Source organism: Lottia gigantea (assembly GCF_000327385.1).
Source record: "Lottia gigantea unplaced genomic scaffold LOTGIsca_14, whole genome shotgun sequence".
NCBI lineage: Eukaryota > Metazoa > Mollusca > Gastropoda > Lottiidae > Lottia > Lottia gigantea.
Genome location: NW_008707617.1, coordinates 2,387,908 through 2,459,996, shown reverse-complemented (window position 1 = coordinate 2,459,996; position 72,089 = coordinate 2,387,908). Strand labels below are relative to the sequence as shown.

Genomic DNA, 72,089 nt, shown 5'->3' with positions numbered 1-72,089 from the left:
AAATTTGCAGAGCTGTTCTATATTCATGAATGTGCTGTGCATTTTCAATTTTCGCATTAAAAACAAACTGCTTCACTAAATTGTTATGGAAATCCATCATAAAGCTTAAAACTTATGTTTGATTAATAAATAAATTAATTAGTATTTATCCTAGTCTGAACAGGACCTAGATAGAAGTGTCAATTTCGGTCCAATCCTCATGCCGGTTTAGCATGTCTGATGTTTCATTTTCAAAATTTTCTTTGGGGAGGTCCAAACTCCCCTTAACTCTTATCTTCCGCAAACGAATCTTGGCATGACTACTTTTAAAAACTTTTGAACCCCCTGGTCTGTCCGTTCACATTTCTTGGTATGCATGTATAAATTGATGAGATCTCGGGTCAAGTTCGAAATTCATTATATTCGGATGAATAGTTTCGGAATTAATGCCCTTGATTAAGAAAAACTCGTCAAATTTGCTTTGTAGATGTGATAGAGGCTACAGTGTTTTTATTATCTTCATAAAACTTGGTATGCATGTATGTATTGATGTGATCTCGGTCAAGTTCAAAATTAATAATAATCGGATGAACGTTTTCATAGTAAAAATGAGTCAAATTTCGACAGACTACAGTTTTTATCCAATCTTGATGAAACTAGATATGCATGTATATATTAATGAATCAAGTTAGAATTGGTAATAATTGAATGAACCATTTCAGAGTTATTGCCCTTGTGTGTACAGTGATGAGACATTGTTCATGTTTGAATTTGATGATAATTTACGAACTTATAGGTGATTTTAAGATTACTTGAAAATTCATTAACAAGCCACTAAATATTTTGATGTCATTTCTAATAGCTTGTAGTGGGCGTATGTTACCTTGCCTGGAAAGCTATCTAGATCTATTTCTTTATTTGTGAAGTGACTGAGAATCAGTAATGAGAATCTTGGAATGGAATTTGGCTTACCACATTTGGAAAAAAACCTCACCCAGTTTGATTTAAACTTTCAAGGAAAAATATCTTAAACTGAGTTGCTGAAATTCTTATTCACATAATATTCACATGAATAGGCTCATTAGTAACATCCTGTAAACCAACAAAAGTAAAATCAAAATGCTAGCACTTGCATTGTAGGCCTAATAAGCCAAAGCCCTAATTTGAGAAGATTAATCAAACGATCAACTTTGGAAGCTTACTAAAGATTTCTGATTTATATTTTCTATCTAAATTAGAAAACTTAAAAAGCACAGGAGGAAGTACAATATTTACTTCATTTCATGATAATGTGGTGTATCACTTTATATAGACTAATCCCTTCAATGGAATAAAAATATAATAGAGCCTCGTTTATCTGCACATTCCAGTTCCTATTAAAATCATGTAGTTAACAAAAATCCAGTTAGTCATGTTGTTTCCTATAAGGACACCTGTCAAATGTCACGTACACAACATGTGATAAACATGTGTGTACTTTATAAGGCCAATACGTCGTGAAGAACCCCAAATGTTTATAATTTTTCATTTCATTTCTCCATCATAGCATTGAATTCAAGTATTACTGAACGAAAGATAGCTTACATGTGATCATTAAATTAACCGCATGTTCTCAAATAACGATTTATTAGACACTATCAACGAGGAATCATGAAAAAAACTAATCCGTAGCAATAATAGAATTCAGGTATATTTTCAATTTTTCTTCCAGTAATTTGTGGTCTAACATATCAAAAGCTTTTACTAAAATCTAAGTAGACAACTCCTGTCATTTTCCCCATTATCAATTGCATCAAGCCAAGAGTCACCCTTTTTATTAGTGCAATATTGCAAGAATGATGTTTCCAGAAGCCAGATTGAAATGAAATGAATGGAGTTTTACGTCCTACTCGAAGCCAGATTGAAATTCTTAGAAAAGTTCAAATGTATTAAAGAAATTTGTAATGTTCAAAGTAATATGTTTTTCAAATATTTTAGATACGGTGGATAATATCAAAATAGGTCTATAATTATTTACAAGGTTTCTCTCCTTTTTTAAAAACTGGTCTGATCTTTTCAATATAAGCAAGTAGTCCACCACTGTTTTCATCATTATTTCTATCATTTCGAACAATTTCATAATTGTCTATTTTAGAGTGAATAAATGTTTCACTGAAACCTATAATGTCAATATGATTAGAGTCATTTAAGATGAATTCTTTAACTTCATCCAGATCATTGAAAAAGCAGTTTATGTTCAAATGACAAATTTTTAATCCTTTTTATACGCCCACATGAAATGTCACCCATGTCCGTCGGTCCGTCCATCCACAATTGCTCTTAAACACTCTACAAGTCACAATTTTTGACTGATTTCAACGAAACGAGGTATGGCTATTTGTAATCACCCAAGGATGAACCCTATAGAAAATCAGAAAAATCAATAAATATTTAGTTGTTGCCCTTGTTCTTGAAACACTCGTAAACACTCCAGAAGGTGCAATTCATGATGGATTTTGATGAAACTTGGTGTGAGTGTTTGTTATCACCCAAGGATGAACCCTATTTAAAACCAGAAAGATCTAAAAATAATTTGTATGAGTTATTGCCCTTGTTTTTGAAAACACGTTCAATTTTAGCTTGTTAACACTCTAGAAGGCACAATTCTTGATGGATTTTGACGAAACTTGGTGTGAGTGTTCGTAATCACCCAAGGATAAACCCTATCGAAAATCAGAAAAATCGAAAAATATTTAGTATTAGTTATTGCCCTTGTTCTTGAAAACACGTTCTATTTTTAGTTTTGTAGACAATTCTCGACAGATTTGTAAAATTTCGATGGTGAAAAATGCAAACTTTTTGAGTTATAACAATTTGAATTATTTATGGTAAAGGTAAAAGTAACCCGGATTTGCCACACCCAGTGCAAAAATTTTGTGTTGTCTGTAATAATGTGGACAATGTCAAATAATGTTCAAAATTTTAAGTGTTTACAATCATTAGATCATGAGATATTCGTAGTTAAAAGTTTTTTTAAGGCAACGGTGACTGTCGGTGGATTATAGAAACCGTTAAAATTACGCAAAGTTACTATAGAAGTCAATAAAAAATTTTCAAATTCAATTTTAATCAAAATACCAAGTGTTATATATCATTTGAAAGAATAGATTGTGTGTAATAAGGACAAAAGATAAATTTTCGCTTATGTAAATTAGGTCACGTGATAGACCTTTTTTTTAAGTTAAAAATCGCGATTTTCAATTGGCTGTAGAACCGGAAGTTAACGGAGCACGACAAAAGTGAAAATATTATTGGATATATCTCTTAATGGGCAACAACCTTTGTTCAGGTCAAAAGGTCGACAAAGGTTAAATAAAAGTAATATGAGCCTTTGAATTTTCGAAAATTGCTGTTTTCGGACGTCTGTAAAACCAGAAGTATATGTTGCACATCAAAAATCAAAGTAAGAATGGTCATCTTAGATCAATGACCTTTGACCATGCAAAGGTCAAGGTCATTTACGTTAAAGTTCATAAATGAAAATTTCTAAAATTGTTAAACCTGTTCCCTTTTTTAAAGTAAAGAACACAAACAACTGTAATCTTATCACAAATTGTCCTAAGCAGTGATCTACTTTCTTGCAAATTTCTAGGATGACAATTGCAAACTTTGCGAGTTATGACAATTGCAAATATTTCAGGTAAAGGTAAATGCACACAGGATGTGCCTTGCCCACTTCAACAATTTTAATTTGTCTGTGATGATGTCTACATTGTTAAATAATGTTCAAAATTTCAAGTGTTTACAATCATTAGATCATGAGATATTCGTAGTTTAACTTTTTTTTTAGGGCAACGGTGACTGTAGGTAAATTATAGACACCGTGATTTTACGCACAGTTACTATAGAAGTCAATAAAAAATTTTCAATTTTTAAAACGCGCAATTTTGATCAAAATATCAAGTGTGATATATCAACAAAAAGGAGATTTTATGCACTCAAAGAATATATAAGAATTTTTGTCGTATGTTAATTAGGTCACGTGACAGAGCTCTTCAAAGTTAAAAATCGTGATTTTCCAATGGCTGTAGAATCGGAAGTTAACGATGCACAACAAAAGTGAGGATATCATCAGATATATCTCGTAAGGGGCACCTACTTTTGTCAAAGTCACTAGATATGAACCTTAATATTTTTGACAATTACTGAAAACATCAAACCGGAAATAAAAAAAATACGAATCCAAAATTCAAAAATCGGCTTCCTAAGTTTTGTTAGCAATCGATTGCAGATTCTTTAGTCACCAAAATCACACAAATCAGATTTACCCCTGAAGCTTAATATCGATTTTTACAAAAATTGGTCACATCAAGATGGCGTCTAACACGTTACTTCCGGTTCAAATTTTTTCATTCCAAAATTGTTATAGGGACAATTTTAACTAATTTCAAAAAGAATTTTTCAAACACCTACAAAATTCCGGAAGTTGAAATTTCAAGTTTAGAGGCGAATGACGTCAAAACCGGAAGTGATATCGAAGTTTTGAAAATAGATTTTTTATCAGGAATCAAAATGCTTATCTACTATCAAATTTTTAGACCGATTGAAAATTGTAAAATTGTAGAAGTTGAAAAAAATGCTAAAATTAAAACAAAAAAAGTCAGCGACAAAAGTCAAAATCTGAAATTTATAAAGTGCTATCTTTTAGTCATTGGTTTATAGTAATGAACAAAACAAAAGTTACGGTCAAAATAGTTGCAGAATTAGAGCAGTAATTCGAAATACGTAATGAATGGTTAACGTCATACGTCATTTCCGGTTGGAAGAAAATGCGTCATTTTACATTTAAACAGTAGCGACACGCAAGGTATAAGAAATAATAGTGTCAGACAATGTGTGACGTGCAGTTTTGGCTGGGGAGCGTTACCAGAAGTAGACAAAAAAAAATAAAAATAGTCACTGCAATAATTATAATCTCTAAATGACATTTAGAAGTAGGTAGAACATTCAGCAAAGACAACTATTATGTATATACTACTCTTTTAATTTAATTTTGCAACGTTTCAATTCACATACAGGAATCTTTATCAAGCATAACAATGAACAATGGAAATACAGAAATACAAAATATATATACATAGTAAACACTGACATCTAACTCCCTCATATTAGTGATAATTAAACAACAATAATAAAAGATCAAAGATAATATACTCAGCATAAATAACATAAAAGGATGAAGATGAAGCACTACAAAGTAATTAGAAAACAATAGTAATAGGTAGGGGGGAGAGGGGGGGGTTAGTGATTAGGAATACAGATAACCTTATTTGTGGGATGATTTAATTCTTTAACTGTTAACCCCGAACCCCCCCCCCCCTCCTACTTATATTTTTTCTGTTATATTATAAATTAAAGGAGTTGTATATCCATAATAGTTGTCCTTGCTGAAAATTATAATTACACTGTTAAAATTCCACATGTACAGAAAAGCAGCTACTCCAAATAAATCCCAATGAAACAGAATTAGACAAAATTTACTCCAGAGATTTAACAAGCATGTTTGGATTATTTAGATTTCATTAAAGTAAATAGGTTTGTAGTAATAGTAAATGTTCTCAGAGCTCAGATATCAGTGACTTGTCTCAGCGGCCATCTTGAATATACAGTCTTATGTTCTCACTTCACATCTTATCTCAGATAAATGGTCATATATTACCGTCGCCTTATCGATCGATCCCTCCATCAGCATCTGTCGTGGGCACAATAGAGACTACAGTATTCATCTGATTTTGATGAAACTTGGTGTAAGCATTGGAATTGATAAGATCGCGGGTAATTTTTAATTTGACGATTTTTCGATGAATGGATTTTGACTTTTTGCCCTTGACAAAATTTGTTTGTCGGCACTATAGAATCTACAATTTTCAATGGATTTTGATGAAACTTGGTATGAGCATTGGAATTGATAAGATCTCGGTCAAGTTCGAATTTGAAGACTTTTCGAAACTGATTTTGAGATATTTCCCTTGACTTAAAACATGTCAAATTTGTTCATGCAGTCATAAGCCGCGTTTAGACAGCCATAAAAACTGGCCCACTTGAAGTGAACCGTACCCGGCCCAGTTGGCCTTTACCGTTTACACAGCACTGTTTTCACTGGGCCAAAATCAAAAGTAGACCTGTCAGAGGAGGTGAAAAAAACACAAACATACAAAATGGCGCCCGCTATAAACAAAGCTATCATTTTGAAGTTTTTGTTGAATTTGTCTTGTTTAAAGCGCAAACGAACCTTTAAAATCTCCAAGACACACAGCAATGAAAGCGCGTGTTTGTGTGCACATCGGCGACGAAAACTTTTGCAAATAGCGATCAGAGCTTCGGTCTCTTCATCACTCCATGTAGCTCCCCATTGGGCACACATTTTAACAGTAAGTCGATCCTTTTTTGTCAAAGGTTAGCCTAGTTTGTTGTTCCCGTGAATAAAGTAACAGGGTCAAGGTCATTAATGCGCATGCGCACAAGCCCCCGGCTAAGTGGGCCAAGTTGGCCCGGCCCAGTGGCGCGTTTACATAGCACTAATATTTTAGCGTGCCGTGCTGTACTCGGTCCGGACCGAGACCACCTCTTCTTGCGGGACTCAGCCCACTTGAAACTAGCATGGTGCCGAGCCCTCTCAACCCATTTACATAGCCATTTTTTGTGCCGAACCGTACTCGGTCCGGACCGAGTCTGAATAAATTGTGGCTATCTAAACGCGGCTATAGAGTCAATTTTTCATTCCATTTGAAACTTTGTGGGATCATTGAAATTGATAAGGTCTGGAGTAAGGAGTTGATTACTTTGCTGAGTAATGAAGTAATGAATAGAAACTTGACAGATTAATCATTTTGGTTCATATTGCTCCTGAATGAGTCTAAAAATTTAACCAACATGCCTGACAAGCTATCTTTGTATATTTTCATCAATTTTGAGCATTGGTAAGAGTAACAACTTTAAGGATACTGCCTTGTGAATTCGACTTTATTTCAATAAAGTTTAGCATACAACTTGGCCCTAAAGTGCCAACATATATCTTCCAATCTTTGAAAGATCACTTAAGGGTGATGTCTATTGATTTTGTGATGTCTATTGATTTTGTGATGTTTGGACAATTATGCTTTGATTTATACTGTTGGACTGCAAATTTCAAATATGTAAATATATACAAGCTGAGGGTGGGTGATACTTAACATTTTTTTGCAGAGTTTAAAATTTGATTTTGTTAATGATGTATATTTGATTTTGAAAAACTACTGAAACTGTTGAAAATAAACTTTTAGGAATCTTTGAATGCATATGAATACATATACATGTATCATGTACATAAACTCTCTGCAATATATATATCTCTGTCTATATTGAATATTACTTTCAGAATGAAGAACCACCTTTAGCGTACAATAGAATCAATAAATCATTGAATAAAGGAGTTGTAAGTATACATTAATATTATACTAATCTGAGTTGTTTAATTTTTACACGTCAATACGTCCTATCACGAATACGGTTTTTGACATTTTCTTATCAACCTGTATTAAACTATGTCCACTACACTTCGTTTTTGGGGCATGGAAAAGAGATTGGTGGCAATCTGACCATCAGATCGGTAGAACAGAAATGAGGTCATGTAAACAAAACACAACATCGCTTTGCCGCCTCCCATTTGAAGAGATAAGAATAAAGTAAGGTTTGACTTTCTCTCAGCTTCACAAAATTTCCTCATAAGGACATGACCTACATATTTTAGCCACAATCAACTACTAAAATTTAGGTCAACAACGTCTTTGTGGCTGTAGGACCATTCATTTCCTTACATTTTATTTACTTTTTCCCATCATTTCTTATATAGAGATGTTAAAAGTAATTCTTTTTACCCCTTTTAAACAATAAAACTTCTGTCAAAATAAACGATTTATTCCTGCCAATGTTTAGGGTGTCTAAAAACACACTTCCTCAGGGAGTCCAAAACCAGCACAATTGTGTGATTTGGACACACCAAACATTGGAGACACACAAAACGTTGGTTGAATAAATGGTTTATTTTGACAGAAGTTTTATTATTCAAAGCCACATTTCCATATCGGCATATAAAAAGTAGAAGAAGCACACACAATTAAATCAGACGAATTGAAAAATATTTACTATGAGCTATTGCCCTTATTCTTGTAACGCTCGTAAACATTCTAGAAGGTGCAATTCATGACGGATTTTGATGAAAATTGGTTTAAGTGTTCGTAATCATCCAAAGATAAACCCTATCAAAAATCAGAAAAATTGAAAAATATTTAGTTGAGTTATTGCCCTTGTTCTTGAAAACGCGTTCAATTTTTGATGGATTTTGACAAAACTTGGTGTGAGTGTTGGCAATCACCCAAGGATAAACCCTATCGATAATCAGAAAAATTAAAAAATATTTAGTATTAGTTATTGCCCTTGTTCTTGAAAACGCGTTCAATTTTTAGTTCATAAACACTCTAGAAGGCACAATTCTTGACGGATTTTGACGAAACTTGTCATGAGTGTTGGTTATCACCAAAGGATAAACCCTATTGAAAATCAGAAAAATCGAAAAATATTTAGTATGAGTTATTGCCCTTGTTATTGAAAACGCGTTCAATTTGTAGCTCATAAAAACTCTAGAAGTCATGATTCTTGCCGAATTTTGACAAAACTTGGTTTTATTATTCAGTACCGCGCTGAAGATTGAATATTTGTCTTCGAGAGTTTTCACGAGCTAAAGATTGAACACGTTTTCAAGAACTAGGGCAATAACTCATACTCAATATTATTCAGTATCGCCCTGAATATGTGGTCGTATATTGTCGTCGCCCCAGTCCGTCGGTCCTTCCGTCAACATTTCTTGTGAGCACTATAGAGATTACAGTTTTTACCTGATTTTGATAAAACTTGGTGTGATGCTTTAGATTGATAAGATCTCGGTCAAGTTCTAACTTGACGCATTTTCGATGAACGGTTTTGAGATATTGCCCTTGACTTAGAACGCCTTGAAATTTGTTAAAAATTGTTCGTGGGCAGGATTGAAGCTACAGTTTTCAACCGATTCTGCTGAAACTTGGTGTAATCATTGGAATTGATAAGATCTCGGACAAGTTATGACTTGACGCATTTTCGATGAACAGTTTTTGAGTTATTGCCCTTGACTTTGTAAACACGCGTCAAAAGTTGTTTTTTGCCCTTGATTAGAGATGTGTGATTTAATTGTTTGTTGTATTTGGGTTATTGATATTGATTTTAAAAAATTTTGTGGAATCATTCAGCATAAATAATTTCTTCAATATGAGAAAATTCGTACTTTAGTCACTAAAGACTGTTTTATTATTTCTGACAGCTGCCAGTGGGCGTATGTTACCTTGCAACGCAAGCTATCTTGAAAAAATTACAAAAAAAGTCTTTAATAAACATCCACACTCCTATTACTTATTTTGGCTCAGGAGACATTCAAAATTTCTAACTAAACATCAAGGATTTCCTTGGGCTAAATATTCGGGCGAAAAACATCTTCCAGGACATAATTACACTGGACCAGGAACCCAGGAGAAGAACTATCAACAGAATAGACCAAGCGGCTTTAAAACATGACATTCTGTATAGAGATCATAATGACTTGGAATTTAGACATCAACTAATGATTCACAAATTACAATCTATTCCAAATGCTTAACTAGGGGGTTTCTGCTTTTGTCCTTTCCCTCTTTCAACATCTTCAATTCATATACCTCCAATTAGGTATTGTACTTTTAATTCCCCCTACAGAGCAAAAAGTATTCGAAAGACTTGTAGGAATAACTGGGGGTGTCTGGTTTTTTTTTTATCATTACTTTAACAGAACTACAGAACTTTGTATGATTACATCTGATTATATAATAATATTAGATGTGATTATATAATTCGATTAAATATAATGGTATATGGAGAACATGTAGATTTTTATCTCTGGTTAGACATCCATATTAATGATATATGGAGATCATGCAGATTTTTATCTCTGGTTAGAGCTCCATAATATTACGAGAAAAATGAATCAATTTGTAGCATTTCACTGTAGTGATAATAATTATAAAGAAACGTCTGATCCTGATATTTTCACATTCTATTAATCAACCACAAAGAAGAAATAAGGTCTAATTGAATTTGTAAGTTTCAATTAAGAAAGTAGCATGGAATAAAGACGAATAATTCACAAGTAAATCACCACAGAAACACAATTTGAAAGACAATTTCCACAGTCTGACATCCTGAACTATCAAAATAACTTAATCAGAATCCTATAATCCATTCATTAGATGGAATAATTAACAAAAAATACAGAGCACTTATAAAACCCTGTGTATCAAAATCATTTACTTGATTGCACAACTTCCTTTACGTAGACTTGTTTTATTAGTCTCTTGGTTGTTCAACCCACTAACACTTACTGCAGTCTGAAACTCTCTACTGTCAACTGATATGATTTCTGTATGTGTTTAACAGATTACTCACCAACTTTTATAAACAAATATACTTCAATAGAGTCATTTAAAGAAAGGGTCCAGAAATTTGACAAATGTATCTGTATTGAAAGTATATCATCTAAGATTAAAATAAAACTTTATTTTTTGAACATTGGTTGGCTGGTTATGAAGATATGACGCTTGAAAGTTTAGAAATTCACACCTGCCAGCACAACCCGTAAGGGGTATTTCCTTGTTACTAAAAATAGATGTGACGTTGTCGAAGTAACGATTCTGTCCAGTAATGGCCGCGTGGAACCGGTAAACAATGGAGTTCGGCAGTGTTTCAGAATCAGAAAGTGAACAATTTAATGACCTATCGGCCCTATCCGAAGATTTTGACACAGAATCCAATGCTGAAATTAATGGAGCCAGTAGTTTCGAACCATATAAGTTTCTGATGAAGAAGTAGTTAGCGATACCGATCATGGCAATGTTGTGAGTGAAGTCAACAAAGAAAATGTCAACACGAAAGTCAAAGGCTTTATTCATCGGTTAGTATCAATAAAAAAAAATAAAACGCCGAAAAAAACACAGATGGCAAGCGCTTTATTAGCAAATATGAAATTTAGGCAAAAATATGGGAAAGGTCTAGTGAAGCAGAACAATGTCCTTAGTAGTTGATTTTAACATCTACTCTCATCAGGTCTATATCTTTTGTTTTATTATGAATCTTGTTGATGTCTACATACATACAGCTATTCAAACATTTTATTTTGAGGTGCTCTTGTGGCAACTGCATCATCATGTTGACAGTGGAGGAGTGTATATGCTGCATGGAAATTGATGTTGTAGCACATAAATGCGACGAAGATGGATTCAATTGCATTCTACAGCATCCTGGATTTGAACCAGTTTGTTTGAACCCATTTGTTTTGGAAACGGCATACCTACAGTACAGGCAACAATATGGAGATAAAGAAGAGACTGGATCAGGGTATGTAAATATGTATGTTTGAATACCAATTGAACTCACTCTTGTATCTGTTTTGTCATGCAAGCCAATCAAATTAATGTCTCATTCTGCTCTGTGATTTTTTGAATCTTAATAACGTACAGTTTGTAATTTATTTCAGGCGTACCTGTTATACAGCTTACAGACAGTTTGCTAGATGGTGTTGGGGATATTAGTCGCAGCCTCCTTTATTGGTAAATGGTAAAATCTGCAAGCCAATCAAATTAATGTCTCATTCTGCTCTGTGATTTTTTAATAACATAAAGTTTGTAATTTCTTTCATGCGAATAAAAAAAGATACCTTGCGATGCAAGGTAACATACGTCCACTGGCAGCTGTCAGAAATGATAAAACAGTCTTTAGTGACTAAAGTACGAATTTTCTCATATTGAAGAAATTATTTATGCTGAATAATTCCACAAAATTTTTTAAAATCAATATCAATAACCCAAATACAACAAACAATTGAATCACACAGCTCTAATCAAGGGCCAATAACAGCTTTTGGCACGTGTTTACAAAGTCAAGGGCAATAACTAAAAAAATGTTCATCAAAAATATCTCTTGTTACAACTTGTCTGAGATCTTATCAATTCCAATGATCACACCAAGTTTCATCAAAATCGGTTGAAAACTGTAGCTTCTATTGTGCTCATAAACAAATTTTGAGGCGTATTTCGTAAGTTACTGGCAATAACTCAAAAACATTTCATCGAAAATGTGTCAAGTTAAAACTTGTCTGAGATCTTATCAATTTCAATGATCACACCAAGTTTCATCAGAATCGGTTGAAAACTGTAGCTTCTATTGTGCTCACGAACAAATTTTGACGCGTTTTTACAAAGTCAAGGGCAATTACTTAAAAACCGTTCATCAAAAATGCATCAAGTTAGAACTTGTCTGAGATCTTATCAATTGCAATGATCACACCAAGTTTCATCAGAATCGGTTGAAAACTGTAGCTTCAATCCTGCTCACAAACTATTTTTAACAAATTTCGACGTATTTTAACGAAGTTAAAACTGTAGTCTCTATAGTGCTCACAAGAAATGTTGACGGACAGACCGACTGACCGGGGCGACGACAATATACGACCACATATTCATGTGGGCATATAAAAAGGTGTTATCTGAATTTTCATTTATTAGTAAATCGTGAAGTTTTCATCCTCAAGGCTTCCTCATTTTGTGGATGGAAATAAGTAGAACATAATGGTGGTGACACATTCACGTCTATTCTTGTTCTTTACATAGCCAGAAAAATACAAGGTAAATGTCTTAAAACAAGTTGAACATAACTTAAAAAAACATAAGTTGATATTATATGCCATGTCGCAGCCTCTTTTATTGGTATGCATGCATAGGGCAGAGGTCATGAACAATATCTAATTAATTTAAATGCATCAATAGCAATAGCATGTTATTAATATTTACCTGCTGTAGTAGAGACCTTGTTTTCGGAAATATCTTGGAAAGATGTGGTAGCATGATCTCCCAATGATGAATTTTCAAAATCACTGACATTTGAATTAGATTGTTCTTCCTCATCCCGCATCATCTAAAGAAATTATGAATATTTAGAAATTGGTCCAGAAAATGACATTGGAAGTAGGAGTAGGAAAATTATGTCCATATTATTCACATGCCCATCTCTAACTAGCCTAATATAGCTCAGAAATATGGGACATTAATGATTTAACTCCATTAGGCCATATAATTAGAACATCTCTTTTGTGTTACATACTGAAACTATTTTCGGGTAGATTGATGGTACCGATCCAGGAAGAAGTTTCTTACATTTTTCGGTGAAGCCCAATGCCTGTTTGATTTTGTATTTTTGGTCGTAACATTCAGAAGCAAAGTGGTCTTCACATATGGTTTGGTGTCTCGTTGGTTGAGTAAAGTCGGCCCTCGTTAGTTTAACAAACCGTGTCCAATGAGCCCTCAACTTGTTTCTTTCGGAAATGTATGTACTGCAACACCATCTTTGTTGGTATTACTGCACCCCGCTACAGCACATCGCTCCGGGATGATAAAAACTTATAATAATCAAACACAAACACAAAATTCTACACGCTTTCGTACTGTAGGTTAGAACTTCCGGTTCTTCTCGCTTACGCCGACTACATCACGAGAGGGGATTCCTTAAAATCCAATCAGCAAGGTATATCATGCGGGATATTCGTCTTTTATCGGCAATATCTCGGTAACGCGTCGGAGCACGATTCACAAATTTTCTGTGTTTTTAAACGCGATAGGGACAATTTATTTAAGACAAAGTTGTCAAATCTCTGGACCCTTTCTTTAAAGAGAATGTATTCATATAACAGTATATTATTATTTTCCTTTAATTGTTAATTTTAAAATAAAAATTTCTGAGATTTTGTGTTCAATCTATTGTATCAAAAATATGGGATATTTTAAAACATGAGAAGGAAAAATTTAATTACAGCAGTGAACTTTTTCCTTGGAGGACAGGTTATAGAAATTATAATCTACTTTATGCATTTCCTGAAATAATTCAAAATGGATATCTGAATACATATCGCATTGTACTAAAAAATGAGTTTCTGTCTCAATCTCTAAACAAAAGGGACAGGTTCGACAATTAAGTGGGGTAGGAGGATGACTATATCTCAATTTTTCAATCATTAGGTCAGAACTTCCACTTCGTAATAAAGCCATGGCTTTCCTTAAGTGGCCTGGGAGAAAATGTGATAAATGTGGTTCAGGTTTTAGGTCTTTTTTAAATAAACGATATGTTCTTAAATTATTACCATTCAGGTTTTTAACATCATTCCAAAGATCCTGGAACCATTTAAGACTCATCAATTTGGAGCAAATGATGTTTTAGGGGGGTCATGTGACTCTTACTAATATCATCAACATTACATATATTGCTCACATTAAGGTTTCTTAACTGCATTATTTTCCTAAGATTTGCTACGTCTAGAGGACCAAATACTTATCATTACAGGAAGTCTATCGTTTGATAAACATTTCAAACGACAAAATAGTCTTAATATTTCAACTCTTTGTTTGGTTAGGCATGATGTCCAACCCATGTCGCCCCTAGCTGCCAGGTTTGGACTGTTTTGTTTTAGGCCCAAAAATACCTTTCATGCTCTGTTTTGTACACTATTCAATTATTTATGCTCTACCATACCCCATCTTCCAGCATCATATGACCTAATGGATGTACTAGCGTTTCATAAAGTTTGGTGAAAACACTATACGGGAATCCTCTCACCTGGAAGTGTTTTGTACAAAGTGATGACAATGCCCTACTAGCAGACTTAGCTAATTCGTTAATACATAGTTTAAAAGTTAGATGTTTGTCTAACCATACTCCCAAGTATTTATAACATTTACAGTAATCAACATTTATATTACCAATATTAAATATTCTATTTGATAACTGCCATAAGAGCCACAATAGTCGTCGAAATCAACCACAGAACAATAGCCGACCCAGTAATCGCCAATCTGGATTGTCAGATACATCGGCTGCTTCGATTAGGATGTTATCAACTTTTGCAATGTCTCCATCATATCAATGCTGTTTCAAAACAATTAAACGGTTCTCTTAGTCAAGGCCTTTCGAAAAAGGTAACTCATTTGAATGAATTCATTCATCCGGTTCTCAAAAATACCATCATTACTTCGGCTATAGAACAAATTAACAAATCTCGTTTAGAACAAACTGTAGTCGAACAGTTCAAATCTCTTTTGGCAGGTAATAAGAATACCGCTTCAGATGCTCTTCAGGATATGGATGTAGGAATGTAGAATTGGTAGAAATATCTCTTCCAATCCATCCGCCACCTCCCAACAGATTTAATTTCGTCCCACAGTCCTCCGGAAAGCAGAAAAGGAACAGATCCTATTCACTTACCAATTTTCCATCCACTTTTGAAACTCCTTCTAAAAGAAAGACCACTTACCACATATCATCTTTACCTAATTCACCTACCGATAGTCCTACCATCTCTCTGTCAAATCCCAATGTGCCATCTATGTCATCAACATCTCTTAATTCGTTATCCTTTGATCGACCCCTTGCTCATTCTTCATCATCTCAATCTTCATCACCATCTACTTCTTCTGGCGTGACTAGCCATCCATCAACATCGAATTCATTTACCAAACCTCACGTTCATAACTGCCAAAGTGATAAATTAAAATCCAGCTTAGCCTAACCTACCAAACCAATTCTAATCATTGACTCTTCAAATTTAGGCCGCGTTCCTAATGGTACGTCAAAAACCCAGATTGAAAGTTATCCTAGTGCCAGAATATGCCATCTAAAGTCAATCCTCTCCAAAGCTGAACCAAGCCAGATACCAGATAAAGAGGTAGTCCATGTAGGTCTAATTGACAAACAAGAAGACGGAGAATATATATACAACCAAATGTTAGAACTAATGACCATTACCAGAGCCAAATTTCCAAAAGCCTCCTTGTTTGTCACTCTCAATCCAACCTCTCTTTCATTGAAACAAGCTTTCCCTTCAACCTTTAAAAACCTCACCAAATTCAACAGTCTTATGTCATTAAAACCATCAGCTGATGCCACTACCATCACAGGATTTATTGGAACTCTAAAGGTACAAAATGACAATATCCATTGTACGGAAACCACAGCAAAGAACATTCATGCTCATTGGTTTTCTCATTTAAATTAGATGTGGGGGGGTGGACCGATTTAGGATATTTTTTTATTGGCATCATATCTTAAGGATACTAATGACTTTATTGAAAAAAAATTCAAATTCCTCAAAATGCCTATTTTTATACGCCCACATGCAAATGTAGACGTATATTGCTGTCGCCCCTGTCCGTCGGTCAACATTTCTTGTGAACACAATAGAGACTGCAGTTTTCAACAGATTTTAATGAAATTTGGTGTGATCATGGTGAGATCTTGGTCAAGATCAAATTTGACGATCTTTTGGTGAACCGTTTTTGAGTTATCGCCCTTGACTTAGGAAAAACGCGTCAAATTTGTTTGTGAACACAATAGAGACTACAGTTTCCAACTGATATTAATGAAATTTGGTGTGATTATATATATTGAAGAGATCTTGGTCGAATTTGAATTTGACGATCTTTCGATGAACAGTTTTTGAGTTATTGCCCTTGACTTGGAAAAAACACGTCAAAATTTGTTTGTGAACACAAAAGAGACTACAGTTTTCAACTGATATCAATGAAATTTGGTGTGATTATATATATTGATGAGATCTTGGACAAGTTTGAATTTGTTAATATTTTGATGAACGGTCTTTGAGTTATTGCCCTTGACTTAGGAAAAACGCATGAAAAATTAGTTGCTGAACACATTACAGTTTTCAATTGATTTTAATGAAACATGGTGTGATCATAAATAACTGGCAGTAAATATACAGTATATTCTGCTCACGCGACCACCTTTATTAAGCAATCACCTTCAATATGCGACCACAATAAAACCCCCCAAAACAACTGATACGCGACCAGCGACCGTGTATTTACACTCGTGTGTAATCATATTGAGTCAATTAAGCGACCATGACACTTACTAACTCCATTGATTAAACATCACGTTGTTTCACATATCGGTGAGATGAATTAAGATTATCGTTAATCGGTCTAAGGATTAATTTTATAGCTTGTTAATGATTAATGTCAGCCTATTATCGATATAAAAAGGCAGCTAAGAAAGAGCCATTCATTTTTCAAAATGTCGAAGCCTACACGTAAAGTTTTAACATTAAATGAAAGGGTCAAGGTCATCAACTTGGCGAACGCCGAAAAATTGGTCGACAAATTGCCGATGAAATAGGTGTTGGTAAGACTCAAATTCAGGGAATTCTGAAGCGTAAAGCAGAAATTATGGAGGATTTTGAAAGCAATGTTTCTCCAGATTGGAAACATGTGAAACGGTTTACTGGTGATGAAGAAATCAACAAATTAACTTATGAGTTTTTTAAAGATTGTCGCTCCCGGAATGCCGTAGTAAATGGACCATTGTTAATGGCCAAGGCTTTGAAATTTGCAACTCATCTGGGAAATGATACATTTTCAGCGTCGAATGGATGGTTAAGTGCCTTTCTTAAAAGAAATAACATTGTTTTTGGTGCTATGAGTGGTGTACGCGCGGATGTGGATTTAACCGATTTTGTGCCAGGGTTTCGAGTGACATTTTCAATATGGACGAAACGGGTTTAAATTTTAAAGATTCGTCTAGGAAGACCTATCATGAAAAGGGAGTTGACTGTGCCGGTGGTAAGCGTTCAAAAGAACACCTTTCAATTTTGTTTTGCGCAAGTGTTACCGGTGAAAAATTGTAGCCACTTGTTCTCGGAAAATCTCGTAAGCCAAGGTGTTTTTCGAAGGTGAAGGACATTAATCAATTGCCCGTGACTTACAGGAGTAATGAAAAGGCTTGGATGACATCTTATCTCTTTGAGGAATGGATGGACAATTTAAACAAGAAAATGAAAAGTGCAAAACGACACATCAGAGTTAGGGATGCTACATACAATTATGGATTTAAAAGATATAACAGTTAATAAAAAAATAAATAGAAGTAACCGACAAACTTCTATACAAGATTTCCTTATTAAAAAAATGTAAATAATATCTATAATGTTATATTGTTATTTTGTATATTTCTAATACATAGAATGAAATAAATGAAATGAATGAAATTGTTTCAGCCGACTCAATTCTCTCATAAGAGACCACCTCCTATAATAGACCGTTTTTGAATTTTCCCCTGCGTGGTTTCTTAATACAGTTTCTACTGTATGTATCATTGAATTCAAACTATTAAAATTTCTTTAATATGAGAAAATTCATACTTTAGTCACTAAATGTTTTAATCATTTCTGCCAGTGGGCGTATGTTACCTTGCCTGGCAAGCTATCTTATATCACTTGACGTCAGCAGCATGTATACTAATATTGATAATGTAGCACGTTAAAAGCGGTTAGAAAATCATTTGAGAGATATCCAGATCAAAAAAGACCAGATTCCGAAATTTTTAATTTATTCGAAATATTATTAGAGTAATATGATTTTTCTTTCAATAACAAAATTTACCTTAAATCTGGCAGTATACTCTTTAAGAATTCTGGCAATATTTTGAAATTTTGAATAACCACCGCCCATCTATTAAATTAACGGCCAATATCAGCGAACGTAGCATGGACTTTCTCGACACAACAGTATTCAAAGGACCTTTCAACCAACCTAATCACTATATCCGTTCACTTATAATACGAAGTATAATTTAAAAGTTAATGACACAGAAGGAAATTCATCCGCTCTTATGGCACACTAATGAACAACACAGTAACGTTCGTAACACGGACACTATATTAGTAACAATCTGTGTAGGCATCTGTAATCTGTGTAATAGATAAGCGAGTTTTTACTAAAAAGCACAAAAAGTAGTATGTAAAACTTATGTTGATAACAAGAAGAACACAACTTGAACAATTCTTTTTTTGAATGAATACGTAATCATGTAACTTGAAAATCTTCAAAGAATATAATCCAAAATATTAAACTAGACCCAACAGAAAAGTTTCTCTTCCAAAACTTGTGACTTAATTATACCAGAAAAGGTATGTTTTGGGTGAAAGGAGCTCTTGTGCAAGAGTTGATGAGTATCAGTTTCTTTGAAATACACTTTAATATCCAGTTTATTTGTTTCTGCTATGGAATCTCCCTTAAAGACAGTGGTATCGAGAAAGTCTATGCTATTGTCACTCACGTTTACCGTTAGTTTGATAGAAGAATGGTGGTTGTTGAGAATTTCAAAGAATTTCCAAAACTGTTCGATAGAATAAGTCCAAACCATAAAAATGTCATCCAAAAAGCGTCCGTAAAAAAGTGGGTCAAATGGACAGAGGGGCAACACCTCACGTTCCCACTCTGCCATGAAAAGGTTTGCGTACGAAGGGGCGAAACGTTTGCCCATAGCTGTCCTTGAAGTTTGTAAATATGTTTTACCATTAAATGTGAAATCGTTTCGACTAAGACAAATCTGTAAAAGCTGTAGAATTGTATCGTCGGGTCTGTTTGGATCTGGGTTTCTATTAAAAGCTTTACGAACTGCCGTTAAACCAATAGTGTTATCGATATTGGTATACATAGAAGAAACGTCGATAGAAATTAAAATAGCATTAGAGGGACATGCATAATAAGCAACTATGGGATGAACTGATGCTTGTTGATATGACCAATGGGCACTTTGGGCCTCATCCTGAAAATGACAATTGTAATTTTCTCTGAAGTCCATGCACATGAGCACCCAATTTTCTGGAAGGTTTTTCTTCAAGAAATCAAACTGGGTTGACTGCCTTTTTCTCTGATCGCATCACTTTCTTCTTTGGTGTTCTTTCAGTTTCACCACGAGCCTTTTTCCTTTCTCTAAAACGTCTTGTTCTATCTTTAGCTTTCTCCCGGTTATTAGCTTTTTGTTCTTCCGACAAGTTTTTTCTGAAATTTTAACACGTCGTGTTTCTGACAGTCTATGAATCTTGTATAATTCAGGATTACTTTTAATTCGTTCTTGATAGTCTTTTTGTTTTTCAGCATTCATTTGTTCTTTTTCTTGTGATCAGGTCAGAAACTGCAGGTAAAATTCGGCGAGGTCTGAGGACATCTTTCATGGAATCTAAACTATTCATTGTACTCTGGAAATAAAAATAATATCTTATTAACACCTCACTTTTCTAGAAAAAATGATTGAAACAATTTTTCAGTCTTGATTCCATATGTTCATTAATGCTCTTCAGCACAAAATTTCATTCTATAGATGATTGTTTCGAAAAATGCTTCACATGACATGACTTACTTTTAAAAAGAATTAGAAATCTTAAATTATCACTACAAATATACAATTTGATGGAGCAAATCATCTAGAAATAACCCATCCTTTCTTTGATCGTGAACCTTACTGAATTTCATCTGTATAGAATATTAATCAAAATGGTTTCAGTTAGGCTAGTGCAGTCGTGTCTACCAAAGGAGCATAAAAATGTCCACAAAAATGAATGAACGTTACCATTCTATCGAAAATTTGATTTTAACGGGCTCAAATTAAGTTTAAACAAGCCAAAATTCCTTAAAATCAACAGATATAATTATCAAATACTATACACAATACAGCAAAGTCTAAACACAAAATTTACGCCGAATTGCATAAAATTGGCACGTTCTCACACTGGACATCAAATGAAACCTGCCGTCATTGATGGTGTGCGTGTTGGCACGTAGTGGCATCGTCCATTCTGATCGAATCACTGTTTCAATAAATACATCAATTATCATGTGGAATTATAATCCATTATAGAATTAATAACAATGATCAAAATTCACAACTGTTTATTCATACATGCAAATTTGAATTACTCATAACATACATGAATATTGGACACTTTGCACCATCATGAAAGGGCAGGTACGAATTTTTAAAAATTCATCAACATCCATACAATCGATATCATACATCACATATTAATCACATATAAATTTTAAGGGATATTTCAACTTAACAGAATTCCATCAGAGTGGAAAATCGCAGAAGATATGTTATTTTGTAGTCTTTCCCTATTCTTTTCAATGTTCAGATGCACGACAATCCTGTGGACACGCTGGATTCTTGGGTCAGAACCACGTCATTTGATCTTGAGCGCATATAGTTATTATGTCATATAGGAATTCCTGGTAGGTAATAAATAATACAGACGATACGGATAGTTTGTATATTTTCAACAAATTTTATGTTTGTTCAAACGTTCGTAACGAAACGGACACAAACAATGTGAATATATCTTGAATGCCATTACCCAGGAGAAATTATTAGACGTGTCAAATATTTATTTCGCATTTATTTTACTTTCAATTTGTGAATGAAATGGAACAAAAGTTCAGGGGAATGACTATTTCTCTCTCCAGTATAGCATATCTACATATCGTCACTGTGCTTCCGAAACCTCGTATCTCTAAATTCGTAACTTTACAAGAGAGACAAAAAACTAAGCTTTCGATCATAATTACTCGATATAGTCAAATTGATGTTTTCTTACATATTTTTTAGCAATAGAATCGAGAAAGTTGCTTATCACTCACGTCAAAACATATACGACATTTTGGCAAATTATGAAAAAGCAAAATCCGAGATACACTGACTCTCAGTGAAATGAAATGGTGTTACACATTCCCGATAGATTTATATATTTGGAGTTATCATGGGGCATGGGTCAGATCACTACCACAAATCAAACCATTATCAGATTCTGGACAATTTTGCACATTGACATAAGGAATTGATTCTCACCAACCATCATAGGAACTGTCTATATCAATGCTTAGGAGATATTCTGGGAAAAAATATTTGAGATCAGGTTTAAAGATCATGAAGATTATTTTAATGAAATAAAGAATTGAGAACTTTATTGTTTAAAAAAGTCCAAGCGAAACACTGCGGACAACAAATGAAACAATATGGATTTAACACCAAGCCCCCTTAAGAGGAACTCCAATGCATTTAGTATCAAACATGATTAATTTTCATGTGGCGTCGTAGAAGCTATGGTAATCTTAAGGGATAACAGATTTTAATGCCTGAAGATGTTCAAACTTCTTTTTCTTAATAGGTACGCTGTGTAGCCTGGGTGCCACATCATTAGGAGTGGGTTCCCCATATTTATGGTTACATTCTTGTTGAAGGCTATGCGCAACAGGGAAACAGTGACGTTGCGATTTTGATAAGTACACCAGTCACTATATATCACAACCGCAGTAATGTTCTTACCAATAGCACCTGTACTACTTTTTGAATCATCGGTGTACATCTTCAAATGGTCGGCGTACACGAAAGCAATAAGATCAAGAGCTTTAGCTCTTGCTCCTACTGGGTTCTCGTGCTTGTTGGTACTCTGGATCAGCTGGGTGTTGACTGTCGGGTTGGTAACATTCCAAAACAGTGTAGCTGATAGGCGTTGTTCAAGGATCGTAACTTGATCTAGATAGTGCTCTCTCAATAGACCAATGACCGCTTTCTCGTAAGAGATACCCAATTCTTTTTGTTATTTCCGACACGAGTAAATCTTCTATTCTTCTGGAATATGTTGGACAGCTTTTGGACAAATACTGAAGTTTCCCCGGCTTCGATATCTTTAGATAGGCCTATATTTCTCGCAAAAATTTTCAAAATATTAGTATCCTCTTGTCAGCGATCTATGACACCATTTTAAATTGTCTTCAAGGAAATAAAAGGTCGTTTATGGTAAAAAATGAGAGTGGCATGCTAAACAGACGCCATTTTGACCTCCTTGCCCACTTAGCCTCATTTTGATACTTCTATGAATATTGACGTCAAATCATTAAGAAAGGCCTATTACACTCTGAAACTGAAGACAAAAACACAGGTTTATACACTTATTATTTGCATTGACCATAGATTAAATAAATCCAAAAAATAAAGTCTAAAAGAAGTGTACGACAAAAGGTTTAATATTTCATACTGGTGATGGTTACTGTACTGCCAAATATTTTTAATTAAAATCAAAATTACCCACTGGTAAGCTATCTTTAAAAAAAATCAGTAAGATACATAATTTCCTTTGATGAATTACAAGTATAACTCAACAAAGTAACCATTATGGTTAGCCTACTGCTTTTTTAAATCAACAAGATACAGATTTTTATAGAAAAAAAGTAAAAATAGTTTTCATCAAATTATACATACAGTATACTCTGCATATTCTGACATATACTGAGACTGTAAAACAATGTCGGATTAGCGAGAGTGTCGGGGTACTCAGTGTTTCGACATTTATTTAAATGTGGTACGTTTTACTATTTATAGCTCATTGACCCACATTCTACAGACAGTACCTATCTAATAATAAGACAATAATAATAAACAATTCAGTTGTATATGTTACTGTTATTTAATTGTTCATATTTTGAGATACTGCACATACGCTTTTTATTGGAATTAATATTGTCGGCAAACTTTTAAAAAATTTCTTCTTTATGTTTAAAAATGCTGCTAATTTCATAGTTAAATATTTCTGCGAAGAGTACTGTTTCATATCCAGAGACACATCAGTACGGGCACTCTTTGCAAGACGAAAATTGCTAGCTTGGGAATTTTGATAAAACGTGAAACAAAAAATGGTCAAGTTGCATATTTCTGTTCTATACAAAAGGAATGATAAGAGTACTCATGCCATTTTATCTGAAGGCAATGACCTTGAACTTGAAGCGAGGCTATTGACGGTGATAAATCAGTACAATGTAGTTCAGCAATCTTTTGTTTGTTTGATCTTGTGTGATTTGAATTGATCTGGATTATCAATAAAATAAGTGATTATCTAATTGGCGATAAGTAATTTAGATGAGTAGATTTCGGATAATGCAGATTTTTCTGAATGTCGGGACCACTGATTAGTGTTGTAATTCGGAAAACAGTAATTTGGAATACTCAGCGTTTTTTATACTAGCCTAAGAAGTCAATCGGGACCAGAAAATGATGTCTGATTACGCAGATTGTTGGAATACTCAGAAGTCAGATATCACAGAGTACACTGTATATATATAATATATTTTTTCACAAGATCTTTGATAACTTTGGACAAATATTTCCTGAGTGAGAGCCTTTGATATATTGAAAATATATGTTCATAGTGGGCGTATCTTGCAAGACAACCACTTGACCACTTTTTTTTAGAGACACCTGATACACATACACATGCAGAGATGTAGGCTTAATAAGATTATACTACATGCACTTTTTGAATGTGTTTATTTGATATTTATTAGCAATTTTCATTTCAGATGGGGTCTGACGTATACCTATGTTATAAGAAAGCCATGACGAAGGCTGATGTTTTAGCGTATAAGCCTGGTAAGTCTTTTCAGCTTTCTAAATGCCCGCATAAATATGTGTTGACAGATACTGTCACACTTACCGATTGTTTGATGAAAAATCGGCTAGTGTATGTTGGTCCATGACAGTTCTACCACTAAATTGGGAGATACATGTTTTTATCAATGACGTCCTGATGCGCTTTGCCGGCTAAAGTGCCGATAATTTGTCATGACCTGGCATAAAGGTCAACCACTAGAATTCAAGTATCATCAGAAGAATCGAAAAATATTTTGTAGGCGTTTTTGCCCTTGTTCTTGAAAACGCGTTCAGTTTTTAACTTGTAAACACTCTTGAAGGTACTATTCTTGATGGATATTGAAGAAGCGTGGTGTGAGTGCTTGTTATAAGCCAAAGATGAACCCTATCGGAAATCACAAAATATATTTAGCATGAGTTGCCCTTGATCTTGAAAACATGTTCACTCTAGAAGGCATAGTGCATGGACTTAACAGTCTAATTGCTTTTCTTTCACAAAAGTTGTTTACCCCCCTACATGAAATGATGAAATTTTAGGATAACTTACTTACCACTTTTCTAAAGCTGTGCGATTGAACGAAAAAAAATTAAGAAAAACGGACTCTTTACTTGGCGAAGGGATCCAAAACAGACTCTTCAACGAAACGTAGGGATTCAATATTTCCTTGTAAGGACAAGACCTACATATGCAAGCCAATGAATTGTCGCTAAATTGTCATGTGACTAACACTAGATGAGTTATTAATGTCAACAAGGCAAGCGATCAATATTATTGTTTGCGGATCTCTCTGAATTTTTCACATTGTGTGATCTCAATTAAAATCGTACGTGAACAGATGTGAATGGATCACGTTTTACGTTTACAAATGATTAATCACCATAACAGATTGCGAAATACGACAAAATCACTGAATCATTGAATGAATTTGGGCACGGTCGTCAGTGTTTATGCCATGGTGCTTATTATGGGATGGCTTCGCCATGTTTTTATTCGCAGACAGAAAGGATGATATATCAGTCTGCGGTAACTATCACAAACTTGCATTCATTTAGCACAAGCAGAAATAAACTTCAGAACCCATTTACTATTTCAGACATGCTGTTGAGCAACAATCTCTTGGCACACTTCTTTTCTCATGTCATGACCTTTTGCTTAAACAACTCTACATTAATATAGTCTCCCATACCCCCTAGCTCTTCCTCTTTAAATGCTCATATCAAGGTTTATCCATGAAAAATATTGCTAAAAAAGCATTGTAAAAATATATTGTTTAATAACATCCAGTGGTGTGAAATAAAAAACAAACAATGTTATGATACATTTAAATAATGAAATGGAAGTAAATGAAGAAACAAATGTCAAATTCTCAAATGAAAGACATAACAGAATATACACATCATATTATTACACATCATATTATTACAAGAAAACAAACAAAATAAAGTGGTATCAAAGAAAACAACATATTTTAATAATAAACCGGAAAAAGAAAATATATCATGCAATTAACATTATAATTTGAAAAATGAAACATATCAATTAACATACAAAACACAACATTTTAACAATATTTTACACAATATTTATAAGTCATATGCTAGACTGAATCCTCAATATCACTCCCTTCTATATCAGACCCCTCGTCACTATTAAATATTTCTGTAGGGGTACTGACGGTATTATCACATCCTGTGCATCCACATAAGTCTGTACAGGAAACATCTGATAATTTACACGATCATCTTTTCGTATCACATTTACCAGAGCAATTGCAATGAACATATTTCAATATAGTGTCTGGTGCTGGATCTAATGTCATCCAAACGATCGAAATTTTGTCATTTGCTATGCTCCAGCCATGGTCCTTTGGTGATGGGCTCGATATATATTGCTGCAGTGAGCGTTTATGAATGGCAGCTTGGTAATTTGACCTGCTTATGTGTAGAGCTAACGCATCAGAAGTTGGGGGTAAGCTTTGCTCGCTTGATGTCTTTAGACAAAACAGTCTGTAGCGAGCTTCATTAACAGATGTACACTTCTGTCCATACAGTTCACATACAAATTTTTCTAATACCCCATGGGTATCTTTATCAACAGTAATATTCTCTCCTAATTTTATTAAAAACAGATTGGTAGGACTTGTTGCAGCAAGTTGAATGCTTTCTTCTTTCCTTTGCCATGAAAACTCTCGAATCACATCCCGTGAAAGTATGAAGGCCTATTAATGATAATGCTACCTGTCGCCCAATTGTGTTGAACATATTGTTGATGTCAAGAATTCTAGACCTTGTCTTTATGCCAGTATAAAAATAGAGATTAGACAGAATTTCCTCGACATGGGCAAGCAAAATTATAGCCACATCTGTGTCTGGACTCTTCACAATTATTTTTCCATAATTTTCTTCAGATGCATGCTTAGCATGTAAAAGCATTCTCGTATCAGCCTCTTCATGGTCGCAACATAATTGGTTTACTTTAGATGTCTCTGTGGCACCATTATTGACGAAGATTTTATGACATTCTGCACCATGGGCAACATAAAGATACAAATCACCCAGGATGACAGGATCAACTGTAGTCCAAATAGAAAATAAAAATTCAACCAAGGCTTCTTTATTTTTACCAACAGCTAAGAAGCTTCACCATTGCTGGGGGATTTTCTGGTCTTTACCATATATCTGTCTCTTTTGGGTACCTTTAGCAGCTCTCCTAGTTCTTTCTGCATTTTTAATGCTAATGATAGGATACGTATCTATGAAGGTTATGCTGATAAGCCTGTTGAAGAATATTGGTTAGAATGAAATCAGCAATATCTCCAAATGTAGATGGTAACTGTTTTGGAAGGGACTGGATCAAAGCCATTCCATTATAAATCATTTGGGCATTCCATCTTCAGTACAGTTTTTACAACTATTTTCAATAAGATGAAGGAGAGCAGCTTTATTTGTTTTAGCTATTGACCCATTCGCACTCGCAAGAGGGTAAGAAACTGGACCAAGTGAGTATCGCAAAACTTCCTTGAGATCTATACTACGCTGTTGTCCAATAATTAGTAGTCTTGAAAATAATTTTCTATCACTCTGTAATATCACTTCTTTACCAGACTGTGTCTTAGCCTTCATCTTCAATTGACTTGAAAACGTCTTCGATTTTACTTGCTTTATTGGATCATGATATTTCTTCTTATCAGAAGTAAGACGCTCTTCAATATAATTATTTAAGGCAACTTCGTCAACTTCTTCTGCACTCATAAGATCAGCACTGATTTCATCACTAGCAACAACACCTGAGCTTATGCTGGTCATTTCTGGTTGATCATAGCTGAATGGGTTTATCATCTGTTCTATACACTCAACAATTCTTTGTATAGAATCTCTGTCACGCTTATTCTTTGATGCATCAAGGTCGACTCTGTCTCGATTTGTCCCTTTTAGCCCTGCCAAGATTTCACACTGGTGATGTATAGCTGTTCTTTGAGTTTGGGACAATATCCATCTATCTTCTTACTGCATTTTTGTTCAATGTAATACCAGTTATTCCCCTTGAAGTTTTCGACTCGCTATTAACTGTTTGTTCAATTGTCTGATCACATGCTACAGCTGAAAATCCATATCTAGTCTGTCGTTGTACTGTCCATTGTCTGGATTCGGTGAGCATTTCAAAAGCTTCTGGATGGGTAGTCTCAAGTGCTATCATCTCCATCCAATACACAGGTAAGTAGCAGGAATAATGTGTTTTATCATACGCAAAATACCATGGTAGCATTGACCGAATAGATGCCACATGCAACTTCCAATCAGATTCTCTGGTTGTTCGAATGAAGCTCAAAAGAATTTCAACCATTTGAAGATAGCTTGACCACAGAGCATAGGTTTTATTGGTGGATGTCTGTGCCTTATCAAAACTTTCATATAAGTTGATTTCCAAAAATTTGTCTGAATTTAACAACTTCAAGTAGGTTTCTGATGGAAAGGTAGTAGACATATAATCAAGGAACCGTGACATCTTTTCTCTGTTCTCGGTAGATAAAGAAAGACTCAACAAAAAAACTGAACTTCAAACGGTGTAGAGCTTCAAACATGAGTTTATGTGCATACATGCAGCGGTTGTAATGTTTTCCTTCCATAACAGCATTAACGGATCCACTAGCTATTATCTCAGCCTCAACCAATATATCATTCAATCCAGCATCCTGAAACCGTTTCCCAATAATTGAAAGAAATGACATACATGTGTGGAATTCTCCCAATCTTATCACCAGACGATTTCGAAAAATGTCATTTGTCCATTGGATTTCTTGAGCTTTAGCGTAGATAGTTAGATCAAAAACTACTGTAATGGTCTTTAACTGTAATTTATCAGCCATTTCCAAACTTCGACATAATATAGTGTTGACAGTGTTCATTTCCGTTGGGGAAGCTTCAATCATAGGAAGTTAGGCAATGTTTGTTTTAACCAAGGATTCTGTTGGAAAGCACTTAGTGTTGAAACCAGTCCAGCCAGGAAGGTTAGAGTCTGTATCCCCATTGTACCTCATTATCACAAATGTCAGATCCTTTAATGTTGTATGTAATGATATGAAATATAAAAAAATTTCTCAAGAATCTCTTTTCTAATATCAAAAAGCGGTGGACCTTCTCTCCTTTTTGGTCGTGGAATTCGTGGAAGAGTCTGCCTCTCCAAAGCTTCTGTAACCATGTCAGAGCTACACTGGATAGCTATTCCATTTGTGGTGTGAGTGGTTCCATGACCTGAAGTAGTTTCCTCACTAAAATCAAATTGTCCCAAACCAGCACGGTATTCAATTTCTCAGAAAAAGAGTCAGGAACAAAAACTGGCCCTTTATTCAATTGCATTTGGGCTAAAGATGTGTCATACCGCACAATAGTCTTATGTGACGAACTGTGTCCAAATCCATTCAGAAGGTCGATAACTTTTTTTGAACCAGTTATGTGACGCAACGTTAAACCGAGTGACAAGGATTTCAGTGTATGCTTGCGACCTTTCGACTGAAGCACAATAATATCCTGAAGAATAGACAGCAGTTTAATATGGGTAACTTCATCAACCTTTACATAATCCTCTAATGTGGGGTCTTCTGATGCACCGATAATTCAAGCTAGAGTATTGTACGAGGAAACAGGTATCATTAATTTGCAGGCTACCAAATTAAAATCACAAGGCAAAGGAGGTCAACTACCTTCATACCCTTTACATAAATGCAATTCCGCTTTTAACTTTAAGGCTGCAGTGTACAGTGAATGTAGCGTATTGTCATCAAACTGTTTATGAATGGGCGTTTCACTTGAGTCTGTGGTTTCCGTGTCAGTACCAGTTGAATCGTTGGTTTCACTTGAAGACTGTATCTTTTCAACATGTTGAACATCTTCCACGAATACTAGCTCACTTTTGAAGCGTTTAGCAGGTAAATGAAAGACCAATTGTGGATACTTTAACTGAAGCCGCTTCTTTAACTTTTGAGACCTAGAATAATAAAAATAAAATATTTTGTATTATACAAGGGAGATAATTTACATACTTGAAAGTGGTTTTCTGATGCAAAATTACAAAACAAATTATGACATTAATATGAATACTAATACTAAAGTTGTTGAAATGTATCTTTCGTGTGATAATAAAGCCAGAAACAAAATTTCATTATTTCATGAGAGGGGGTCTATTAGAAGTGAAAATAAAAACGTTCAGTCCATATACTAGCACCTTTCTTGACAGATATTGACCAAACTTGGTGCGAGTGATCGTTATCATCAATGGGTAAAGCCTATCGAAAATCAGAAGAGTCGAAAAATATTTAGTATGAGTTATTGCCCTTGTTCTAGAAAATGTGTTCAATATTTAGCTTGTAAACATTCTAGATGGCACAATCCTGGACAGATTTTAGTAACATTATTCAGTATCTCCCTAAAAAGTTCAAAAGAAGTGTATGACTGAAGGTATAATATTTCATACTGGTGATTGCTACCAACACTGCCAAATATTTTTATTCAAAATCTTATTCAAAAGCTGCTAGACAGGTAGTGTTAGTACTGTTTGTCAGAGTGGTGCAGTGAATAAAGGCCTAACACTGTATACATGACACTAATAAGAAGTTTTTATTACTGATTTAATCATAGTGTACTTCATATTAATTTTTATTACAACATAAACATATCTACAACTATAATATAATACAAAAAGGCGGACAAATTTAACAAAACAAAAGAGAAACTCATCTACTATCTGTAGAATGAGTGAAACTAATAAGAAAAGGAATGAAAAGAAAAGCTTGAAAAGTGCACATTATATGTGGGATTTTACAGTATAAGTACAATTTTGAATTGTTTAGGGTTAAATTTTGATTTTTGAAATATTGTTTTTAGATTTATTATTATTAAATTGTTTGAAAGTTTTTGCCAAATATTATGAGATTTAAGAATAGAAACAAGTTTACGTAATACAATTTAGTTGAAAAATGAAAAAGGGAAAATTCAAAGTAACGAACAGAAATGGGTATATAATACAAGATAAAACATAAATCTATTATTTGTAGATAATAACATACATATAGACACAAAAAAAATAGAAGCAAAATAAATGAAACAGAAAACAATCTGTAGACATGATAAAGCACAAATCAAAAGGGAACTAGGTAAAAAAAAAAAGTAATCAATAATTATCTACTATTTGTAGATAAGAAAAAAAACATGCCTAAAATAGAAAGTCTTATTAAAAGTGGTGCTGAAAGAAGAAAAGTTAAAGACTTTTGAAATTTTCATAAAATCGGTAAATTAATGCATCGTTTAAATGTTCAGTATTAAGATTGCGATTGTGCCAGAGAGTAAAAGTGAAGGTATAGATGAAGGGAAAGAATTTGGGGTCAGTGTTAAGAAATAGAGTTTTTTCAGAGATATAAAGGTCAGAAGAGCAGAGAAAATTATTTACAAAAGTATTTACAAATTGTCGGAATGGTTTGATGGCTGTACAATTTAAAAATATATGTTCGATGGTTTCCGTTCCACATTTACAATAATTACATGTTGTGAAAAGATGTCCTAAACTTGCTGATAAAACTTTTTTCGTATGATGTGCATCATGCAGTGAGAGAAAGAAGAAGTCTTTTACATTACTAGTCTGTACCATTGATAAGATTGTTTGAAATTTATACAGAGGTGCATAGTGACAGTTTTTGGCTTAACAGTGCGGGTAGAAAGCAGTGCTTGATAGATTTGTTTACATTTTTCAACTTTCCAAGGTTAAAGTTTTGTTCTTTTTGAATTTTGAGAAGTTTGTTGAATTTTGATGGATAATATAGTGTATGAGAATCAGATAAGTTAAAGCCAATAGTATTTTTAAAGAGGAATTCCTAGCCAATAATTAAAGTGTGACACCCAAAGATTTTGATTACAAATTATGATTTGGGATATTTGCTGAAATTGCATTGCCATAACTTTGAGGTCTAAATTAGGGATCCCAAGCCCACCTTGTTCAGGATTATCACGTTTGATGAGTTAGAAATGATTGTTCCATAGAAATTTGAAAATGGCTGAATTTATTTGTTTCTATGCGGACTTGGATGGTGGAACGATTCTCGAGACATACACGGACAGACTGATAATATATGTGTTAATGACAATTAATTTTTCCCTAAAGCTTAACCCTCTATCAGTCCATCTTAAAGTCATACTTAAAGTTTTAGTCGCTATAATGTCCCAGTTTTTCCGAGTCTGACCCTTACCAAACCAAATACCTAATAATTTAATGACATCACGGATCAAATGATGATTTTGAACGGGTGGAATTGTTCATACACAATATTTTAGTTTTTTTGATACATTTAATTTAGACCCTGATATCTTACTAATTATATCAAATTCCTGGAGTATCAAGCCAAATGACTGTTACGAAGTCATAATAGAAGATACTCTAATAAAACAATAATGTAGTTAATTTCGATTCTGTCCAACGCTTTCTCTTGTTCAAAAGTGGATAGATTAGAAGGAATGTTTTTTCTGATTGATATGAAGAAGAATATAGTCAGGTAGAAGATTGTTGATGATAGTCTTGTCCTCTTAAGTCTCCTAGCTAGAATTTTAGAAATAATCTTATAGTCAGAACAGAGTAGAGAAATAGGTCGATTTTTTTGTAGTCTTGTTTGTCCCTTATAAGCCAAAGTAATTACGCCCTCCCTCATGGTTTTAGTTAATTCCTCTGAAAATGAATATTGTTGATAAGTTCACAGATGTCATCCCCTAAAATATCCCAATTTGCTTCATAAAAAGCCTTAACAGTCACCCCCCCGAGTTTTAGCATTCTAAAGGTCTTTTAGAGCCGCTAAAATTTCGTCATGGAGAAAAAAGGGTCTCTTATGAGGGATAGATCAGTGTCGGTGAGGGGTGTCAGTGGACAGTTAGAAAGATAAGTGTGAATGTTGTGTGCTTTAACATGCTGTGAGGTGTAGAGTTGTGTATAAAATGTATTATATTTTAAATATCCTCCCGTTTTGTAATATCCCCCCTTCAATTTTTATACGCCCACATCTCTTTATGTGGACGTATATTGTCGGCACCCCTGTCCATCTGTCCGTCCGTCAACATTTGCTTGTAAACGCTCTAAAAACTAGATTTTTTGATGGAATGGTATACATATTCATAAAAAGAAGATTAAGTTGAGTTATTGCCCTTGCCCCAAAATCTTGAAATCTGCTAATTACTCTCTTAGTTTTCAACTGATTTTGATGATACTTAAAATGGATGTTTCGTTTTTACCATCCGCATGCCGTGGTCCACTATCTTCTAGTTTATTTATACAATTTTTTTTTCCATTTCTTATTCCATTTAACTATTCTGACTTCACAATTGTTGTTGTGATACAAAACTTTTGCATTATGAATACCCAAAAAGTTAGACAAGAAATTTCAAGTAAGTACATCAGATGCAAATAAATTCTGAATTTACATAACTGTAGATAATGACGTCATTTTACACAATATTGACGTAAATCTATAGACTTATCGTTTGATGAAAGAACTATTTTTTCCCTTTTAACAATAAGTCATGTTTATCAAGATTGAATTCATTGAGTAAACATTTTAGGACTCATAGACAGATGTGAAGTGACCATCTTAGTCAAAGAATTGACATCAGGTCTTCTCAAGAGAGTGAGCCAGGAAATGGAGAATAAAACATTTTTCACTGCAGGTTTTTCCAGATTTTACTAATTCTTTTCACCTTACTATTAATTGACACCTGCTCCTAAAACCTTACCTCAATTTATAAAAGACCTTTAATCCTGTCTGTTTTCAAGAGTCTTCGACTAAGGGGTTCTCTAAATATTTCCATGTGCTTCTGTATCCAATCTTTAAAAATAGATGAGGAACAGCTGATGTTCTTCCATTTGATAAAAAAAAACATTACAAAAAAGATATACAGAACTCCCAGACCAAACTTTCTGCCACAATCTATTCTGAAATATAAAGATTAAAATTGAAAAAAGTTATAAGGCCAGTACAGTCTATGAGTTAATCTATGAAAGCAGTGCACAGAATATACGTTTTTTATATGCAATAATACATGAGCGACCGTCCTTAAATCTCGAACAGATTAATCACCAAACAATCTGTAACAGACAATATGAAAAATATTCATCTAAGCTCAATCATTAACATAAAAACTTAAACTTAAAAATACAATTGATTATGGACACTTCTCTGCAATGAATGGTAATCCAGCAACCATTAATTACATTCTCTTTCCCCTTATCTGATGGAACTCTTTCAGGTCAGTCATAATTTGATGTAAGTCATTAAAAGCACTCAGTACAGAAGCAGATCTGTTATCTGTGCTTACTTTTGAATAAACTTACAAATGAGAGTATCCCTTGATAGATCATAAAATGCCATCTGGAATGTAAACAAATTATATCTTAAAAAAGTCTTTGGCTGAGCTGTAGATTTTCTCAATTAATTGATAAATTAGACTTAAAGGGATTGTAAAGAGGTTTTCTACATCTTTTATGTGTATCAGGGACACTGGACAATTTGACTGTTTTCACACGTTTTTCCATTTTGCTATTGTTTCTACACAAAGTTTCCAAATGTATTTGACAAAACATCATCATCAGTTTTTCTATTCTCATGAATAATTTCATCTTCTTCATAATTAATTACATCATTCAGAACGTCCGAAATGACCTTGTGTAACTTGTCATGAACAATGACATCAGTACCTGTCCATACCCTACTCGTAAATTTCTCCTATAAGGGAAACCACACCTACACATTTGAATTCAACAATGTCACTTTCAAATATCACTGTCATAATATTTATAGAATACAAAGATTGAACAGAAAATCATCAAACTCAATGGATGCTCCACAGACTGACTTTAAGACAAACACACCTTTTAAGAGTGACAAAAGTATTTTATTCCAGAAGCTTTCATCCTCATCAGGTGAAATGATATGGAAAATAACCACTACCAAAGTTGAAACATCATAACCATATGAAGTTTTAGGTTACCTACAATACCATATACATTTCTTCTGCATACATTAGAACTTCATTTATCAATCAATGTTAATAATCAATATTTATAAATCAAATTTGATGAGATTAACTACAATGAGAAAACAAAATTAAGTCACTATTGAGGTCTTGTCTGACAGAATCAAAATGATCGCTGAATATTTGTTCCTTGACAAATCTATTAAATTTGATCCAGGTCAAGATCACAAAATTCAGATAATAAATGGCGAACTTTAAATTTTACGAAAATGTGCCACTCTCAGATAATAGAGCGTATGCCACTTCTAGTTTGAATTTTTTCTTCTTACATGATTCAGATTAATTATTATAGATAATCTGTATGGTTTTTGTCGACATTTGTGAATTACATCGAAAGCAGGGTCGTTCCAAAGATTTTTATAAACCTTAAATTCCCACGCCAAAACCGGAAGTGATTGAAAATTTTTAATGATGCAGTTTCATTTGTATTTGCAGTCTGTGAATACTATGTAAATTTTAGACCAATCCAATAATTAATGGCCGAGTAATTCAATAATTAATGGCCGAGTCTAAGATTTTAAAATCTTACATGCAGCACAATTAGAGCAATAAGTGGAAAAACGTAATGAAGGGTTAAAGTCATTTGTCATTTTAGATATTTTTAAATTCTTGGCGTATAAAAAATCGAACAAAAATAAGTATGAGTTGTTGCCCTGGTGTGAGTGTTCGTAATCACCCAAGGATGAACCCTTAAGAAAATCAGAAAAATCGAAAAACAATTAGTATGAGTTATTGCCCTTGTTCTTGAAAATGTGTTCAATTACACTATAGAAGGCACAATTCTCGACAGATTTTGACGAAACTTGGTGTGAGTGTTTGTTATCACTCAAGGATAAACTCTATTGACAATCAGAAAAATTGAAAAATATTGAGTATGAGTTATTGCCTTTGTTCTTGAAAACCCATTTAATTTTTAGCTCGTAAACACTCTAGAAGGCATAATTCTTGACAGAATTTTTTGTTAAGAATTTTGCTTTCTAGTGTTTATGAGCAATTGTGGATATTGCTCAAATTAAAACAGCGCTTCTGTTTTGGCCGTAAGCATGTATCTACAGATTTTCTTTTAGAATGTTTACCACTATTGTCTATAATACTTCAAGATGTAATCTCATTCTTTTTCCTGAAATAATTTCTTTTATTGACAGCAATCTTAGACAGATATCCAGCAGTTGAATATGATGGTTTTTCTCTACCAAAATCAGTACCAATGTTTTGTTTACCAATGGGAGCTACTGTAGAATGCTGGTCAGCTAAAGCACAACATCCATTACCTGTTTTTTCAACTTTTGTGTTAACTGATGCAGAAGGTGACAGGGTATGTTTACTAAATGTTTTACTTGCTTGGTATTGAGTGTCAGAAATTTGTGCACCAAGTTTATAGAGAACAAAATATTAGTTTTTGTTGTCAATGCTGTCACCCATGTCCATCCGTCCGCAATTGCAAGTAAACACCCTACATGGCACAATTCTAGACTGATTTCGACGAAACTTGGTATGTTTGTTTGTAATCACCCAAGGATGAGCCCTATTGAAAATCAGAAAAATTGAAAATATTCAGTATGAGTTATTTAGCTCCTAAACGCTTTAGAAGGTTCAATTAATGACAGATTTTGACGAAACTTAGTGTGAGTGTTTTTTTTTTCACTTAAGGATGAACCCTATTGAAAATCAGAAAAAATCGAAAAATAATTAGTATGAGTTATTGCCCTTATTCTTGAAAATGCGTAAACACACGAGAAGGCACAATTCTTGAAGGATTTTTACGAAACTTGGTGTGAGTGTATGTCATCACCCAATGATGAACGAAACGAAACTCAGAAAAATCTAAAAATATTATTGCCCTCGTTTTAGCCAACACTCAAGAAGGCCCAATTCTTGACAGATTTTGATGAAACTTGGTAATATTATTCAGTATCGCCTCAAAAAGTTCAAAATAAGTATGTCTGAAGGTAGAATATTTCATACTGGTAATTGTTACTGTACTGCCAAATATTTTTATTCAAAATCAAAGCTGCTATCTTTAAAACTATGATGCTTTGACAAGATGAAGATATGAGGCTTTAAATAATAAAACTTCTGTCAAAATACACTATGTACTTTTCCAAATCGTGTGTCTTAAAGCATACACCAACACATGTGAAATCATGGAAACTATAAATTTCATTAAAAACAATGACCTTTTTATACACCCAAATGGAAAATAAAGTAAAAGCATTAAATTTAGCTTGTAGAGAATGCAGTTTTTATCCAATTTTGATGAAACTTGATATGCATATTTCATGTATTTATACATTGATAAGATTTATTTTGAAATTGTTAACAATCAGATGAATGGTTTGAGAGTTACTTCTTTTTATACGCCCACATGAAATGGGAAAATTCCAAATAAAAGGGGGAATGGAACAAAACCAATCATGAAGATGATTAATTGTGATCTCAGTTGTAAATATCTATGATGTACAGGTCAAACATTTAACTTAACAAAGTAGGTAAAGCCCCTTGAGTAGCACCTCATTTTAATACATCTGGACATTCCTTCAAAACCACTATTCTGCAGAAAATTTATAATGCAGATTAAAAAAAATTATATCTGGCTGAATCCATTTTGATTAATAAACTTTACACAGAATTTTCACATGTTAATTCGAATGAATGGCAAAGCCATTTATGTAAGATTTAACATGTGAAAATTCGGCGTTCATCAACCAATGAACACAAAAATGTCTACATAAATCTTTATATTAACATTCGGTAGTTTTCAGGAATCTATCACCATACTTTTAAGGATAAAATTATTGACATAATATAGTTAAACCTATCATTATTGTGAGAAAAGTTGGCAAAAACAGCAACACAACTCCTGTCAATTAAGTTAAAGCCCTGCCCATTCGCTGCTAGGCTGACTGATGTATGAATACACAACAACACAAATAAAATTGAGTCGTTTTTTACAAATGAATGAAAATACATTTCTGAAAGTTGCTAAAGAGAAACAAATAAATTAGATATTCAACACAAACTCAGAAACCAAGATTTGTTCCATCATCTTGTCTATTTGAAGTTGAAAGTTTTTGGTGTATTCATACGCTAAATCCCAAGTTGTCACATGAAATGACGTCATTACAACATTATAACGTCATCAGTGATCACTAAGGAAATTTGTAGTTCATCAGTAAATGATCACTTTGCAGGTAATTGTTTGAGTAACAAAGACATCATAATTTTTATGACGTCATTATTGTAACAGTCATTTACTTTTTGATTGTGTTGGTTTTGAGGAATAAATGGTTTATTTGGGCAGAAGTTTTATTCTTTAAAGCCACATGGCGTATATTGTCATCATCCATGTCCGTCCGTCCACAATTGCTCGTAAACACTCTGGACTGAATTTGACAAAACTTAGTATGATTGTTTGTAATCACCCTATGAACCCTATTGAAAATCAGATAAATCAAAAACTATTTAGTATAAGTTATTGTCCTTATTCTTGAAATGCTCTCTAAACGGTTTGCTATGACCCAAGGATGAAACCTATTAAAAATCGAAAAATAATAATAGTTATTGCCCTTGTTCTTGAAAATGATTTCAATTTTTAGTCTTAAACACAACACTTAATAATAATATACAGTGTGTACACATGTGTATGACTGAAGGTTGAATATTTCATACTTATAATTGTTACTGTACTTCCAAATATTTTTATTTAAAATCAAAGCTGCCAGTGGGCTTATATTACCTTGCCTGGCAAGCTATCTTCATTTTTGAGTTTGATAATTTGATTTGTTTTTGAGATTTTGCTTTGACTTTTGATTATTTGAAAATTTATTATTAAACCACTAAAGACCATATCATTTCTGACAGCTGTTAGTGGGCGTATGTTATCTTGTCTGGCAAGCTATCTTTCATTGAAGAAATACGTGTCTGACTTGACGTTTCACTCTATTAGCTATATTGTGCAACTCTTGCTCACTCTACAGGCTACAATTCTTTACAGATTCTTTTGATTTTGATTTTTTTTGTCAATGTCATTATGAAGTTAATCCCTATCAATTTTCATGATGATCGGATAATATTTCACCGAAATATCGTGCCTGACTTGACGTTTCACTTTATTAGCTATATTGTGCTATATCGTGCTCAATCCACAGGCGACAATTCTTTACAGGTTCTTTTGATTTTTTATACGCCCCCATGAAATGGGGGGCGTATATATTGCCTTCACCCATGTCCGTCCGTCCACAATTGCTCGTAAACACTCTACAAGACACAATTCTTGACGGATTTTGACAAAACTTGGTATGAGTGTTCGTAATCACCCAAGGATGAACCCTATTGAAAATCAGAAGAATCGAAAAATATTTAGTATGAGTTATTGCCCTTGTTATTGAAAACACGTTAAAATTTTAGTTTGTAAACGCTCTAGAAGAGACAATTCTTGACAGATTTTAAAGAAACTGGGCATGAGTGTTTGTTATCACCCAAAGTTAAACCCTATTGAAAATCAGAAAAATCGAAAAATATTTAGTATGAGTTATTGCCCTTGCTATTGAAAACGCATTCACATTTAGCTCTTAAACACTAAAAGGCATGATTCTTTCTGGATTTGACAAAACTCTACAGGATATAGTTGTTCGTGGTCGACTTGACCCCACCGATGATGTAGAGTGATCTAACAGAATTAAATATTCTCATTTTCATTGTCTTTGTACTTTATAGTATATAATAGTCTAAAACAATTTACTTTCTATACCTGCTGCCATTAATCGCTTTTCTTCATTATTCCAGAAAATTTGAAGCAGTCAATGTAGATTATAAGTATTATGAATTTCTTTATTAGGTCCAAGAAGATTTATATGATAACCGTTATGATCATCTTTGATTTAGTTCATTGCATATTAGCATCACAATTATTGTAAACATAACTTTAACTCTGTGCCAGTGCCTTATATTGAATAGTAACTGGTTACTATTTACATTCTCTACACATTGTTTTAATTTTCACTTTCCTTTTCCCAAGGTCCTATTCCTTCGTCCTGCCACTGTGATTTTTCTGGTTTTTAATATGTTTGTCATTTTGTAGCTTGTCCTTAAATTGTCTGTGTCTTTTCGGCCGTTTTGTGTTTGGGAAATAGCAGTTCAAGGCGTGATCTTTCCCTTGCTTTCCTAAAAGCAGTGTCTACAATTTCGTCTTTATATCCCGAACTCTTCAGATGTTTAGCAAATTGAAATAATCTATAGTTTTCCCATTCTTTCTTTCTTTCTTCTTTCTTATATGAAATGGGGGGCGTATATTGGCATCACCCATGTCTGTTGTCCACAATTGCTCGTAACATTCTTGAAGGCACAATTCTTGACGGATTTTGATGAAACTTTGTATATAATCAGATAAGAATGAACACTATTGAAAATCAGGAAAATCGAATAATATAAAGTTTGGGTTATTGTTCTTGTTCTTGAAAAAGTGTTTAATTTTAGGTTGTAAACACTCTAGAAGACACAATTCTTGACAGATTCTAATGAAACTTGTTGTGAGTGTTTGTAATCACCCAAGGATGAACCCAATTGAAAATTCGAAAAATATTAAGTATGAGCACATGAAAGTATTTGTCTCGTAAACACTATAGAAGGCATAATTCTTGACAGATTTTCACAAAACTTGGTGTGAGTGATTGCAAGCATGAACCCTATTGAAAATCAGAAAAATCTTGCCCTTGTTCTTACATGTTCAAATTTTTGCACAATTCTTGATGATTGTAACTGGATTTGAAGAAATTGTTTATTATTACCAAAATCAATGATTCAATGAGATATCTTATATTAGTTTTTAACATTGTTCTTGAAAATGCTTTTAATTTTTAGCTGCCAGTGGGCATATATTACCTTGCCTGGCAAGCTATCTTTTCATGTCTGCAGAGTGAGTAATCATTGTTTTTTTTTTTAACTTTTTCTTTAGTTATGTTAAGTTATAATTCTCTTTTAGTCTATTTCTGCTCTTTTTTTTTTTTAGATATTTGGTGCAGCAGTGACATTCTATGAGGAATATTCAGAGGACAGACTCAGTGATCTACAAATGAGACACTTAGGATTAAAAAATAAACATATTCGTGAGCAATACCGTATATTAAAAACTGTTCATTCTAATAAAAGTATCTGTTTGTTGTCTCATTATCCCTTTTTTGATGCCTTTAAGAAGTTTTTATCCTGCCTTTATAAGATCTGTATAACAGGTCCACATGATGTGCCTATAGAAAGGTAAGTGAAAACTATATTTGAAATAACCTTAAACCAGTGCATTATGAAAAAGATATTGCAGAATTCTCTTTGATTAATTCTATATCTTCAACATTTCACAAAATAATAGGCATTTAAAAAAAAAATAGTGAAATTAAAACAACATTAACATGACATAAAGATAGCTTGCGAGGCAAGGTAACATACGCCCACTGGCAGCTGTCAGAAATTTATAAAACAGTCTTTAGTGACTGAAGTACAGTTTTCTCATATTGAAGAAATTTTATTAGTTTGAATTCAATTACATATATATGCCAGTTATTTATGCTGAGTAATTCCACAAAATTTTTTAAAATCAATATCAATAACCCAAATACAACAAACAATTAAATCACACAGCTCTAATCAAGGGCAAAAAACAACTTTTGACGCGTGTTTACAAAGTAAAGGGCAATGACTCAAAATAAGTTCATAAAAAATATCTCAAGTTAGAACTTGTCCGAGATCTTATCAATTCCAATGATCACACCAAGTTTCATCAAAATCGGTTGAAAACTGTAGCGTCTATTGTGCTCACAAGCAAATTTTGACACATTTGTCCAAGATCTTATGAATTCCAATGATTACACCAAGTGATACGACCACATATTCATGTGGGCGTATAAAAAGTCAGCAATTCATCCAGCAAGTCATGGTCAACACACTGCAGCTAAATACTTTTAGTGGGAGATATTAGGATGTAATAATGTTACCAATAAATAAAAGACAACTAAGGCTTACCTTCGAGGTTTTTCCTTATTGATATTATCAAACAAAATATGTTCAAAATTATATAACTAAAGCACACATTTATGAATTCTTAACTAAGAATTAGACGACACATTATACAAGAATACGTATTATATTCGGAAATATACATTTAATAATGTTTAAATTTTACCACATACATCACGACAAATAACTGTAAACAAATTCAAATTATAACCGTTTGATATTGAAACATTTAAATTTACATATTTAAGACTTATACTTTTACAACACTTATAGCACTTACAACAACAATATTAAATACTAATTGTCACTTTCTAAAATTAAGACTAATTTTGCAATTGGACGGGTTAAGACCGTTCCCTTTGTTTTAACTTCTGACTAGACTGTTTTTATCTGGAAAGGTTTCTAATACTATTCCAATAGGCCAAGGGCCTCTAGGAGCAGAAGAGTCTACAATTAACACTATATCACCTATTTTAATGTTTTTAGATGGATTTAACCATTTTTCATGAGATTGCATAGTATGTAAATATTCTTCAGTCCAGCGTTTCCAGAATAAGTCAGTTAAATACTATTTATTTTCACAATTGACGTAGCCTCAGACAATTCTAGTTTGCTACACGCGACCTTCCAAGTACAAAAGCACAATTTACTTCACCAGATTGGTTTTCATGGCGCACATAGGTTACCATACCATAACCATCATTTGAAGCTTCCGCGAAATGATGCAATTGGAGATTGATTATTTTTTTGTAATTTTTTAGGCTTGATCGACAGAAATTTCATGCAAATTATCTAAATCTTGCATCCATTTTTTCCACTCAGTATTTTGTTCAACTGGAATAAGTTCATATCAACCTAGTTTTTGGGGACAAAGTTCTTGTAAGATAATTTTGGCTCTCAAAATAAATGGAGACGCAAAACCAAAAGGGTCATAAACTGATGACATAACGGAAAGAATATTTCTTCGTGTAGGTTTTGACGACAAATTTTGTACTTCAAAAACAATTTGATCACTTTCAATAGACCATTTGACACCTAATGAACGTTTATCAGGTAAGGAATCGAAATCTAAATTTTTTACTTCACCAGCATGATTTGATTTTGGAACTGCTTTTAATAATTCTCGACTATTACTAAGCCACTTTGTTATATTAAAACCACCCTTTTGCAAAACATTTCGAATATCAGTAGCCAAGTCTATAGCTTCACTTTCTTTAGATACAGATTTTACTAAATAGTCAACATAGAAATCGCTGTTTATAGAATTGATTAATTCTGGACTACAAATATCAATATTATCATTAGCTACACGTTTTAATGCATAATTTGCACAACTTGGTGTACTTATTGCACCGAAAAGATGCACATTGACAAGCATGTTACCACTGGGCCACCATAGAAATCTCATCATATCACAATCATGTTTTGTCACGCAGACCTGGTAGAACATACTTTCAATGTCTGCCATAAATGCATAAGGTTCCTGATGCCAACTTAATATGACACCTAATAAATTATTTGTTAAGTCAGGACCAGACAATAACTGAGAATTTGAAGATTATCATATATCATATCAAAAGAGGACAATTAAAAACAACACAAACTTTTTCTGGTTTGCAAGGATGACTAACATTATAGTGCGCAATAAACCAAACTCGGCCATCGGGACTTTCTCAGCATAATTATTTGTTTCTAAATCAGTCATAAAGGCAGTATATTTCTCATGAAGCATACTTATAACAGCTAGCCTTTTTTGAAGTTTATAAGCAAACATTTCTGCTTGTAACTTCTTATCTGGCATATGGAAAGTTTTATCACCAAATGGCAAATCTGTTACATAATGATTATCAACTAATTTTACAGGGTTTTAAAATGTCCATATTTTCAATTTTCGATTTTGACCTTTGTTGACTTTTGTTGACCTATACTTTTTGACCTGTATGATGTAGAAGCTTTAGATTTGGAACACAACATAACATTCAGAATATCAATTAACTTATGTCAAATAATTGAGGTGGGAGTGGCACATCCGGGTTAAATTACTCCTTATTAACATTTTTGGCCAGAGAGTACACCTCATCACAGACAAAATAAAAATTTTGAAGTGGGCGTGCCACATCCGGTGTGGATTTACCTTTACCTGAAATATTTGCAATTGTCATAACTTGCAAAGGTTGCAATTATCACCCTATAAATTTTACTTGAAAATAATTCACTACTGAAGACAATTTGGGATAAGATTACAGTTGTTTAACTCTTTACTTTAAAAACGGGAATAGGTTTAACAATTTTTAAAAACTTCATTTTAGAATTTTAACATAAATAACCTTTACCTTTGCATCGTCAAAGGTCATTGACCTAGGATGACCATTCTTACTTTGATCTTTGATGTCCAATATATACTTCCGGTTTTACAGAAGTCTGAAAACAGCAATTTTCGAAACTTCAGAGGCTCATATTACTTTTATTTGACTTTTGTTGACCTTTTGACCAGAACAAAAGATATTGTGCTCAACCAGATCAATTCAAATATATCTTCATTTGTATTGTGTGGTGTTTATTATCAGTTTTAAAGTGATTATAAAATTCGACTTTTTACTACCGAATGATAACACAATGTTATCAATCAATGCGTCTTTTCACTACTGAACGTTTGGTGATTTATCGCATTTTTACTACCAAATGAATGACTTTAAAATGCAACATTTCGCCGCTGTGTCAGGTCGTACACGCACACCATCGAACCTGTCCACAGATCTAGTTATCGAAGTGTCAATTCTTTTTTTTTTTTTTATTTTGGATCTTTTTTGCAAAACCGGAAGTGCCACAGTTCAATATGTGCAAGAATAGAAAATCGGCTCTAGAAGTTGTATATTTCGGTCGATTTTCTTTGGGTTTGTATTTTTGGAATCTACTGTTAAAATCTGAAAGAATAGCACTTTAAAAATTTCAAAATACGAAATTTTGTTGCAGACATTTTTTTTGCCAAATTTTGCATTTTTTTCAATTTTTTGATTTTTGATTCGATTTTTATTCAGACATAACGGCATATCCGATTTAAATGATTTTGGTGTCAAATGAAAGAAGATAAAAAAAAAACATGACATTAGGAAGCTGTTTTTCGATTCTCGATTTTGCTTTTTTGCAACTTCCGGTTGAATTTTTACAAAGTTTAAAGGCTCATATCTTGTGATCTTGACCTTTGATGACCTTGACCTCTATAAGGTCAAAGGTCATTGACCTTAGCTATTAGTTAATACTTTGACATTTGACCTCCGGTTTTATAGCTGTCCAAAAACAGCCAAATTCGGAACTCTGCACACAATTACCTCATTTGTTTTGACATTTCCATATTTTCAATTTTCTATTTTGACCTTTATTGACATTTGTTGACCTATATCTTTTGACCCGTATGATGTAGAAGATTTAAATTTGGAACACAACATAACATTTAGAATATCAATTAACCTATACAAAAGAAATTGAGGTGGGCATGTCACATCCGGGTTAAATTACTCATTATAGACATTTCTGGCAAGGGACATAACTCGCAACGTATACATTTGTTCAAAATGAAACTTTGCATACAATTACTTCATCTGTTGAGCCACGTTGTCTTAGAAGTTCAATTGTTTCAGCTTCATAGTTCAAAAAAAGGAACAGGTTTTGAAAATTCAAAATTTTCAATTTTTGACCTTGACCTTTTTTGACCCTGACTTTTGTAGGATCAAAGGTCATTCGCATTGGCTATCTATTTATACTTTTATATTTGCTGTACTATCTCAACTTTCGGTTTTATAGCCGTATATATTTCAAAATTTTGATGACTTGTATCTCGTAACCTTGACTTTTGTTGACCGTCTTCTTTTCAATGTCAAATGTCATTGACCTTGACTATCTTCTGATACTTTCATTTGTGAGGTCTGTCTAATTCAGGTATAACAATCCTCCGAAGAATCAAAACTTCTCAACTTAAGACTGTTCTTTATCGTAGAAAGTTGATTTTTTCAGTCTTTTGCATTTTGCTACATTTGCAATCAAATCTTAAAAACTGGTATTCTTTACTTTTTGACGATGTATGCTTTAAATTTATATTAGAACATTTTTGCAAAACCGAAAGTGCTACGTTGAAACATTTGCAAAAAGTACAAAATGGTCTCTAGAAGTCACAATTTTCAGTCGATTTTTTTCAGTTTTTCATTTTTGGAATCTACAAAGAATATCAGAACTGATAGCAGTACAAAAAATTCAAAAATTCGTAGCACCCTTTTTTTTAGTCAAATTTCGCTATTTTCGATTTTTTTTGATCAATTGATGTAAAAATTTATGTGTAGACAACTCACCAAAGTAAACAAAATGGTTTAATCAAAATTTTTTGTATTATTTCCAGCTTTCTCGTAAAAATGACTTTGACTCTATCAGGTCAAAGGTCATTGCCCATGCCTATCAGTTGATACTTCCATATTTGACCTCTGTTTTTCCGGTTTTATCTATGTCTGAAAACAGCCAAATTCTCAACTTTGGACTGCTCTAGCATATGACCCAATTAACTTAGAAGGTTAATTTTTTCGGGTTCTTAAAGTGCTTCTCATGCTCTTTCCAGCGATATATAACCAAACTATTTTAAAAGCAAAATTTAAATTTGTAATTTTTTTAAATTAGTCTTTTGTACAATAATTTTGCTATTTTGAGCTTAATGTATGTATATCTTATGACCTACAGTATATCCTGCTCACACGACCACCTTTATTAAGCAATTACCTTCATTATGCGACCACAATAAAATCCCCCCTACGAGTTTTCAATGTAATCAACGACTGATAAGCAACCACCTTCATTACGCGTCCAGTGACCGTGTATTTACACTCGCGTGTAATCATATTGAGTCAATTAAGCGACCATGACACTTATTAACTCCCTTGATTAAACATCACGTTGTTTCACATATTGGTGAGATTAATCGAGATTATCGCTAATTGGACTAAGGATTAATTTTATAGCTTGTTAATGATTAATGTCAGTCTATTATCGATATAAAAAGGCAGCTAAGCAAAAGCCATTCATTTTCAAAATGTCGAAGCATACACGTAAAGTTTTAACATTAAATGAAAGGGTCAAGGTCATCAACTTGGCGAAAGCCAGGCAAAATCGACAAAATCGACATTTGACCTGTATGATGTAGAAGCTTGAAATTTAGAACATAATACAACATGTAGAATATCAATTAACTTATACCAAAAAAATGAGGTGGGCGTTTCCAGTGGGGCTAAATTACTCATTATTGACATTTTTGGCCAGGGGCATAACTCGCAAAGAATACATTTGTTCAAAATGAAACTTTGCATATAATTACCTCATCTTTTGAGCCACTTTGTTTTTTAAGTTCGGTTGTTTCAGCTTTAAAGTTCAAAATAAGGAACAGGTTTTGAAAATTCAGTATTTTAAATTTTGACCTTGACCTTTTTTGACCTTGACTTTTGTAGGATCAAAGGTAATTCACATTGGTTATCTATTTATACTTTGATATTTGCTGTCCTATGTCAACTTCCGGTTTTATAGCTGTATACATTTTGATGACTTGTATCTCGTAACCTTGACCTATGTTGACCTCTCTTTTCAATGTTTAAGGTCATTGACCTTGGCTATCTTATGTCTACTTTCGATATAACAATCTTTCAAAGAATTAAAACTTCTCAACTTTAGACAATTCTGGCACGTAACTTAATTAACCTAGAAGGTTGATTTTTTCAGAGTCTCTTGCAATTTACTACAGTAGCAAAGTCCCACTTTGTGTGACATGTGGCTCTAGTTATTCTTGTTAACGAATGCGGGGTATTTACGAGTGCACTTTCTCGTATCATCACATCATAACATCACTTTCTTTATTGAAATATTACTATATAAAACAATCAACAAATACATAATCAGCCTATTGAGTCATTATTTTGATCAATAAAGTGATCATATTTACATAAAATCTTCAGGGGGAAAAATACTCAAAAAAAATATTTCGCCATGTATAGTGCTGTGTGGAGCCCTTTTATGTGTTAAAACAAATGCAAATTATATTAGGAAATATACGGTACCGGTATATAAAAGTTACCTATATGGATTACAATCCTTTATAAAGCTACTTAATAAAATCGCATTGTTACTAAAGTTATGAAAGTTATGTTGATAAACAGCAAACAGCTATAAAAAGTTAGTAGTTTTGAATAAAGCTAATGAATTTTTTGAAGCTAGTAGCTTTATGAGGGTAGACTAAGAGTGATTTTTATACGCCCCCATGAAATGGGGGCGTATATTGGCGTCACCCATGTCTGTTGGTCCGTCCGTCGGTCCGGCCGTCAACAATTGCTCGTAAACACTCTACAAGACACAATTTTTGACGGATTTTGACAAAACTTGGTATGAGCGTTCGTAATCACCCAAGGATGAACCCTATTGAAAATCACAAGAATCGAAAAATTAGTTATTGCCCTTGTTCTTGAAAACGCGTTAAATTTTGAGCTCGTAAACACTCTAGAAGGGACAATTCTTGATGGATTTTGATGAAACTTGGCATGAGTGTTTGTTATCAACCAAGGATAAAACCTATTAAAAATCAGAAGAATTGAAAAATATTTAGTATGAGTTATTGCCCTTGTTCTTGAAAATGCGTTCAATTTTTAGCTCGTAAACACTCTAGAAGGCACAACTCTTGATGGATTTTGACGAAACTTGGTGCGAGTGTTCATAATTACCCAAGGATGAACCCTATTGAAAATCAGATGAATCGAAAAATATTTAGTATGAGTTATTGCCCTTGTTCTTGAAAAAGCGTTCAATTTTTAGCTCGTTAACAATCTAGAAGGGACGGATTTTAACGAAACTTGGTGTAAGTGTTCGTAATCACCCAAGGATGAACCCTATAGAAAATCAGAAGAATCAAAAAATACTTAGTATGAGTTATTGCCCTTGTTCCTGAAAACGCATTCAACTTTTAGCTCGTAAACACTCTTAAAGGCACAATTCTTGATGGATTTTGACGAAACTTGGTTTTAGTGTTCATAATTACCCAAGGATGAACTCTATTGAAAATCAGAAGAATTGAACTATATTTATTATGAGTTATTGCCCTTGTTTTTGAAAACGCATTAAATTTTTAGCTCGTAATCATTCTAGAAGTCACAATTCTTGAGGGATTTTGATGAAACTTGGTGTGAATGTTCGTATTCACCCAAGGATGAACCCTATTGATAATCAGAAGAATTGAAAAATATTTTGTATGAGTTATTGCCCTTGTTCTTGAAAATGCTTTCAAATTTAGCTCTTAAACACTAAAAGGAATGATTCTTGCTGGATTTTGACAAAACTTGGTTTTATTGTTCAGTCCCATGCTGAAGATTGAATATTTGCCTTGTAGAGTTTTCACGAGCTAAAGAATTGAACACGTTTTCAAGAACACGGGAAACAACTCATACTCAATATTATTCAGTGTTGCTCTAAAGAGTTCAAAAGAAGTGTATGACTGAAGGTTGAATAGTTCATACTGGTGATTGTTACTGTACTGCTAAATATTTTTATTCAAAATCAAAGCTGCTAGTGGGCGTATATTACCTTGCCTGGCAAGCTATCTTGTGAAGACCTAAAACCAGTTTATTCTCTTACAGGCACATTTCCCATTTTATGTATGATGTACCATACCCCTCCCCTCAAAGACCTAGAATATTAGTACAATTAAAAGATGATTCCATATCATTTTGTATGCCTGAAGATTCTCCGCTCCCTCAAAGGTAAGTAACATTTCTCTTTGCCGAAGTGTTGCAGTGCAGGTACATAACAATATAATTTAATTTTAATACAAAGAAGGAAATTAGGTGGCCAAGATCGAGACCCTTCTCACTCAAGAAATTTTTGGAATGTATTATCACAGAGAGTGCATTTCTGACGATTCTGAGTGGTCAAAATCTCCATTTTTATACGGCCACATAAAATAGGGTTGTATATTGTTGTTACCCATGTCCGTCCATCTGTCCTTCCACAATTGCTCGTACACTCTAGTAGGCACAATTCTTGACTGATTTTAATGAAACTTGATGTGATCGTTTGTAATCACCCAAGAATGAACATGAAACTTGAAAATCAGAAAAATCCAAAAAGATTTAGTATGAATTATTGCCCATCTTCTTAAAATCCTCGTAAACACTCTAGAAGGTGCAATTCTTGATAGATTTTGATGAAACTTGGTTTGAGTGTTTGCCAAGGATGAACCCTATTGAAAATCCAAATAATCGAATAATAATAGTTGAGTTATGCCTTTGTTCTTGAAAACGTGTTCAATTTTTAGCTGGTAAACACTAAAATTTAATAATTTTTGTGGCCATCAGTCAATCATGAATAAAATTCAGGAATTCAGAAACTCCATTTATTGTTAAATTACCCTAAGTGAGTATTTATCAATCATGTTATGACGTCACAGCAGTCCAATATTCCAACTTACTGAAATTGTATATTATTGTCACCCAAGGATGAACCCTATTGAAAATCAGAAAAATCGGAAAATATTTAATATGAGTTATTGCCCTTGTTTTTGAAAACGCATTTAATTTTTAGCCCATAAACACTCTAGAAGGCACAATTCTTGATAGATTCTGACGAGACTGAGTATTAACCAAGGTTAAAATGCAGATGTAACGTAACCCTTTGATCTTTGCGGACCAATATCCAACTTATTGGTACAGGCATTATGCCAAAAGTACATTATTTTTTAAAAGATAGCTTGCCAGGCAAGGTAAAATTTGCCCACTAGCAGCTTTATTTGAAAATGAACATTGAAGAACAAGGGCAATAACTCATATCAAATAATTTTCGATATTTTCAATAGGGTTCATCCTATCATCTTAATACACAATTTCACAAAGTTTCATGAAAATCCATCAAGAATTGTGCCCTGCAGAGTGGTTACGAGCTAAAAATTGAACGTGTTTTGAAGAACAAGGGCAATAACTCATATTAGATATTTTTCAATATGTCTGATTTTCTATAGGGTTTATCCTTGGTGATAATACACAATTTCACTAAATTTCATCAAAATCCATCAAGAATTGTGGCCTGTAGAGTGTAAGCGAGCTAAAAATTGAACGTGTTTTGAAGAACAATGGCAATAACTCAATTTAAATATTTTTTATTTTCAATAAGGTTCATCCTTGGGTGATAATAAACAACTTCACAAAGTTTCATCAAAATCCAGCAAGAATTGTGGCATGTAGGATGTTTACAAGATAAAAATTGAATGCGTTTTGAAGAACAAGGGCAATAACTCATATTAAATATTTTTTGATCTTTTTTATTTTCAATAGGGTTTATCCTTGGGTGATAATACACAACTTCACCTAGTTTCTTTAAAATCTAGCGAGATTTGTGGCATGTAGAGTGTTTTACAAGCTAAAAATTTAACGTGGTTTGAAGAACAAGGTCAATAATTCATATTTAAAAATATTTTCCGATTTTTCTGATTTTCAATAGGGTTCATCCTTGTGTGATAATAATATACAATTTCAGTAAGTTGGAATATTGGACTGCTGTGACGTCATAACTGTTGTGTTTGCGATGGCCATAAAGACGCATAGTTGATTAAAACTTAAATTTATTATACATGAAATTCTTACAACAATGACGTCATGTGACCTCGTGCAAAGCAAGCAACCAGAAGCGTACATACTGTTTCGGCGTCACATGCGTTCGAACCTAGACACAACATATTTTCCCCCCTTTTAGTTAAGCACATATATGATTAAACACTATCAATAAACACAAAGAAACCTCAGAGAAACTAAACAATTAACATCACTGTCTGTGAACGATTTAAAGTCCTATGAAATAGCATGCATTACTGTAAACACTCAATTAAACATAATCGTTCAAATAGGCAGGTCTATGCCGAATTCTTTGTGGATGATTACGAACTGGAACTACTCGATTACGATTTCGCCGATTGTTCTGATTTGGAATGTCAGGAGGAACATTGTCATTTGGTAGCACATTATCGAAATTATGGTAAAATGGATATTGATCATTTTCTTCGTGATCGTGGTTTTGGTAAGCGCGTATACATCTTCTTGCGTTCCAACAGCTACCATCACTTAAACGAAACGATGACTTTCCTAGGCGTTGAGTAATAGATTTCGGATTAGAAAATGTTGACTGAAGTTTATGTCGTTGTACCGGTCTTTTTGTTCTGACGTAATTACCAACTTTCAGATTCGTTTCTCTGGCATTTCTCCTCTTGTCAACATAAGATTTCATCTTATCTTGTCTTGAAGCGATATAAAGTGATCTACTTTCGATGTCTGGAGGAACCGGATCTGGAGGTTTTAGATTTTCTAAAGGTAGTTTTATTTGTCTTCCGATCATTAATTCTGAAGGTGATTTCTTGGTTAAGGAATGCGGTGTAGCTCTGTAAGTTCTAAGAATAAGACTTCTTTGCTTCTGCAAAAGGTTTACCCTCTTGTAAGTGAGCTTTTAAACCTTCTTTGATGACTCTATTAAAGCGTTCTACACCACCATTACACATCGGATTATATCTAGCAGCAAGTCTATGTTTAATACCTTGTGATCTCAGATAAGTTTCAAACTCGTACGATATAAACTGTGGTCCATTATCAGTAATAATTACTTCTGGTATTCCCCATCTTGAAAATAAATTCTCCAAAGAGTCAATGATCACCTTTGAAGTTATTTTAGAACATTTGATTATTTCAGGCCATTTCGAATGTAAATCATGTATCACAAATAAAAATCTAGAGTCTTGAGGAGCGACTTGAACTTCTCCAAATATATCAATCTGAATGTCTTTCCAAGGAGATGTAGGCCATGGTATAGGTTGAATAGGAGGTTGAACGGGTCTAAGTGACTTTTCACTTAAAGCACAAGATTGACAGTTCTTTACAAAATCTTCAATTTGATGATCCATGCCGGTCCACCATACGGTTTCACGACAACGTTGTTTCATCTTAACTATTCCTGGATGTCCTTCGTGAGCCATAGTTAAAACTCTTTCTTGTAGACTATCAGGAATCACAGCATAACAACCTCGAGAGACACAAAAATTATCCCAAATTGACAGTTCATCCCGTAGACGATAAAACAATTGTAACTCATTTGCAACAATTTTAGGCCACCCATTTATAAGATAATTTCGAACTTGCAAAAGATTATGGTCAGTTTCTGAAGCACGTTTAAGTTCTTCTCGAGTAACTAATGAAAAATCAATTTCTAAGACGGTAGCGGAGTCTATTTCCTGAATCTGCTGACTATTCGGATTATCGATAACTAATCTACTTAACATATCAGCTACTAAGTTTTTCGAACCCGTCACATATTCGATTTTGAAGTCATATTGATGCAAGCGATCTGACCAGCGGTAAATACGCAAAGGTTTGTGACCCGAACCTGCAGTTGCTAATAACGTAGTTAATGCTTGATGGTCAGTTCGTAGAGTGAATTTTCTACCATACAAATATACATGCCAATGTTCACATGCTAAAATACAAGCTAAAGCTGAAGATAATGTTCTTGAATAGAAAGAAACAGGACGTTCTCTGCCATGAGAATATTGAGACATAACGGCACCAACAGCTATACCGGATGCATCCGTTGTGACGAATGTAGGCAAATCTGGTGAAAAATGGGCTAATGTAGGAAGTGAAGCGATTTTCTGCTTAAGTAATTCAAACGCAGCAGTATGTTCACGAGTCCATTGCCACTGACTGTCTTTACGTAAAAGACAACGTAACGGTTCAGCTATATCAGCATAATTTGGCACAAATTTCAAATAAAAGTTAGTCGTACCTAGAAATGAAGCTAATTGTTTATTGTCCTTAGGTACTGGCAATTCTAAAATTGAGTCCACATTTGACTTTAGAGGTAAAACACCATCATCGGAGACTCTGAAGCCTAAAAAATCAATTTCCTGTGTAGCAATCATATACTTATCTTTGTTCAAAGTTAAATTATAGTCTTGTAAACGTCTAAGAACAGTTTCCAAACGTTGATTATGTTCACGCATGTTTCGACCATGAATAACTATATCGTCTAACATATTGAGTGTTCCTGGGCATCGGTCAAGAACCATGCTTAGAATTTTCTGAAAGGCACTTGGAGCGCTTGATAATCCATACGGACATCGCTTATACTGGAATAAACCATCGTGAGTTATAAACGTTGTTAAATGTTTAGCTGATTCCGCCAAAGGAATTTGTAGATAAGATCTACGAAGATCTAATTTAGTAAACACAGTAGATCCATAGAATTCTGCTGACAATTCTTCCATTGTCGGTAGAGGATACTTATCAGGAACAATAGCTGTATTAACATCTTTAAGATCGATGCAAAGTCTGATTTCTCCCGATTTACGTCTTGCCACACACTAAATTCGAAACCCATGTCGAAGAATCTACACGTTCGATTATATCTGTGTCCTCTAAACGTTTAAGCAAAACCTAATCTATTAAACAAATCAAGACCCATTAAACTAGTACCAGATCTAGTAACATAAAACTCAAACTGATCTAAAGTTTGATATTTATACTGGACAGGAATTCTAATAGTCCCTAATACATCAATAGATTTACCATCAAAAGTAACTAAATTCTTAAGAGGCCTATGCAACTTAAAACGTTTAAAATACAAATTATATAAACTTTCATTAAGTATGGATACCTTTGCACCCAAATCAATTAATAAAGAACATGGAATGTCCTTAATACGAACAACAAGTCTTTTAAAGTCTTCGTCAGGACCATTTTGGCACTGACGAATATGTTCATTTTGTCGAATCGTACAAATTTCAAAGTTATTATCAACAAATTTATCTTCATTATCGTTGCTTTTGTTGTAGAAACCTTGATCCACAACATATCTTATTGCATTTTGGTCTTGAAAACGTCTCTGTTGTCCCGAATTATGTGATTGTCTTGTTGAACGACAAACTCGAGCGAAATGATTAAATTTTCCACAAGAATTACAAGTTTCTCCCCTTGCAGGACAGTTATTACTATTAGCTCTGTGCAATGATGATCCACAATTAGTACAATGCTGATTTCCAGCATTGGAATGATTTCTATCATAGTTTTGAAAATATTGACCACCACTTGATTTTTGTCTTGGCACATAATTGTTTCCGTAGTTTTGACTTTGAGTTCTTTGCCTCGATGGCGCACCGTAGTTTTTCTTACGTACACCTTGGACTTTGTTTTCTTCTGACGCTGTTGACGAATTTTCGACTTTTTGACCATTTTTCGTCATAGCTTTGCACTGGAAAGGTGCATCTTCAACCAACTGGGCTATTTCAGTTGCTCTAGCGAGAGTAGTATCGTCTGGCTCTAGAAGCAAGCGTTCCCTAATTCGTTTCATAGACGTGAACGTAATAAAATGTCCTCGGATGATTTCATCTGTCAAATCACCATATTCACAGTATTTAGCCAGTTCTTTCAAGGCAGTAATAAATTCAATTATTTTCTCACCTGGACGTTGAACTCTTTCTTGAAATGTATTTCGAGACATAATGACCGACTTTCGTTTTCCAAAACGAGCTTTGAGGGCATCGAGTGCATTTGTGTACGTATCTGTGTTGGCCAAAGTTCTAAATATTCGTTGTCCTTCATCACCCAAACAATGAAACAATATTGCTTTTCTTCTGTCATCAGAGACATCTTCGCCGTCTAAGGCATTAGCAATTAGATAATTCTTGAAACCCTCTATCCATCTTTGATACGGAATCGGTGGATCGCCGGGTGAAGCGAGAAAAGGTGAAGGAGGAGGCAACGAACCTACTAAATTACCAGCCATTCTTCTTCAGGTTCATCCTCGTCGCCAATTTGTTGTGTTTGCGATGGCCATAAAGACGCATAGTTGATTAAAACTTAAATTTATTATACATGAAATTCTTACAACAATGGCGGTCAGCCCGCCGACCTACTACAAAGTGAATGACGTCATGTGACCTCGTGCAAGGCAAGCAACCAGAAGCGTACATACTGTTTCGGCGTCACATACGTTCGAACCTAGACACAACAATAACATGATTGATAAATACTCACTTAGGGTGATTTAACAATAAATGGAGTTTCTGAATTTCTGAATTTCTGAATTTCTGAATTTCTGAATTTTATTCATGATTGACTGATGGCCACAAAAATTATTTAAATTCTAGTAAATTCCAATGTCTGACTGTAATGTTTACAGAATCGCATTTTGCTTAATATTTTTGTGTAAATTGAAATATTAACTTCAAAACAGGACTGATAGTCTTAGACTGTCCTTGGGTTGAAAGAAAATGCCTACAAATGAAAAAATTATTATTGTCAGAGCAAAGAAAAAATTTTTTAAAATTTTTTCATTATTTCTATGAGAATTGGAATAGCATCCTCAAAATAGTACAGATGGTCTTAAAATGACTCTGATTTGATAAAAATATAAATAGTAGCTCACATTATGTCTTCAAAATTTGCTTTTACGGAGGCCCATTTTCAGCCAAAATTTTTGACTTTTTTGAATTTGAATGTCTAGAAGGGAAATAAGTTTCTATCAATGTAAACCTGCAAAAGAGCATATTTTTATCAATGCAAAGACATTCTAAGACCATCAGTACTATTTTGAGGCTGATATTCCAATTCTCTAAAACAATATCAGAAAATATTCAAAAAACTTTTTAATTTGCTCAGACAATAGATGGAAATATGATTTTACAGAGAGAAATTTTCAGTTCTGAATTTATAAAATTTATAATATCGTGGATATTTGTGAAATTGGTGAAAATAAATGCAATTTTGGGCTTTCTGTCGTCAGGAAGTAGTCATGATATATAAGATGATATGCAATAATATGGCATAACGTATCAGAGATGTCTTTTCGAACATATTTAGGATAGGCCATCTCGGGTAAAATGGTATGTAACCTTATATTAAAGAATAAAAACTGAATGTGCTTGTATGTAAATAATCATCGATATCGTTTACCTATTTACAGTCCCTAATCATTAAACATTGAAATGAATGACGAAGTGATAAAATATGAATATTATTTACCTGGAACAAGTATATATTTGATAAATCCCGACTGGACATCTTGCAAGAATTTCTACATGTGTATGTAATATTGCACGTGTATGAGTAGATTTAATTGTTCGTGTTATGTGTATTTAAGTAGGTTAATGGTCCTCAAGCAGTCCAATGCGTTCAATAATTACGTAACACGTGGTCCTTGTGTTACGATCCTTATTGAACTTACTGGACTGCTTTCGGCTATTATCCCATACATAAACCCTATTGAAATTCAAAAGAATCGAAAAGTATTTAGTTTGATATATTGTCCTCGTTGTTTTTAAAAATGCTTTTAAGTGTAAGTCTGTAAACACTCTAGAAGGCCCAATTCTTGATAGATATTTATAATATTATAAAGTATCACCCTAAAAAGTTCAAAAGAAATGTAAGACTGAAGGTTGAATATTTCATTCTGGTGATTGTTACTGTACTGCCAAATATTTTTATAAATCAAAGCTTCCAGTGGGCGTATATTACCTTGCCTGGCAAGCTTCTTTTTAAGATTTTGAACCCCAATAATTCATCTTCGAAAATTAGGTTCTGTGGTTTAGATCCAGCCGAGAAAATGCATATTCAGTGATTCCAATTTCATTTGATATGCAATTTCAATTTGTGATGTATTGATGATTTGGCCAAAACATGAGCACCAAAGCTGTGTCTAGATTTATGAGAATAATAAGCCTGTAAGCGCTATTTCTCCCAAAAGAGTTTTTCACATGGAAATGTGGACATATATTTTATCCAATCTTGGAACACTTGGTTTGCACATATATAGTGGTGAGACCTCAGACAAGTTTAAAATTGGTATCAATCGGATAAACGGTATTGAGAGTTATTGTCCTTGACTTGTTAAAAATATGTCTAATTGGCTTGTAGGCATGATAAAGGCTATGAAACCTGGTATGCATGTACAAATTAATTAAATCTCGGTCAAGATCAAAATTGGTAATAATGGGATAAACTATTTCAGATTTATTGCCCTTGTGTGTATGTTGATAGGACCTTATTATACGCCCACATGAAATGGGGTGTTCAATAAAATAGAAGACACACAAACCATTTCACAAAGTTTTTTACTGGTCCATTTTTAGTTGATCCAAATAATGTGGATACTCTATAGCGCAACACATGGGTAAAAAAATAATCTGCTATAGAAAAAACTAAGTAGTCCTAAAGTCCAACATGTTTCAAGAGCACAAAGGCGCGCTTCCTCAGTAACTTTCCAACGTTATTCTCATGGTAAGAAACCAATATGGCTTATAAAATGATGATCGTTCAATAGCCTAAGCCAAGGAAGATACAGTGGGTCCAAAGGTTTAAGAAAATGTTCAATAAAATAGAAGACACACAAACCATTTTTTAGTTGATTCAAAGAAGGCACAATTCTTGACGGATTTGGATGAAACTTGGTGTGAGTGTTACTTAAATCACCCAAAAATGAACCCAATGAAAATCAGAAAAATAGAATAATAATTAGTATGAGTTATTGCCCTTGTTCTTGAAATGCTCGTAAACACTCTAGATGGTTCAATACTTATCAGATTTTGATGAAATTTGGTGTGAGTGTTTGCTTTACCAATGGATGAATCCTATTGAAAATCAGAAAAATCGAAAAATAATAAGTACGAGTTTGTCGATCTTGTCGACTTATTCAGTTTTTCATTAACACTCTAAATGACCCAATTCTTGACATATTTTGACAAAACTTAGTAATATTACACAGAATCGAGCCAAAAAGTTCAAAAGAAGTGTTAGACTTCAGGTTGAATATTTCTTACAGGCTGCATTTCCCTCAAATTTGACATGACATTGCGGGCCGCACGAAATCATCTGCAGCTAGCCTGCAGGCCGTAGGTTGCACAGGCCTGATATAATTTGTTTTGATGTTTATGAAAATATAGATGTATATTGATGCCAACCAACAATTTGTCTGTTGACATTTTTATGTTATTACAGTAGAAATCTGATTTACTGAATATCATCAAAGATACCTTGAACAAATTCGAATGCAACAATTTTTTTAGTTATTGCCTTTGACTAAGTTTAAACACATCAAAATTTGTTTGTAAGTACAATAGAAGTTACAATTTGCAATATATTTTTGATTATAACTGATCATTGCTGTAATTTTTTTTAGTACCTGACTTAGCCATAAAATTTTGTTTGTGAGCACTATAGAAGCTACAATATTCAATTAATTAAAATCAAACTTGATGTTTGATCTTGAAGACATTTGAATTTGATAGATTTTTAAAGAACAGTTGCCCAGTTGCAGAAGTGTTTCCCTCGTAAAATTGATTTTTATATCCCCACATGGAAATTTGTAAACAGCTCGTGGCATAAGACCTTATTGCATGGCTCTTGGATCTATTGAAATTTCTAGTCTAGTGGCCTACCATTAGTGAACAAGAAATTAAAACTCTCAGATATCTGGTTAATAAATCGAGTATATAATTACACTCTATAAATGTCACCCCAAATTTTAAAGAATTATAGAGAAAAAGTTACGCATAGAGGCGCAAAACAAAAAGGCGACATTGTCTGCACTCAGCAGTTGAAAGAATTCAGGTGATGAGTTATGATTTTATTACTCCTTATAGACCCCAAAATGTCATGGTTCGGCCAAACTTCTATTTTATGGGTAACTTTAAATGGCTTTTGTTTTCCCAAAGTCTAAGTTTGTTATCGAAATGTCAATTTTTTTCCTCCTGATTTTTCCACACTGTTTACTGTTTAGCTGCAGTGACATTTTTACTTTTGTAAACCTTATATTGTCATTTCAGTAAATATGAATTGGAACATTTTTGCAAAACCTGAAGTGGCACATCGCAACATGTGCTTAAGTAAAAATTCGCTCTAGAAGTTGTATTTTTGGATTGATTTTCTCCAGATTTTCATTTTTGCAATTTGAATAAAATAAACGCCAACTTGTAGAGAGATATGTCTCCTGCAAAGGTGGGTTTACACTTTCTCCTTTCAACCTTGTTCAACTTTTTGTAATCACACGCCGGCAACACAAAAGTTGAAAGAGGTTGCCTGTCTAAACATGTTCTGCAACCTCTTTCAATGAGCAACTAAATCACATACCAGAAACCAAAAAGGTTGAAAGAGGTTGCCTGTCTAAACTTGTTCTGCAACCTGTTTCAACCTTCATGCCACAACCTTTTTATACGCCCACATGGAAATGTGACGTATATTTCTTGTAGGCACGATAGAGGCTACAGTTTTTGTCCGATCTTGATGAAACTTGGTATGCATGTCTATATTGATGAGATCTCGGTTAATTTCGAAATTAGTAATAATTTTATGACCGGATTCAGAGTTATTACCCTTGCCCTTGAAAAAACGTGTCAAACTTACCTTGTAGACGTGATAGAGACTATTTACAGTGTTTATCCTATCTTCATGAAACACGTGAAATTTGGCTTGTTGGCACTAAGGCTGCAACGTTTAGTACTTTCTGTAAATTAATTGAAACAGTACCGTTTAAACGTGTGACAAGGTTCATTTGCGGTTACACACTAAAACAGTGTAGTGTCAAAGTCGGCAGTACTCAAGATACTAAAATTCGACACAAAATGCAAAATTGATTGTTACATTGCTATGGAAATATTATAAAATTCATTGTTACATTTTATTACTAAAGTCTAAAAATGCTGAGTTGAACGGTTATTCCTGCTATTTTTTTTAACGTCATATGAAATTGCATTGACCCAAACAAATTGAAAGTAGACCTTTGTAGTATAACATGAATGCAGAATGTTGTAAACACAAGCATTATCATAAAATCATCATGAATGTGTGATTAAGTTTGCGTTCTTGAAATAGATAGTCTATAATTATATACCCATCGTCCTGGAATTTTGTGCTCTATGGGTACAGGAAAGGAAAGATGGTCTATATTTAGATTATTATTAGCCAACCACAATAAGGAATCTCCTACTTTCATGTTAAAGATATGGGTTATTCAGGGGGCATTTCATGATAGCCAGTTACTTAATTCGGTGCAAACAATAAGATAAAGTCACCTATAGCTGTTTTTAATTAAATAATAGCTTTACGAGATTATAAATGTAAATTTAATTAATTTTAAATAACAAAATAAGGAATACAAATATAATTTAAAATAGATAACCCCAGTAACAGTACTAACGGTCAGAACAAATTCATTAAATTTAACGATAAATCAATTAAATGTCACAAGAGGATTCTAAAATCAGTTGTGGCGACATCATACTTATTTAGCAAATGTCTTTATCTACCATAGAAGGATCTAATGAAGAGCGCAAATCTGTAACAGTCAATCCTGCTGTGGAATCAATCCTCTCTGATGGCTCCGATGTATCAGGTATGCAGAGATATTATCGGGCCAATTTACCCGCCACCACCTGAAGGGATCTTCTTGCAAGGGGAGGTTTACTTCAGATTTATATAATTCAATTTCAGATTTTATAGACATTTCTGTATCTTTCTTAGGGCTATAAAGGTCACCTAATAAAAATTGGACATCTTGTTGAGAAACTGTGCCCCTGTAACATGAAAACGGTTCACGTATGTCAGAATCCTGAGCCCCAGTGTCCTGTGTAGTATCCAAAAGAGTTCCATTTTCAGCTGGGACGAGAAGGAAAGCCTCTGCTTCAACTTTAGAATATACAAACAAGCATGTTTCGGGAGTTAAGAATGAGAGTAATTTGTATCTTGGACCTAAAAATGATGACACCGATGCTGATGACACTCCAATTGAATCATTCAAGTTGAACCTTTCTTTCAGATTGTCGCAAACTAGCTGCTTAAATTTTGCAATGCATGGCATATCACCGGCAGATGTAGTCATTTGACGATCTACCAAAGAAAGGATAACTGCAAAGACGCCACTTAATGTCGGGTACTCCTCTGAACACATGATTCGTGTTGCGAGATATAAAGGTCTCAATATCGGTACCATCGATTCGATTATTAGCCATTGATTGTCAGGAAGATCTAAGCGACGGGCATCTTGTGGTTTCGTGACCTGTTTGTCTTGGAGCACTGCATACACAGCCATTCTCTGCTGCAAAAGCCTCTTGAACATATCAAAAGTGCTATTCCAACGAGTAGGTACGTCTATAATTAGATTCGTTTTGGGGTAAACCCATTTTTATCTGTTTCATCGAGTTTGTCGGATGCCATTACTAACCATCTGAAATGGTTAGCCAGAGCTTTCATAGAGGCAGTCGTGTTTTTGATTAGCAAAATGTTGCCGAAAGAACTGTTTATTGACAGTTGGAGGGTATGTGCACAACATCGAACATGTTCAATCGCAGAAAGCTGTGCCATACAATTAACCATATTGCTGGCATTGTCACTAACAATACCCGATATTCAAACTCATCCAAAACTAACTCTATTTTGGCTGCAATATTTTCGCCAGAATGTTTACATTGTAACTGGCGAGTTGTAAGTACAGAAGTCTTGTAGGCCCATGTCTTGTTGAGGTAGTGGCAGGTTAATGTCAGGTAACCATGAGTGGCAGAGCTAGTCCAGATGTCGGTCGTAAGGGCAATGTTATTGCTGTTCACATGCAGTTCCCTTAAAAACAATTCTTTTTCTAGCTGGTAGATAAGATTTGCGTACTTAGCAACGGTAGGCCTGGATGGGACTTCATAGCTTGAATTTAGCTCTGCTCAAAAACTTTTGAAACCGCCCCCATCAACAATTGCCATAGGCCTTAAATCCCTAGCATAAAGAAAATCAGATTATATAGGCTTGACCAGCTCACGTTTTTACTTGTAAACAAAACTATCATTTAAACGATAACTCATTTTCTAAACGTTTAGTGGTACTAGCCTAAACGTTTTCATTTACACGTTTAACCGTTGCAGCCTTATTGGCACGATAGAGACTACAGTTTTTATCTGATCTTGATGGAACTAGGTATGCATGTATATTTTGATAAGATGTCAGTCAAGTTCTTAATTGGTAACAATCGGATGAAGGGATTCGGAGTTGTTGCCTTGCCCCCAGTTTTTATCCAAATTTTGATGAAACTAGATGCATGTATATATTAATGAGATCTCACTCAAGTAAGAAATTGGTAATAATTGGAGGAACCATTTCAGAGAAAAGACAAATTTACTGCTTTCCACACACCTTCAAATTCACATATGAAAATAACCCATTCAAATATAGTCATGTGTTTTTTTCTATGAAAAGTCTTTATATAGGTCAGTGAATAATAGGGATTGGTCTATCCATCTTGTGCCATATCTATGAAATGAGTAATAAAAATGATTGGTCTATTCATAATATTGACTTTAATTGTAACAATATCCGGTTTGTAGAGAGTCCTAAAACACCACTGCTGAACTTAATAAAAATCATGTAGTTCTATTTAAATAATTTAATTAAAATCATGATGAGTTTAATTTAAAAGCACAGACAAGACAAATTCAGAAATGTATATTCTGGAGATGATTTCTTTTCAGCACTATCTTCTCTAAATCCAAAAGTAGCTAGCTTTGTTTCAAACAACAAATTATTATTTCTTTTGGTGGTCAAACTCTAGGTTCTTTTACAATAGCAGGAGTTAAAATAAACAATGCAGTGAAAAAGTCAGATGAATTGAAAGAAAAACAAGCTTTAGAAAAAGGAAAAAAAGGTTTAAACCTCGAAAATGGCAAGTAAAAATTCCAATCTTTCAATTATATGATCCAATTCAATAATCATTTAACAAGAAAAAGAGGATTATATTATCATCTCACAAACTGTTGGTTTTAAATCTCAACTGAATGATGGAGATAGAGTAAGACGGAACTCCCAATCAGAACTGAGTTCCACAAACCAAAACAACGTTAGAAAACAATTTCTTCCCATCTTTATTTAGCGAAATGGTTATGGAAGCTGGCTCAAATCATGTAGAAACAATTAAACGCCCTGGCGAATTTGACACAATGTAAAAAACAGTTCTATATTTGAAAAACCTCCATTCATTTTCTGGATGGATACCTGATGTTGGTAATAAAAGTGTTTTAAAAGAACCGGTAAGAAATGATTCTACTTTCACTTTTACAAAAAATTTACGGTATCCCTACTTTTACTAAAATACGAAATCTTGAAGTCTTCATGGTATTTTATACTGTCAATCTGTGAGGTCTATAATAGGCCTGAATAACATAGATGTCGTTTCAGAAATCTGGATCACCAACTACAATAATTTACTAACATATCTCAAAAAGTTATTGATAAATACAAATATTGTAAAGTCAGAGATGACTTAGAAAGAATCAATACTTACACAAAGGAAGGTGGATTTTAACCTCTCCTATTTTATACCTATTTGCTGGTATTGCCGTTGGTGGTGCAACTGCTAAGGGCTGCTGTATAGCACAACCTGTCAACGCAAAGAAATCAGCTGATGCTGAAAAAAATGAAAAACGTAGACATAATATAGAAATGGAAAAGCCTAAGGTAAATGTAAAAAACAGTTCTATATCCGAAAAACCTCCATTCATTTTCTGAATGGATACCTGATGTTGGTAATAGAAGTGTTTTAAAAGAACCGGTAAGAGTAGGACGGGCAATTAACCATGGATTCGAAAAATGAGTACTTTAGTATAACAATACTATTGAGAATGGTTCTTGGGGTAATTACGTAAATTGGAAGTTATATCCTTTATTTGGTCTGTTAGAACACTGAAAGGTTTCCTACAAAGATCATCAATGATGATTAGATATTCTTTGGAGAGAATACTTCAGTCTCTCAGATGAATAACAATAATATCTTTAGGGTAGCAAAAGCAAAATCCTATAATCCTTAAAGTTCAAGTAACATTAAACAACGATAATTATCCTATCCAACCTGTAACAATTAATCCATCAAGATAGGATTTTAATGAATTGTATAGAAATATAAAAATATGTGTGAATTATTTGGAAATCCACCTCAGTTGGAATACAGTGGTGCCACGATTATCTGGCTGCTGATAATCCGGAAACCCTGATAACCACACGCTTTTTACTGGGAACGGAATATTTACTATGTAATAGTAACAGTTATTCCCGTGATCCGGTTTCCGGTTCCGCACGGCTGTGATTGGGAACCACTTATCAAATTCTATAGTAATTAGTATTCATCATCCGGTCGCGTGTCACTGTGAATTGTTCTAACTTAGCAGTATTTATGATGTCGCGTAATTGGTGTTAAATAAATCCTCATTATGAGATTAACCAATTAATTTAATTGTCATGAGTAATATGTCTTTCATTCAGTCATACCTGAATACCATTTATTGTTCAGTTATACTTCAATGTCATCTTTCCTTCAGTCATACATGAATTCTATTATTGCATCAAACGTTAGCCTTACGAAGTTATGGCATGGAAATTTGTGTTTATAAACTGGCTTCCGGATTAGTTTTATTCATGATGCCTCGGTGTTAATCGTTATTTGAGAATTTGCGGTAAATGATCACGTGAAAGCTATCTTTCATTCAATTATACTTGAATTAAATTTTTCCTTCAGTCATACCTGAATTCCATCATGGCTACGGAGCACATAAAACATTATCGCTACGATGATACGGCACAGTAATTTATGTTTATAAATTAGTGAATCCTAATTCTAAGGAATGTTGAATTGTTGTTACCATGCTATGATAGTGAAATGAAAGGAAAAATTATAAACATTCGGGGTTCTTCACAACATATTGGCCCTATAAAGTACACACATGTCTATCACATGTTGCGTACGTGATACTTGACAGGACGGGACATAACTCTTGTTAGTGGAATGGCATGTTTCAACTATACGGATTTTCGTTAAACCACACAATTTTATCGCGAACGGGAATGTGTGGATAAATGAGGCTCCACTGTATATAGATTTTGCATCAGGCCTTTTATAAAATACTTTATCACCAGTTATAAAGGGACCCTGTGTGGTTCTTATTTGTTTACGAATAACCCGTCTGAACTCTCTGCTGCAATAAATGCTTTTCTCACAGCGGCTAAGGTTGAAATATGTTCTCCAACAATTTGACTGGACGTGGTGCCCTCCAGTGCTGGTGCCTTATTGATGATTGTCGATGGTAAATGGTTCCTCCCATAAACTAACTGACTAAACCCATTTGTATTCACTAGTCTGTCCTTTGCCATTATTGCCAACAAATCTCCCAAGAACACTTCTTCTCAGCTCGTATCTTGTGTAGTTTTTCTCATGTCATCTTGTGATTGTATAGAGTCAAGCATGAATTGTCTAGAATATTTATTCAGTAGTGTCAATTTGAGGTGAATTCCAGTTCAACAGACTGACCAAACATTTCTGCCTTGTTGTTGACCAAATCCATTACAGTTTCTGCCCTTTCTTGTAAACTATCTTCAAATCTAAATTCCTTCCTACTTGGTTCTCTTTTCAGATATTTCTTTTTCATTTAACTTCTCAAGAAAATTGTTAAGTCACTTTCTACCAGTGATAAACCCTATTGAAAATCAGAAAAATGGAAAAATATTTGGTATGAGTTAGTGCCCTTGTTCTTGAAACGCTTTCAATTTTAGCTCGTAAACACTCAAGAAGGCACAATTCTTGACGAATTTTGACGAAACCCAAAGTTTCACCCAAGGATGAACCCTATTGAAAATCAGAGGAATCAAAAAATATTTAATAGGAGTTACTGCCCCTGTTCTTGAGAACACGTTCAATTTTTAGCTAATAATCACTCTAGAAGGAACAATTCTTATTGGATTTTGACAAACCTTGTTTGTTATCACCCAAGGATAAACTAAATTAAAAACCAGAAAAATAGAAAAATATTTAGTATGAGTTATTGTGGTCATATATTGTTGTTGCCCCTGTCCGTCGGTCCATCAACATTTCTTGTGGGCACAATAGAGACTACAATTTTCAATAGATTTTGATGAAACTTGGTGTGAGCATTGGGATTGATAAGGTTGATAAGGATGAGGTAGTTGTGTGCAAAGTCCCTTTTTATACGCCCACATGTAAGTATGGGCGTATATTGTAGTTGCCCCTGTCGGTCCGTCCATCAGTCACATTTAACTTGTGCTCACTCTACAGGCTACAATTCGCCATGGATTCTTTTGATCTTTTGTATGTGTGTCAATATCATTATGAAGATGTGCACCATTGAATTTGGTGATGATCTGATGATTTTCTTGAGAGATATTGCATAAAACTCTGATATCGCGTTCGTTTTTTTTTTCCATTTTTTTTGGCTCGTACTCACTCTACAGTCTGCAATTCTCTATTGCTTCTCTACGATATAGAGTTCGCTGTACAGTTCACATTTAGCTCTTTATCAAGCTGCTGGTGGGCATATTCGCTTGCGAGACTTGCCGTAAGCCTATGTTTGAACAAATGTATCCTATGTGAGTTATGCCCCTGCCCAAGATTTAAACAATTAGTAATTTCACCTGGATGTACCATGCCTCAACTTTTGTCATAGGTTAATTTATATTTAAAATGTCTAGTTGTATTCTAAATTTCAAGCTCATGGAGGCAAAAATAAAGTAAAAACGCTCAAATTTTAAAAAAATCACGAATTTCAATTTTGCTTTAAAAACAATTATTATATATCACTGGAAAGAGCATGAGAAGCACATTAAGAATCTGAACCCTTTAGGTTAATTAGGTCAAGTGTTAGAGCAATCCAAAGTTGTGAATTTGGCTGTTCTTAGACAGCTATAAAACTGGAAGTAGATGCAGGAGTCAAATGTCAAAGTATCAAATGATAGGGTCAATGACATTTGACCTCATAAAGTTCAAGGTCATGAGATAAAAATTGCAAAACTAATAAAAACTTCAACCGGAAGTTGCAAAAAAGCAAAAGCCAAATTCAAAAATTGGCTGCCAAGATTTTGTTGGCAATCGTTTACAGATTACATACCCATCAAAATTATATACGTCCAATTCTTCCCTGAGGCCCCATTTTGAGTTTTACAAAAATGTGTCATTGTGCCAATGAAACACTTCCGGTCTGGATTTTATTTTAAAATCGGCTGTAGAATTTTATTTGTTAAAGATCAGCCAAATTTTTTTTTGACCTACATAAATTACACCAGATTTTTATACGCCCACATGAAATGGGGGGGCGTATATTGCCGTCACCCATGTCCGCTCGTCCGTCTCTCCACAGTTGCTCGTAAACACTCTACAAGATATAATTCTTGACGGATTCTCAAGGAAGAACCCTATTGAAAATCAGAAGAATTGAAAAGTATTTATTTTGAGTTATTGCCCTTATATAACTCTTTGAGGTTTGCCATTGATCTTAGAACAACATTCTTTTTTTAGAATCAAATTGATGGATAGGTTTGATTTTTGTTCATTGAGTCTTAGAAGTATGATTATTTCAGATCCAAATACCAAATTTGCATGTGTGATATTTTTAATATGATGAGGTTCGTCTAGTCCAGTAGAACATTTTTGAGTTCCTATTCTTTCCATCTTTATCATTATATTATTTAAAACAGGTAATGCCAATAATATTAATAGTATTGTAAATCCAATTCATGTGTGACGTCAAACTTCTATTAAATTTTATTAAATCACACATTGTTTGTTAATAATTGCAGATAACAAAAGTTTAAATCATTATTGTTGTTATTTTAGTGGAGCATCTTATATTTCACTGCTGAAAAATCTTGGCCCAGAAAATTGCATGAATATGATGTTATATCTCTTGTTAGAAAATAAAATATTGATTCACTCTCTCCGTCCTGCTGTATTGACTGGCGTTGCTGAAGCTGTGACAAATGTAAGTATTTATACATCCACACATTAATGAGGGCATATATAGCTGTTGCCTCAGTTTGTCTGTCTGTCTGCCTGTCAACTGTCAACACAGGGTTCGCACAGCCTTGAAAAATGCTTGAATATAAAACATTCTCTTGAAATGTCCTTGAATTTAACCAAACATTGCTATCGATGTTGGAATATACTGTTTATATCGGAAGCCTTGAATGCTGTTTGAAAAGAAAATAATGCCGCCATGTTGGATATATCGCCAAAATCTTTGGGAAACGAAATATCGTGTCGTTTTGGATATCAAATTAGGTTAATGAGATTTTGAAGGTCAAGATTCCCCTTTCTCATTGAAAGTAGGTGGAGGTAACCATCTACATTATCATGATTGCTCATTAGTTGGAATATTCTCAAAAACAGTTACACAATCATCTAAGTACATCGACATTGTTATCTACTACACTCTACACTACTTCCAGTATTAGTAATTATTGAAAACAGACACTAGTTATATTCATTACACCTTTATATACATCTTACTTCATCAATACATTACATACAAGTGTCATACATTCAACATGGCTGAGTGTCGCTTGATACTGCGCATGTCACATTTATATATTCATGTTCCTCATTAATATTCATATCTTAACATTCACCGTCTTTTCTCTTTCTTGATGAGAGTTAAAAGAAATACAACACTTATAATCACATAATTTAAGAAAAACGCAATCTTCACACTTTCTTTTTGTGTTGTTTTTGATTTAAGATAAAACCATATATTTTCGTTGTTTTAGTTTGTATAAAAATATAGATGTATTAAAAAAATATTTCACCTCAAATGTTATGATTTTTTACAAAATTTACAGTCCCTATTTGATGAGGTTACAGCAGCAATTAATTTTTTGGCTAGATGCTCCTGCCTTTGTCAAACAATCTGCTAATTGATCTTGACTTTCAACTCATGCTATATTTTGAATCTCATGTCTCTAATGCCTAGTTCACACCAACGGCGAATGCAGCGCTTTAAATCGGCGAGCAAAGCGCCACCATTTTTTGTTTACTTATCACGATCCCCTAAGTAATGTTACGCTCTGATAAGCTCTGATACGAATTGGTTACGCTTTGGGGACGAATTATTTCCCGATTTGATCAGGCCTTGTTACGCTTTAAATCACGCTTTGATAAGCTTTATTAAGCTTTGATGGGGTTATGACGCTTTAAATCACGCTCCGATACGATTATCAAGCTCTGTTATGCATTGTTAAGCTCTGTTACGCATTGGAAAATTTCGAAATGGCCGATTTCATGCCGCTTTTGATCAAGTGGTGACAGACCGTGAAAACTGGGGTCCCCGCTTTGAATAAAGCTCTGTTAAGCTTTCCTACGCTTTGAGTCAAGCTTTGCTGAACTTTGTTACGCTTTGTTAAGCTTTGATACGTTCTCGGCGCTTTAATCAATTCGTGACAGAGCGCCCAAAATTTTTAAACAGTTTAAAATTTTTTTGCGCTCTTGTCGAATATCCAGCTTTGCTTAAAGCTTTCCAACGATCTATTACGACCCTGGCGCTTTAGTCGAGCTTTGTTATGCTTTGGTACCGCTTTGTACGCCGCTTTAAAGCGCCATCAAAGCGCTGTTGGTGTGAACTGAGCATAAGCACACAAATGTCTACCTTCAGTCTTTTATCAACAAGTGTTTTAGAAGAATAAACAGTTTCACACAAGGACCTATTATCTGTTAGACAATGAATTGGGATACAAGTTCTATGTTAACGCAAGATATCGCGTAGCATTATCTTAATCAGTTGACAAGCTTCTGCTGCTTCCATTAGCCCCATTGTTTCAGCTGCAATGGTACTCTTCACGACACGTTTAATTTTTCTAGATTGCCAGAGTATTGGGGCACATTTGCCATTACTACCAACCAAAAATATAATGAAACCCCCTTGAGATCCACAATTTTTCAAATTTGCCAAAGAGGCATCACTAAAACCAATTAAACATAATTTTGAAACCTCTCCAAGATTTGGAAATTTAAGTTCAATATTTTCAGATTTCAATTTACGAATACTCTTGTTGGCAATAAGTAGGTCTTGAACAGTACCACCTATTGAGCAACACTAGTTTCACAAGCATTACATGCAATATCAGGTCTAGTCTGGCTTGCTGCCCAATTAAGTTGGCCAGCTACTCCCCTTAAGTCACATGTTTCTTGAAGTGTCAGAAGTTCATCTTTATTTCGTAGATGCACATTGTCAACATTTACATACTGAAGTTCACCAATATATTCATTTTGATGCATACAAATCTCCCCCTCAATCTGTTTAAGATCCAATCCAACATATCTAAAGGATTCAAAATCCTCGGAACTAATGAGGAATTTTGACTTAATGTCATCTATCACGTCATGTATGAAGGCGTCCGTTCCCCCAAAACAAAAATGGTCCACATGGCAGCAAATTAGTCCTTTTAACTTTTCTTGTCTATACCACATAAACACTGCTTCGTCATATCTACTCATTATTGCATCACATTTTAAAAGTTTGTTCTTGACTTTAAGGTACCAGACACGAGGTGCATCACATAGTCCGTAAACTGTGGTATTTAGTTTCCACAGTTTGCTAGTTCCAGCTTCAGCAGGTGGTTTGAGAAATATTTAGCTGCTGTTTCTCCTTCATGCTCTATGCCATACCGCATTGCAGCAGTGGTTATTTTCTTAACATTAGAAAGACTCTGGGCAAGTTTAAAGAAATCCCATTGTCTAGAAATAACACGCTTAAAAATAGAGGATGTCAATCGCTTCGACTTTAATTTGTGCCACATACTATTTGAAGCTTGATGTCTAGTTTTTACCTCAATATCTTTTGATTCTGAGAGATTTACTTGCAGACCATCAAAAACATCTTGTTGGCTATGCGTTAAGACAAATGGAAAATTTAAACTTAAATGTGGACATGGAAATGAAGGAAAATCTGTTACAGCTGGATGATTTTTAACAATATTAGTTGCATCTACAATATCATCTAATTGAAAAGTCATGTATGGTTGATGATGTTTATTATGATGAAGACACACACGATGATAGACAATACATAGAAACCTGGGGGGACATCACAAACATAAACATACAGATGAATGAAAAGATGATAACAAGATGGCCGTCAGACCATGTTTACACGACTACTACATGTTCATCGACTGCCGGGCCAGAGTGGAAGTTTTCCTTTTGTTCCTTGACAACTTCCGGTAACAACACGGAGCTAGTCAATATATTATGTTAACACTAATGGTTGTTGAAAGGACAAAACACACCCCTTAGGAACAAAG

General features: G+C 33.9%; 7 protein-coding genes across 7 annotated transcripts; 3 read left to right on the top strand and 4 right to left on the bottom strand.

Annotated features, from left to right (window-relative positions):
- Positions 1-17,393: 17,393 nt before the first annotated feature.
- Positions 17,394-17,579, top strand: LOTGIDRAFT_79340 (hypothetical protein; the record flags this gene model as incomplete). The annotated part of the gene is made up of 1 exon (XM_009049730.1): positions 17,394-17,579. A coding segment is annotated over one exon (186 nt), but the record flags the coding sequence as incomplete, so codon positions are not given.
- Positions 17,580-17,800: 221 nt separating this feature from the next.
- LOTGIDRAFT_99481 (hypothetical protein) lies at positions 17,801-17,965 on the top strand (the record flags this gene model as incomplete). Its single annotated transcript, XM_009049729.1, has 1 exon — positions 17,801-17,965. A coding segment is annotated over one exon (165 nt), but the record flags the coding sequence as incomplete, so codon positions are not given.
- Positions 17,966-27,249: 9,284 nt separating this feature from the next.
- On the bottom strand, positions 27,250-27,681 carry LOTGIDRAFT_157521 (hypothetical protein; the record flags this gene model as incomplete). Its single annotated transcript, XM_009049728.1, has 1 exon — positions 27,250-27,681. The coding sequence occupies one exon, from the start codon at positions 27,679-27,681 to the stop codon at positions 27,250-27,252; it is 432 nt and encodes a 143-aa protein (XP_009047976.1).
- A 683-nt stretch (positions 27,682-28,364) lies between these two features.
- Positions 28,365-28,742, bottom strand: LOTGIDRAFT_157520 (hypothetical protein; the record flags this gene model as incomplete). The annotated part of the gene is made up of 1 exon (XM_009049727.1): positions 28,365-28,742. One exon carries the CDS (start codon positions 28,740-28,742, stop codon positions 28,365-28,367), a length of 378 nt encoding a protein of 125 aa, XP_009047975.1.
- An 826-nt stretch (positions 28,743-29,568) lies between these two features.
- Positions 29,569-34,274, bottom strand: LOTGIDRAFT_157519 (hypothetical protein; the record flags this gene model as incomplete). Its single annotated transcript, XM_009049726.1, has 2 exons — positions 29,569-29,860; positions 34,222-34,274. The coding sequence occupies 2 exons, from the start codon at positions 34,272-34,274 to the stop codon at positions 29,569-29,571; spliced, it is 345 nt and encodes a 114-aa protein (XP_009047974.1).
- A 772-nt stretch (positions 34,275-35,046) lies between these two features.
- Positions 35,047-43,938, top strand: LOTGIDRAFT_157518 (hypothetical protein; the record flags this gene model as incomplete). Its single annotated transcript, XM_009049725.1, has 4 exons — positions 35,047-35,095; positions 36,084-36,253; positions 40,946-41,190; positions 43,893-43,938. The coding sequence occupies 4 exons, from the start codon at positions 35,047-35,049 to the stop codon at positions 43,936-43,938; spliced, it is 510 nt and encodes a 169-aa protein (XP_009047973.1).
- Positions 43,939-51,831: 7,893 nt separating this feature from the next.
- LOTGIDRAFT_157517 (hypothetical protein) lies at positions 51,832-52,230 on the bottom strand (the record flags this gene model as incomplete). Its single annotated transcript, XM_009049724.1, has 1 exon — positions 51,832-52,230. One exon carries the CDS (start codon positions 52,228-52,230, stop codon positions 51,832-51,834), a length of 399 nt encoding a protein of 132 aa, XP_009047972.1.
- Positions 52,231-72,089: the final 19,859 nt, after the last annotated feature.